This window comes from Erythrolamprus reginae, chromosome 2 (assembly GCF_031021105.1).
Source record: "Erythrolamprus reginae isolate rEryReg1 chromosome 2, rEryReg1.hap1, whole genome shotgun sequence".
Taxonomy (NCBI): domain Eukaryota; kingdom Metazoa; phylum Chordata; class Lepidosauria; order Squamata; family Dipsadidae; genus Erythrolamprus; species Erythrolamprus reginae.
Window position 1 is genome coordinate 200147512 of NC_091951.1, and position 61384 is coordinate 200208895.

At 41.0% G+C, this 61384-nt stretch overlaps 6 protein-coding genes across 6 annotated transcripts; 1 reads left to right on the plus strand and 5 right to left on the minus strand.

The window, feature by feature from the left end:
• Nucleotides 1-226: 226 nt before the first annotated feature.
• On the minus strand, nucleotides 227-5589 carry LOC139159483 (olfactory receptor 5C1-like). The gene is made up of 2 exons (XM_070736800.1): nucleotides 5415-5589; nucleotides 227-1161 (listed from the first exon to the last, which is right to left on the minus strand). Exons 1-2 carry the CDS (start codon nucleotides 5587-5589, stop codon nucleotides 227-229), a joined length of 1110 nt encoding a protein of 369 aa, XP_070592901.1.
• Nucleotides 5590-13333: 7744 nt separating this feature from the next.
• LOC139159485 (olfactory receptor 5C1-like) lies at nucleotides 13334-17148 on the minus strand. The gene is made up of 2 exons (XM_070736801.1): nucleotides 16242-17148; nucleotides 13334-13503 (listed from the first exon to the last, which is right to left on the minus strand). The coding sequence occupies exons 1-2, from the start codon at nucleotides 17146-17148 to the stop codon at nucleotides 13334-13336; spliced, it is 1077 nt and encodes a 358-aa protein (XP_070592902.1).
• Nucleotides 17149-23519: 6371 nt separating this feature from the next.
• On the minus strand, nucleotides 23520-24603 carry LOC139158770 (olfactory receptor 1f45-like). Its single transcript, XM_070736106.1, has one exon. It carries the CDS (start codon nucleotides 24601-24603, stop codon nucleotides 23650-23652), a length of 954 nt encoding a protein of 317 aa, XP_070592207.1. The 3' UTR covers nucleotides 23520-23649.
• Nucleotides 24604-42756: 18153 nt separating this feature from the next.
• Nucleotides 42757-43701, plus strand: LOC139158771 (olfactory receptor 1K1-like). Its single transcript, XM_070736108.1, has one exon. It carries the CDS (start codon nucleotides 42766-42768, stop codon nucleotides 43699-43701), a length of 936 nt encoding a protein of 311 aa, XP_070592209.1. The 5' UTR covers nucleotides 42757-42765.
• Nucleotides 43702-50108: 6407 nt separating this feature from the next.
• Nucleotides 50109-51047, minus strand: LOC139159486 (olfactory receptor 1B1-like). Its single transcript, XM_070736802.1, has one exon. It carries the CDS (start codon nucleotides 51045-51047, stop codon nucleotides 50109-50111), a length of 939 nt encoding a protein of 312 aa, XP_070592903.1.
• Nucleotides 51048-57934: 6887 nt separating this feature from the next.
• On the minus strand, nucleotides 57935-58882 carry LOC139158772 (olfactory receptor 1F1-like). The gene has a single exon (XM_070736109.1). The coding sequence runs from the start codon at nucleotides 58880-58882 to the stop codon at nucleotides 57935-57937; it is 948 nt and encodes a 315-aa protein (XP_070592210.1).
• Between the last annotated feature and the right edge of the window lie 2502 nt (nucleotides 58883-61384).

Below are 61384 nucleotides of genomic sequence, written 5' to 3' on the forward strand. Positions count from 1 at the left end.
TCCCTGAGCTGCTCCATGCGGCATACAAGTCTAATAAATAATAATGATGGTGATAATGATAATGATAATGATAATGATAATGATAATGATAATGATAATGATAATGATAATGATAATGATAATGATAATGATAATGATAATGATAATGATAATGATAATGATAATGATAATGATAATGATAATGATAATGATAATGATAATGATAATGATAATATTGGTATTGTTTTTATGTTTGATGACATATCTTGCTGAGCCTCTTCTTGAATGCCTGCTTGACCTCGGTGTTACGAAAACTGTATATGGCAGGGTTGAGGGTAGGTATGGCTACTGTGTAGAAGAGAGAAGTCATCTTGTCTGTTTGTGGAGCATAGGTATCATCAGGCCGTAGGTACATGAAAAGAAGGGTGCCATAAAGCACCCCCACAACTGTAAGGTGAGATCCACAGGTGGACATAGCTCGAAATGACCCTGTTCTTCCTACAGTCCAGAGGATAATTCCATAGGAAGCTATAATGGTCAAGAGGGTGATGCTCTGAATAGTTCCACACACTACTAAGAGTAGGAGCTGGTTAATTTGTGTGTCTGCACAAGCCAGAGCCAAAACTAGAGGGATATCGCAGAAGAAATGGTCTAAAGTATTTTCACTGCAGAAGGGCAAGCGGAAGGCCATGCTAGAATGGATTGCTGCAGAGGTCATCCCTGTTACATAAGAAGCAATTACTAAGAAATGACAGAGAGGCTGTGGCATGGCAGTTCCATAGTGCAATGGGCGGCAGATGGCCATGTACCGATCATAGGCCATGACTGCCAAGAGACAACACTCGGCATCGGAGATAGCTGCAAATATGAACATCTGAAGAGCACAGGCTGGGATGGGAATGGTGTCATAACCTTTCAAGAGCCCCCAGAGCATTTTGGGAGCTACAGTGCAGCAGGAGCAAAGGTCCATCAGGGCCAGGTGGCTTATAAAGTAGTACATGGGTGTGTGCAAAGCACGGTTGGCTCGGATAAGAATGGCTAGACCCAGATTCCCTGCCACACTAAGGAGGTAGATGGGCAAGAAGAAGCTGAAGAGAAGGAGCTGAAGGTTTTGTTGAGAAGTGAAGCCCAGGAGGATAAACTTGGTCACCTTGGTGGTATTGTGATGAAGAGCCATTGTACCTGTTGGAAAGAAAAGTCATATCATACCCTTTCTCTCCTTGTTCCACAAGATATTTGACTTAGTTCTCCTTTTCTCAAGGTATTGTTTGAACCTACTTTCCCTCATCTAGTGAGGATCCACCATTGTTTCAGAGTTATTCTAAAACATTGCACTGGACAGTGCTCTTTTTCCTTTCTGTGTAAAGAACACAACAGGAATGGGACAAATTTTCAATTATCCCTCTGGCACTAGGATAGCAATTTCACTTCATTTTTAGACAGAAGTTATGCATATATCACCTCAAGCTTTCCAGCCTTGATCTAAATGCAGAAACCAATGATCATTATGAAAAGAAGTAATAGCACAAATGTGAATGAATTAATATAATAGCTGTCTAAGCTAGAGAAGTGGGTTTTTTTCCCTTTTTTAAAAGGACTACCCTGTTTCCCTGAAAATAAGACGTACCCTGAAAGAAAGGCATGTCAGAGGTTTTGCAGAATTTGCTAATATAAGGCACCCCCCAAAAATAAGGCGTAGTCAAGTTTACATACGATACGGTGGAAAAACATACGGTACCATTCAAAGCTGTTCATAGCGGTACCGTAATAATGTGGCATCCCCTGCTGGCCCCTTCCATCACTTTGTACCATCCAGTACAGCAGGCACACTCTGCTGCTGTCTCACTGCCATTACAGTCTCCACTACAGTGCGTAGACTGTAGTTCCTCTGGTGGCCGGAAGCTGCAATAGCGGGAGTATACTGTTGTACCATATAAGTGCCGTTGTTTGTTTGTGTGGGTGCCATACTGACAGGTACCGTACAGTAATCAGTGTACCGTACAGTACACTTTCTTTGGAGGTGTCAGCTTTTCTGCCTGTGAATTTGTCTTATTTGAGAAATATAAACCCCCCCCCCTCGAAAATAAGACGTAGCACAACTTTTGGAGCAAAAATTAATATAAGACAGTGTCTTATTTTCGGGGCAACGTGGTATGTCAAACAGTGTTCTTTTATCAACCAAGAGAAGGGCAGTGGTGGTGCAGTGGTTAGAATGCAGTATTGAAGGCTGACTTTACTGCCAGGAATTTGATCCTGACTGGTTCAAGGTTGACTGAGCTTTCCATCCTTCTGACGTTGGTAAAATGAGGAGCCTGATTGCTGGGGGACAATATGTTGACTCTATAAACGGCTTAAAAAGGACTGCAAAGCACTATGAAACAGTATGTGTCTAAGTGCTAAGATGCATTCACTGCACCACCAAATTCTCCTGCAGGTTCACAAATTTTGTGTTGTATGTATAAAGCACTGCTTCTGTTTGATGCATATAGCATCAGCATAGTGCCCACTCCCCAACTATCCCTAAAACTAATGCAATGAGATGCCAGAATTCATTCAGTGATGGTTATAATAGAAAAATCCATATTCAGATTTAAGGCTAAATAATAATAATAATAATAATAATAATAATAATAATAATAATAATAATAATAATTTATTGGATTTGTATGCCGCCCCTCTCTGAAGACTCGGGGTGGCTCACAACAATAATAAAAACAATATTATAGTAGAACAAATCTAATATTAAAAAACATATAAAACCCTATCATATTTAAAAAAAAAAAAACACCACACATTCATATCAAACATAAAACAAAATATAAAAGAGCCTGGGGGAAAGGTGTCTCAACTCCCCCATGCCTGGCGGTGAGTCGAGTAGTTTATGAAAGACAGGGAGGGTGGGGGCAGTTCTAATCTCCAGGGGGAGTTGATTCCAGGGGGTCGGGGCCGCCACAGAGAAGGCTCTTCCCCTGGGGCCTGCCAAATGACATTGTTTAGTCGACGGGACCTGGAGAAGGCCAACTCTGTGGGACCTTATCGGTCGCTGGGATTTGTGCGGTAGCAGGCGGTTCCGGAGGTACTCTGGTCCAATGCCATGTAGGGCTTTAAAGGTCATAACCAACACTTTGAATTATGACCGGAAACTGATCAGCAGCCAATGCAAGCCACAGAGTGTTGTAGAAACGTGGGCGAATCTTGGAAGCCCCACGATGGCTCTCGCGGCTGCGTTCTGCACGATCTGAAGTTTCCAAACACTTTTCAAAGGTAGCCCCATGTAGAGAGCGTTGCAGTAATCGAACCTCAAGGTGATGAGGGCTAAATATTGATATACATTGAATGCCAAATCTGAGCTCCCTAATCAAATAAAAAATACTTTCCCCAAGGCTGTATTTCACAGATATCAACTTCTGCTTCTGCTTCTGGGCAATTCTCATTATTTTGGGGGGAAAAATGTTGGGCATCACTGACAACTGTAGACAAGTGCTTTTTCGTGGAATTGTTAAATACTAGCAGTTAGGGCAAGGAGGATATGAATAAACCCTAAAACTGAAGATTACTATGTAATTACATTTTCCCTATCCAGCTCCTGATGTAAATGATCAATTTAGTGGAATCCATTATCATGCCTATGAAATAATGTGGAATGATGGATCCCCATTCTTACCTCTTTACTTATTCCATTGATTCCATTGTGCAAATTCCAGAGGATTGGGTCTAGCCCTTATTGTGCCTATTTGCAAAAAGAGCGTCCAAGACCTGCCTGCTAACTTTTGGTCTATCAGCTTCTTAAGTGTAATAAGAAAGCTCTATGCTAGACATTTATACGACAAACTAGTTATATAATTAGATTGACGTAGAGCATATACTGGGAGATAAGCAAGCGGGCTTCAGTCTAGATACTTTATTAATGGACACATCCTTATTAGAGCCGTGGTGGCACAGTGTTTAAAATACAGTACTGCAGGCTATTTCTGCTGACTGCCGGCTGCCTGCAATTTGGCAGTTCAAATGTCACCAGGCTCAAGGTTGACTCAGGCTTCCAACCTTCCAAGGTGGATAAAATGAGGACCCTAATTGTTGGGAGTAATATGTTGACTCTGTAAACTGTTTAGAGAGGGCTGATATAAGATTAAGTGCTAAGTGAAGCACCGTGAAGCAGTTTAAGTGCTATTGCTATTTATTTATTTTATTTATTTATTTATTAGATTTGTATGCCGCTCCTCTCCGTAGACTCGGGGCGGCTAACAACAGTAATAAAACAACATATAACAAATCTAATATTTAAAATAACTTAAAACTCTTATTAAAAACCAAACATACACACAAATATACCATCCATAAATTGTAAAGGCCTGGGGGGAATGAATATCTCAATTCCCCCATGCCTGACGACAGAGGTGGGTTTTAAGGAGCTTACGAAAGGCAAGGAGGATGGGGACAATTCTGATCTCTGGGGGGAGCTGATTCCAGAGGGTCGGGGCTGCGACAAAGAAGGCTCTTCCCCTGGGTCCCGCCAGACGACATTGTTTAGTCGACGGGACCCAGAGAAGGCCAACTCTGTGGGTCCTAACTGGTCGCTGGGATTTGTGCAGCAGAAGGCGGTCCTGGAGATATTCTGGTCAGATGCCATGAAGGGCTTTATAGATCATAACCAACACTTTGAATTGTGACCGGAAACTGATCGGCAACCAATGCAGACTGCGGAGTGTTGGTGTGACATGGGCATACTTAGGGAAGCCCATGATTGCTCTCGCAGCTGCATTCTGCACGATCTAGAGTTTCCAAACACTTTTCAAAGGTAGCCCCATGTAGAGAGTGTTACAGTAGTCGAGCCTCGAGGTGATGAGGGCATGAGTGACTGTGAGCAGTGACTCCAGGTCAGAATAGGGCCGCTTATTCTTCTACATCTGGTCAAAAATACATGTTCAAACTAGGTTTACCATTATATACTGCATTTATTAATTTCTGATCTGCATTTCATTTAGTTCCCAGAGAAAGGCTCTGGTCTATGCTTCTACATACACCCATTGACAGACACTATTATTGCTTATGCACCATGTTTATAAGAACTCTAGAATCAAAGTTTGATGCAGCACACAAGGCCACTACCAAGGTGTAATGTAAAGAGGAGTAAGGCAAGAATGCATTCTAGCTCCTATGCTATTTAATCTCTGTGTAAATCCACTAGGGACCCAATTAAAACAATTAAAGGACCATTCCCCCCAAATTAGCTAATAGCATATTGTTTCCCTGCTGTATGCTGATGATATAGCACTTTTATCCCAAACACAAATTGGACATAGACGACCCTTGGTTGCTGTGGCTAGTTATTGCTCTGAAGAGCTCTGAAATCAGTTATAGTAAAATTTAAGATTGTGATCTAGATTAACAGAGTTGGTAGGACATGTATTCCAGCCCCCTGCCCAGGCAGATACTTCTGACAGATGGTAGTCCAGTCTCTCCTTGAAAGCTTCCACTGATGGAGTTTCCACAACCTCTGAAGGCAAGCTGTTCCTTTAGTTGATTGCTCTCACTGTCAATTATCTGGGATTTAAATGGCCAGAAATTCAGCAAGTCAAATCCTTTAAACATTTGGGCATGGCTTTCCATAGCATCACTAAACACAGTGCCCTTCAAAACTATGTTATTGCCGTAGCAATTCAATGTTTTTATTTTTCCAGGGGAAAATAGTATATTCCACCACCACCCAAAGTTATATTCAGCTAATGCTCATATAATATAACTATGCTTTGGTGCTGAACTAGAACCTTACTCTTCATTTACTTTTACTCCTCTGGAAAGGGCACAATCCAAATTCCTAAGAGCTATATTTCAGGTAACCCCCTGCATCCCAAATGTAGTACTAAGTCTGGAGGCAGGACTCGCCAAAATAGAAACACATGCATGGATTTACATTTTTGTATATTAGTTATAACTACTCTTTTCCCCTACAGCTTTGAGTTCCCTCCTTATAGAAGACAGTATGATTCAAGACCATCTCACAAAAACTCTTGGTCTCTCCAGTGAAGTGCATTTAATGATGGGATATGAGCGTGCACTTAGTACATTTAAACAATGCACTAAAGATCTGGAAATCCAACAACATTGGACTGCTCTTCCCAATAATCTTTTTTTGAGCAGTCACACTCTGCTTTTTAAAGCAGCGAAATATTTATATGGAATAACTGTCCCCCAAATTTGAGGGGTATTAACCTTAGCTCACTGCAATGCACTTCCCATAGCAGTTTTAGAGGGCAGATACAAAAACATCATATGGAGTAAAACTCTGCCCCCGTAGGCAGGGGGCCATTGAAACTAGAGTTCATGTTCTGCTATACAGTACTGCATCTTTTATAAGGGCTCAATTTATAACACATTATGTAATGCAACACCTGGGAAACACTGATCTCTTCTACATACAACTAATGTTATCATATCAATATGAAGTACTGGCCAAATCCTATTAAGCTGGATAATTAGGCAGGCTCTAACTGCCCACTGATAGTCCACTGCCAATCATAAGATAATGCTCAAAAAAATAAAGGGAACGCTCAAATAACACATCCTAGATCTGAACGAATGAAATATTCTCATTGAATACTTGGTTCTATACAAAGCTGAATGTGCACAACAGCATGGGAAATTGATTGTCAATCAGTGTTGCTTCCTAAGTGGACAGTTTGAGTTCACAGAAGTTTGATTTACTTGGAGTTATATTGTGTTGTTTAATGGTTCCCTTTATTTATTTTTTTGAGCAGTGTATATTGTCTGCCATTTATTTTTATTTTTAATTACTATTGTTTTAAAATGCTTTTATTTGTAATGCTGATCAATCAATAAAAATTTATTGATGGTGTAGTTGCACTTTAATTATTTATTTATTTATTCATTTGATTTTTATGCCGCCCTTCTCCTTAGACTCAGGGCGGCTTACAACTTGTTAGCAATAGCGCTTTTCAACAGAGCCAATCCGGGTCCTCATTTTACCCACCTTGGAAGGATGGAAGGCTGAGTCAACCTTGAGCCGGTGATGAGATTTGAACCACTGACCTACAGATCTACAGTCAGCTTCAGTGGCCTGCAGTACAGCACTCTACCTGCTGCACCACGCCGGCTCCTTTCCTGATCTAGCTCCTAATGAAGATGATCAATAATAACTTATTAGATTTGTATGCCGCCCCGAGTCTTCGGAAAGGGGCGGCATACAAATCTAATAAATTATTATTATTATTATTATTATTATTATTATTATTATTATTATTAATTCAACTGACATACATTGCTTCTGTCTAATAACAAGCCCTAAGGGCCCTCCGACACAAAGAAGAGGAAGTCAACCTATTCTCCAAAACACCTGAAGACAGGACAAGATGCAATGGATGGAAACTAATCAAGGAGAGAAGCAACTGTACTTGATGCCCAGTGGCTTTCCAACAGAGCAATTAATCACTGGAATGACTTGCCTCTAGAAGTTGTGATACTCCAACACTGGAGGCTTTTTAGAAGAGATTAGATAACCATTTGTCTTAAGTGGTGTATGGTTCCTGCTTGAGCAGAGGGTTGGATTCCTCCAAGGTCCTTCAAACTCTGATATTCTGCTAAATGGATCTCAATACTATTCACCCAAGGATTCACAAAGCTGCTGCAGGGAACATTTCTCCAATGAGGATGTCTGTAGATATTAATATGCATGCAACTGAATGGGGGAGAAGTTATATTTTCATCTGATAGGTTCTACTTCCTCCAACAAATTACAATCTATAGGTCACTTCATTATCTTCTAAAGTTTGAGATTAAAATGATTCACCTTCTTCTACTCACCCCATAGTTTGGGAACTTTCTCTCTTTTCTAGTAAGCTGTCTGAATTCTTCATTCCCTCTCTGTGGTGCCATCAGAACAGGACATAGGTTAGAACAGTGATTTTCAACCTTTTTTGAGCCGCGGCACATTTTTTACATTTACAAAACCATGAGGCACATTTGGGGGGGGGGGCTAAAAAAAGTTTGGACAAAAAAAATCTCTCTCTTCCTCCCTTTCGCTCTATTTATCTCTCCCTCTTTCTCTCCCTTCCTCTTTTTTGCTCTCTTTCTCTCTCCCTCCCTATCTCCCTCTATGTCTTTCTCTCTCCCACCTTCCCTCCGTCCCTCTCTCTCTTGCTTGCTTTCTTGCTCTCTCTCTTGCTTTCTTTCTCTCTTGTTCTCTTTCTCTCTTGCTTTCTTTCTTTCTCTCTCTCTCTCTCTTTCTTTCTTGCTCTCTCTCTTGCTTTCTTTCTCTCTTGTTATCTTTCTCTTGCTTTCTTTCTCTCTCTTGCTTGCTTTCTCTCTTGTTTTCTTTCTCTCTTGCTCTTTCTTTCTCTTTCTCTTGCTTTCTTTCTCTTGTTTTCTTTCTCTCTTTGAGCTACGCGGCACACCTGACCATGTCTCGCGGCACACTAGTGTGCCACGGCACACTGGTTGAAAAACACTGGGTTAGAAGTCTAAGAGTCCCTTAATCAGAATAGACAAAGGGTTCTTGCTACTCACCCCACCCCAATGCAGCAAGAACGGACTTAGCTTGATTTTGAATACACCGAAGTAAAATACAATATTATATAAACACAATGTCTCCTATTGGCTAATTGTGACATGGATCATGACCCACCATACCTGAATATGAATCTCCTTTATCAGTTCTTGTGAGACAGCTCTAGATGCTTTTGCTTCCTGATTTCTTATATTGCGTGATAAAGTTCTCTACCCTCCCTTCCTCCACCATTCTCTCCCCTCGGGCTGAGAAGATGATGTATTGTTCATACTTCTTGAAGAAAATTCTCATGGGACAACAACTATCGATGGTTTCTTTAAATGGTTAGGTGTTTCTACTTCCAAGAGACTTGTTAGTACTCTCTCTCCCCCCCTCCCTCTCTCCCTCTCCCCCTCTCTCTCCTGGTGGCTAGCAAAAAAGAGGTTTTTTTAAATATTTAGATTTTAGACCTACAAATGAGAAATCTTGCTTGCTTTTAAATATACACTAACAAGTTTGCCATATCTGATTAAATCAATAGAAACAAAGATGGCTCTTGGTAATTCTCTCTTTTATATTGCTACACAAGCCTCTACATCAGGTTGGGCAATTTGATGTGGATAATTATTTGGAGACTTTAGCTCTTCCCAGAACTTAAGAGTATTCATGATTCCTGGTTGCCCTCTTGCCACAAATGGTTAGGCAAACTGTTTCTGGAGAGCAGAAATGGTTGGTGTCGCTTTCTGTTATTCTCCCCACTCATTGCCAGTACAAATTTTCCATGCTCTGTTTCTAATGTACTGCTCAAAAAAAATAAAGGGAACACTTAAACAACACAATATAACTCCAGGTAAATCAAACTTCTGTGAACTCAAACTGTCCACTTAGGAAGCAACACTGATTGACAATCAGTTTCACATGCTGTTGTGCACATTCAACTTTGTACAGAAAAGTATTCAATGAGAATATTTCATTCATTCAGATCTAGGATGTGTTATTTAAGTGTTCCCTTTATTTTTTTGAGCAGTATATAATTTCCATGTTTCGTCCCTTTGAATATTCTTATTTTAGCACATTTGAGATCTTTGTGACCAGCTAACATTTTTGGCTGCTTTGTAAAGAAAGCAATCCCATCATCAACTGAGTCACTGCTTACTTTGCATTCTCTAATTATAACTCGTGTGAACTTTTTACTAGCAGTGGCTACTATGTGTTGCTGACTTGAAACCTGGCAGAAATCTTTTTTTAAATTACCATTTTTCTTTCCCTATGCTAGTTTCTTCCTGGACTTTGTTTGTTTAATAGGTGCATATTATTATACTTAGTTTTCATGAGAAAACACAATAATTGCTTCATGCAAATGACTATGTATGTACCTTTTCAAATGGAGGTAAAGATAGCAAATGTCATTAAAATGTTACATGAATGGGCTAAAATTCCTCTTGGGGATGAAAGAACTTTCCTTAGTTCATTTTGAGCTTACTGGAGAACTTGATGTGAGTGCTTCATCGTGTGCTATCGTGATTCTTAAAATTGCATAAAAGGATTTTCTCTCCATATCCTTGCCCTGACCTTCTGCTTATCCATTCATCTATTCTTGCTGAAACAAGAGAGTGGAAGACTGCTATTAAACTCCAGGTCAGGGACCTCAACTCTCTTAATTCAGAAGATGAAATGCAGACAGCAAAAGCAATTCTCACATCTTGGCATGAGCTTCTAATAAAAGTTAGAAACTTCTAATAAAGTCTAATAAAGAATCTTAATAAAGACGTGGCTTTTACTTTTAGCCCACAGCCAATACTAACCCTAATCCTTATACTGTCTTGGGAAAGGTTCATCATGCTTGATAGGAATTATAGAGATTGTGTTTTGATAGAGAAAGCAACTGAGTAGATGTACTATGATGGATGACACTTTTATTTTTTTATTAAAGACCTTTATTGATATAGTTTCTTCCTTTCAACTATAATTTTGATGTCACTATAAAAATCCTATAGCCTATAAAAAAGCCTTATTGTGAATCTATAGCAATAAGACCAGGTTTGGGGGTGGGTAGGTGTCCCTATCGAAATCAGAATAACTTTTCCCCCTACACTTTCTTATTTAAATCATCTCTGGTAATTCTCCTCCTCCTCATTCAACAATAAAACGGATTAATCTTACTGTCAAGCAGAACCAAGAATTTAATAGTGAGTGCAACATCAAGTGCACTAATCAAACAAGTGGCAAGAATCTGGAGCAATCTATGTAGGCAATAAACACAGGGACAATAAAAATGGACTCCAATGTCTATACATCAATGCATAGAGTATGAGGAATAAACAAGGTTAATCTGAAAACTTGAAAGACAAGAAGGACAAGTATAAAAAGTGGAAAGAGGGGCAAATAACTAAGGCAGAATATCAGCAAATAGCCCAAGCCTATAAAGGTGAAGTGAGGAGGCAAAGGCTCCCAATGAAGAAATGCTTGCAACAAAAGCAAAGAATAACAAAAAAAGCTTCTTCTAACATGATACAAACAAGACAAAAGTCAAGGAAACAATTTCTCCATTGCTGGGAGAAAATGGCAAGAAGGTGACAATCAACAGGGAGCAAGCAGAACTAGGTAACTTGTTTTTTGCATCTGTCTTTACACAAAAAGAAAAAACAGTCCAACCTATCAAGTCAGATTACAAAATAGTTAAAATAGGGAAGAAAATGATAAGTGAACACATGTCTACCACAGACGAGTTCAAATCACCAGAACCGGATGGATTACACCCAAAGGTCTGAAAGAACTGGCAGATGAGATCTCAGAACCAATGAACTATATCTTTGAAAGATCCTGGAGCACTGGGGAACTGCCAGAGGACTGAAAAAGAGCTAATGTAGTTCCCATCTTCAAAAAAGGAAAGAAAATAGAACCAGGAAACTACAGACCTATCAGCCTGACCTCAATACCAGGGAAGATTCTGAGAAAGATAATCAAGCAATGAATAAATGAACACCTAGAAGCAAACAAGTAAAAACCAAAATCGTACATAAGTGCATCAGAGTGCCTACCATCCCCTGTCCTATAGTCTCTCCTATATCTCCTATATCTTCTCTTCTATCTCTTCTATCCATTATATCTCTTCTATCTCTTCTATCTCTTGTATTTTCTGCCATTCTCTCTAGTTATATTTTACTCTATATTTCTCTTCTATACTCTCTTTGATACATTCTACTGGTATATATCCTCTATTATTGTTCTGTCGGGCTCTCTGGTAGACTCCTCCCGAAAATTCACAGGTACAAATTTCAGACACACACACATTTGAAAATTCAAAACAATGTTCTTTATAATGAAAAGTCACTTAAACCAAGCCCTTTTTTTGTATAGCAAAGAGCACTCGTCTCCAAACAAACTGGAAATTGGTACAAGTCCCTTATCAGTTCTGTGATACTTAGCTTGCAGCTGTGAGGCAATTCACAGTCCTTCTTCTTTCACAAAGTGAAACACACTTTGCTCTGGTTTAGTTTCAAAGCAGGGAAAAATCAGCACACAAAAGGTCAAACACAGCAAAGCAGTCATGAAACACAACGATCAGATAATCCTCCTCAGTGGCCAAACCCACAGGCTGCTATTTATAGCAGCCTCACTAATTACCACAGCCCCACCCAACCACAGGTGGCCTCATTTTCTTTGATAATCTCTCAGTTGTTGTTGCCTATGCATCGCTCTCCGCATGCATGGCTGTATCATTAACTCTTGTTCTGAATCCAAGGAGGAGCTAGATAATTGATTTCCTTCTAAGCTGTCTGCCACACTCTCCTCCTCCCTGTCACTCATGTCTTCTTGGTCAGAGGAGCCTTCATCAGCAGATTCCACTGGGGGAAAAACAGGCCTGCAGCATGTGGATGTCTTCCCCCACATCCACAGTCCTTGGGGCAGGAGCTGGGCCAGAGCTAACCACAAAAAATATTATTGTGTATTATTGTGTATTGGACAAAACAAACAAATAAAATAAAATAAATAAATAATACATAAAATAAAAAAGCCAAAATTGGTTTGTCAAAAACAGATCATGCCAGACTAATCTTATTGGATTCTTTGACAAAGTGACAACATTAGTATATCAGAGGAATGCTGTTGATATAATTTACTTGGACGTCAGTAAGGCATTTGATAAAGTAGACCATGACCTACTTCTAGAAAAACTAGAAAAAATGTGGGTTAGACAGCAGCACAATCAGATGTATTCAAAACCAACCATACTCAACATATAGTGCTTAATGGTACTGCATCTAACTGAAGTATGCAGTGGAGTACCTCAAGGCTCTGTTTTAGGCCAGTGCAAGAGGATATTAATAGGATGTTAAATATACAATGGATAATTACTAAGGAAATGGCAGTAGGTATTAGTTAAAAGCAATGCAATGGAAGAATTTAGAGAAATAAAACAAGCAACGATAGAAAGCGTTCAGGCGGTAATAGTCTTGGGTTCGAAGGATGCAACAAAATGGACAATGCAAATTGGTACCGGTACATGGTTGATCATATTCAATTTGAGATTATGGATAAAAGGATGAATTCGGTTAATGAAACTGATTTGCAACAACTGATGGGACGATGGGACAAGGTAAGACGATATATGGCTAATAGAATTCAAGGCCAAGCTACAAGGAATAAATTGGAATCACTTTATAATATGTAAACAGATATTTTGCTCTTGAGTTAAAATGGTATATATAAGAAACACCCCCAATTTGTTGGTGGGCTGTGGATGCTTGTCTGGTGGTGGGCACCAATCACAGAGCACTTGTTGTATGTTGTGTGTGTGTTCATATTTTATAAAAACAAAAAAAATTAAATTAAAAAAAAGGCTCTGTTTTAGGCCCAGTACTCTTCAACATCTTCATCAATGACTAGGATGAGGGGATCAATGGGGAACTCATCAAGTTTGCAGATGACACCAAACTGGCAGGAATAGCCAACACTCCAGAATATAGGTTTAAGATACAGAAGGATCTTGACAGGCTTGAACATGGATTCTTTGAAATCTTTAAAAAAAATTAAAGTCATTTGGATTATTTATGATTTGTTCTATCTTGTTGTGAGACGCCCCGAGTCTTCGGAGAGGGGCGGCATACAAATCTAAATAATAAATAAATAAATAAACATTGGGCATTATCTAACAATGTTGGTTGTTATCAATATTTGCCAAAGAATATGGAATGCCTGCCTTGGTTAAATATTGACCGAACATCCTGCTTGATATAAAGATTATTTACTCTGCACTCTCTTCTATTTGTCTAAGGTAAAAAGTTAATTAGACACTCTTCTGCTTGTCTAGAGTGAAAGATAATTAAACACTCTTCTGTTTATTTAACAATTACACCTTGATAGGATTTGTCTGTATACTATACTGTATGTTATATATTAGCCAATTTTCATTTTAAATAAATTAGCTAAGTTAATCTTTTATATTTGTGTGCACAAAGAAAATGCTATAAAAAATAAATGCCACTCCGAGCAAGACAGATATCTGATTAGCATACCCAGAGAGAAAAGATCTCTGAACATACCCAGAGAGAGGATATCTCTGAATGTCATACCCAGAGAGAACAGGTCTCTGAATAACAGAGGCTTTGTGCCCAGAGAGAGATTTTCCTGGCTCGAAACAGCTTTGCTCAGAAAACGATGTCTCCGTGTCTATGATTCCTACATAGCAAATGAAATTCAGTGGTGAAAAAAGTAAGGTTCTACATTTACGCAAGAAAAACAAAATACACTGGTACGGTACATGTGGAACCTCGCTCAATAGTTGTAGAGGGATCTTGGAGTCCTAGTGGAAAACAATTTAAATATGAGCCAGCAGTGTGCAGCAGCTGCCAAAAAGGGAAAAACACAGTTCCAGGCTGCATAAACAGAGGGATAGAATAAAGATCACGTGAAGTGTTAATACCACTGGGCTCCTATTGGTGCACAGCTCAGGACTGCACAAGTAGGAATCTACCACTGCTCCAAATGTGTTGGTTTTCAGTTCCTACAATTCTTGGGCCTTCAGTTTCCAGACAGAGAATCCAAAACAACTGGAAAATACCATGTTCAGGAAAATATTATAATGATGTTGGAAGAAATATCTAAGTCCAAGTGCAATCAAGGAGAAAGGCACTGGAAACAAAATGGAGGTTGGAGGCTGATTGGTTCTCTTTATTGGTGAAGTAGAACCACCAATCACATGTACTTCTGGGCAGCTGACAAAATGGAGTTGAGAGTGGATGGGTTTTGGGCTTTGTAGTTCAGCTTCCTGTTCCTGTGCAAGAACATGTCGCTTAATATTCTATTGGCTGTTCTTAGATTCCTATTGGGTCATGTCTGGCTTTATAGGCAAAAGAGGAAATGTAAATTCCTAGGTTCTTGTCTGAGTTAATTTTGTAAACCCATTGTTTATTGCTTATCTCAGTTTCTGTCTTGACCCAGTCTTTCTGAATGGGTTACCAAATCTGCATTTCTAAAAGCTTTCTTCCCCAGTTTCTGCTTGAGCTGCCCTGAGTCTACGGAGAGGGGCGGCATACAAATCTAAATAATAATAATTAATAATAATAATAATAATAATAATAATAACAACAACAACAACAACAACAACAACAACAACAACAACAACTGGGTCTGGTTTCTGCCTCCCTCAATATTTTTTTTCATTTCTCCTTTAGTGGAAATATATTAGCCTGCCTTTTGAATATTTCCCAAAATGTCCATTCTTCTGGATGGGAAGGGCTTTCCACAATTGGTTGTTGTAAGCCACCCTGAGTCCTACAGAATTGGGCAGCATAGAAGTTGAATAAATTAAATTAAATTAGTCAGGAAGAGTTATTTATTTATTTATTTATTTATTTATTTATTTATTTATTTATTTATTTATTTATTTATTTATTTATTTATTTATTTATTTATTTATTTATTTATTTATTTATTTATTTATTTATTTATTTATTTATTTATTTATTTATTTATTATTTGGATCTGTATGCCGCCCCTCTCCGAAGACTCGGGGCGGCTCACAACAAGTGAAACAAATCATAAATAATGCAATTAATTAAAATATTTAGAAATTTTAAAAACCCCATAAACTAACAGACACACACACAAGCATACCATGTATAAATTAAACATGCCCAGGGGGAGATGTTTCAATTCCCCCATGCCTGACGGCAAAGGTGGGTTTTAAGGAGTTTACGGAAGGCAAGGAGAGTAGGGGCAGTTCTAATCTCCGGGGGGAGTTGGTTCCAGAGAGCCGGTGCCGCCACAGAGAAGGCTCTTCCCCTGGGGCCCACCAACCGACATTGTTTAGTTGACGGGACCCGGAGAAGGCCCACTCTGTGGGACCTAATCGGTCGCTGGGATTCGTGCGGCAGGAGGCGGTCTTGGAGATATTCTGGTCCAATGCCATGAAGGGCTTTAAAGGTCATAACCAACACTTTGAATTGTGACCGGAAATTGATTGGCAGCCAATGCAGACTGCGGAGTGATGGTGAAACATGGGCATACCTAGGTAGGCCCATGACTGCTCTCGCAGCTGCATTTTGCACGATCTGAAGTTTCCGAACACTTTTCAAAGGTAGCCCCATGTAGAGAGCATTACAGTAGTCGAACCTCGAGGTGATGAGGGCATGAGTGACTGTGAGCAATGAGTCCTGGTCCAGATAGGGCCGCAACTGGTGCACCAGGCGAACCTGGGCAAACGCCCCCCCTCCTATCATACTTTCACTCTTTTAAACTTGATGCCTTCCACTACTGAGCCTCTTCTTGAATGCCTGCTTGACCTCGGTGTTACGAAGACTGTATATGGCAGGGTTGAGGGTAGGTATAGCTACTGTGTAGAAGACGGAAGTCATCTTGTCTGTTTGTGGAGCATATGTGCCATCAGGACGTAGGTACATGAAAATTAGAGTACCATAAAGAACCCCCACAACTGTAAGGTGAGATCCACAGGTGGACATAGCTCGAAACGACCCTGTTCTTCCTACAGTGCAGAGAATGATTCCATATGAACTTATAATTGCCATCAGGGTGACGCTCTGGATGGTTCCACAGACTACAAAGAGCAAGAACTGGTTAACATGCGTGTCTGCACAAGCCAAAGCCAGAACTGGGGGAATATCACAGAAGAAATGGTCCAAAGTATTTGCACTGCAGAAGGGCAGGTGGAAGGCCATGCTGGAATGGATCACTCCAGAAGCCATCCCTGTCACATAGGAAGCAGCCACCAGGAGGCAGCAGAGATGCGGTGGCATAACAGTTGCATAATGCAATGGGCGGCAGATGGCCACACACCGATCATAAGCCATAGCTGCCAAGAGACAACATTCAGCATCTGAAGCAGCTGCAAACAAGAACATCTGAAGAGCACAGGCTGGGATGGGAATGGTGTCATAACCTTTCAAGAGCCCCCAGAGCATTTTGGGGGCTACAGTGCAGCAGGAGCAAAGGTCCATCAGGGCCAGGTGGCTTAGAAAGTAGTACATGGGTATGTGCAAAGCACGGTCGGCTCGGATAAGAATGGCTAGACCCAGATTCCCTGCCACACTAAGAAGGTAGATGGGCAAGAAGAAACTGAAGAGAAGGAGTTGAAGGTTTCGTTGGGAAGTGAAGCCCAGGAGGATAAACTTGGTCACCTTGGTAGTATTATGGTGAAGAGCCATTGTACCTATTGGCATAAAAAATGTAGTCAAACAATGATCTATTCGAAACCAAGATACATTCATTGATCCACCATTCTTCTGTTACAGGTTCCAATATATTTTTTTCTGTTATACTGGCTTGTATATTGAAAGTACTCTATCTATTGATACTTATGGATAGATGGCTACTAGCATTACTATGCTAATATCCCACTTCCTAACTGTCCATAAAACTAATGGAATCAAACCATTCTTTGAGACTGTCATTATTATCCTAGAAAAAAACATATTCAGATTTAAGGCTGCTTATGGGTAGCCAAAACTGACCCAACCCCCAAATCTATTACTGCATTTCTGAAAGAAAGTACTCTATTTCTGAAGGTTTGCAATTTCCATTATTTTAAAGAAGAATGCTGGGTGTCATTGACAAATGCAGACAAGAACTCTTTCATGGAATCGTTAAATACTAACTTGTTAGGGCAAGGAGGATATGATTAAACCCTAAAACTCAAGATTTATGTATAGATGCACTTTTCTCATCCAGCTCCTGATGTAGATGATCAATTCAGTTGACCTCTATTGTCGCTGTCTAATAACAAGTCCTGAAATGGATCTCAATATTATTCACCCAAGGATTCAGAAAATTGCTGCAGCAAACATTTCTCCCTAAGCATGTATTTTGATATTAATATTCATGCAACGGAATAGGGGAGAAGTTAACACACTATTGTCTGATGGGTTCCACTTCCTCCAATAAACCACATCCTATAGGTCACTTCATTTATTCTGAAATTCTGGATTAAACAATCCGCTCACTTCACAGTTTAGGAACTATATTATTTTTATCTCTTTTCTGATCTGAATTCTTGTCTGAATTCTTCAGTCCCTTTCTGTGGTGCCATCATAAGAGGACATAGGTTAGAAGTCTAGGAGTCCCCTAATCAGAATAGACAAAGGGTTCTTGCTACTCACCCCACCCCAATGCAGCAAGAACTGACTTACCTTGATTTTGAATACACTGAAGTAAAATATAATATCATGTAAACAGAAAGTCGCCCTGAAACTATTACTCCTATTGGCTAATTGTGGCATGGATCGTGATCTCAGCTGAAAGTATGAATCTCCTTTATCAGTTCTTGTGTGATTACTTCAGAGACCTTTGCTTCCTGGTTTCTTATACTGCTTTAGGAAGTTCTCCACCCTCCCTTGCTCCATCATTATCTCCCCTCATGCTGAGAAGGTGATGTAATTCTCAGTACGTCTTGAAAAAGACACTCATGGGAACAACTAGTTTCTTTCTTTAAATGGTTAGCTGCTTTCTGTTCTGTTTCCTATATCTCTGTTCCACAGAGACCTGTTTGTTTCTCTCTGATTCTCTTTCTTTCTAATTACGGAGAGGGGCGGCATACAAATCTAATAGATAGATAGATAGATAGATTATGAAGGATAGGAGGGAGAATAGAATAGAATAACAGAGTTGGAAGAGATCTTGTAGGTCTTCCAGTCCAAACCCATGCTGATTAATTGTTCTGTCAGGAAATTTCTTAGTTGCTTCTTTCCTCAATTAGTTTCCACCCCTTGCTTCTTGTCCTGCCTTCAGGTGCTTTAGGGAATAGCTTGAAGTTGACTCCCTCTTCTTTGTGGCAACCCCTGAGATATTGGAACACTGCTATCATGTCACATCTAGTCAATGAAGGACTACAAAAAATTTTACTACCATGCTGTGGGCATGGCTTATTTTGTGGGTGGGACTTGCTGGCCATGTGACCAGGCAGGAGTGGCTTGACAATCACATGACCGGGGCTGGCTTAAAGATCATGTGACTGGCTTAAAGATGGCCAATTTGACATCACTCACGTCAAGGTTTGGGTTAGGGTTAGGGTGCCTGGCCTCTCCTTGCCTCAAAGAGATACAATTTCCCTACCTATTTACTATTACTGAACATCTAAAATATGCTCTTTAATTCTATGTATATATATGCCATATGTGTACATACACATTACACACAGGCACACAAAAATATACATTATCTACTATATAAACTGTATTTGTATGTACACACACACAATTATACACTTTCAACCTCATTTACTGCGATAGGAAAAACATTCCCAGAGCCCAGAAGGGGGAAAAAGAAAAAAAATCATTTTTTTTCTATCGGTTCTGCATATTTGACCAAAATTTTTCTGCCGGTTCTGCATTCTTGACCATACCTGTAGGAGCCCATCAGTGCCTCTAGTCCTTCTCTTCATCAGACTAGATATATTTAATATGTTTTCATTTTTAACCCATAAATGAAAATTGTTGTATACCTTTCAATAGAATTTGCCATTTCTTATTAAATAAATAAAGACAGTGATGTATGTTGCAATTCTCCATTCTATATTTCTATAGAAGCCTTTGCTGCAGGGTGGGTTAGGGTTAGGGCTGTCAGTTACCTTGAATATTCCTATGCATGTTTGGGATTATGTATTTTTGTTAATGTAGGCTAACTTCAGCAATTCTTAGCTACTATGTAGAAGCAGGAAACCCCTTCACTGCTCACTTTGCTCCCTAATAGCTTGTATAACTCACTTAAGTTGCAGAGTGGCTATTAAAGGAAGAGTGGCTATCTTTGCCCAGTGAAGGGCTACCAAATTTTTTATTACCACACTGTGGGCATGGCTTATACAGGATGCCCTGCATTTTCTTTCAACATCTTTCTGTGCAAATTGGGTGCTCTGGGGTGGAGCTCCATTTTTGCTACCCCACTGTGTTCCACCCTGTCCTGGCAGTAGCCCACACTGTCTTTGCCTAGCCCTAGCATATACAAGGTTGAAATTTGGAACCAAGGAGAAACTTTTTAAAAATACTTTTTCTTTTGCTGAGTTAACTAATCCAGCTATGTCTTTGTGTGTATGCTTGTGCATATTATATTATATGCATATTATTGCGCAATAACCACCACCACCCAATAGGACAGTTTTATGTGTGTGTAAAAATAGATTAAAATGCCAATAAATGAAGCACAATGATTTTAAAAATTTTGAGATTTGAGCTGCCAAAATTTCATCTTCATTAATAGTGCTGCTCTTGTTCATTTTTAACTGCTTAATCGTTTTTCTATTACCACCAAATTTATGCCCATTATTTTAAGCAGAGATATAAAAAGGGGGAATTGAAATGCCAGTATTTGTCCTGAAGACCAAATATGCTTCCAATTATTTTCCTATTAAACAAAATCATGGGTTCTTTACTTTAAAAAAAATCTCTCTAAGTGAAATAATCACTATCAATTATATAAGGTAAATAAATGTTCCCAAATGAATAGCATCCAGTATAAATTGTCTCCCTATATCTGTCTGTCTGTCTATGTCTGCCTCTATAGATGCATAATTATGATTTGAACTTCAGGAAACAGTATTAATAAAGAATATTAATTGTTCTCACATTGAATGGTGTCTATAATGCATTCAGTGTATCTCAGGAAACTAATACAGTAGGTGAAACTTTGAGAGAGGAGTGAATGAAACAAATAAATATAATCAGAGGCAAATTGCTCATGCTGAATTTTTTGGATTCTACACTGGAATTATTGAGGGTGGCAGACAATCCTTCCCTCTCTCCGTCATACGCTGGGCACATCATTTGTTCATTCGGACATCATTTCATTTCATCATTTGAACATTTTTTGTTCTAACATTAATACTGGAGAAAATCCAGGAACATGTAATGAAGGGTTCTTCTGTAAACACCTTAAAAAGAATGCAGCAATTAATAGAAGTCTGCTGGTAGTTGAAAAGAGAAGTCTTATAAGAATAATTTTATTTCTTTTTAAAATAACTTTCTTGGCACATTATAGCCAAGCGGTATAATAATCTATTCCAGCAAAACTTTTGACAAAGTAGTTAAATATAAGATGGATAATTAATTTAAAAACCATTCTCAAAATGCTCTTCATATATATCTTAATTAGAACTGCACACTTTAAGGGCAATTTAAATATAGTGTTTATTTAATGTTTAATCTGGTCCTTTCAAAATATGATGTACTCTGATAATTTATATGCATTGAAGTCCATCACATACAGAAGACATCAAATTGAGAAAGTCCATAATTGTTTCCACCATAAATACTACATGTAATTTATTAATATGGCAACTTTTGTTCATACAGGCATGGAAATGACTAAAGGAAATGCTCTCAATTCCTTGCTCTTTTCATGTGGATAACAGGTATGTCTACCATGACCAGAAATAAAGATGGGAAAAGCAAATCAGGGCAATGTACAGTTATATAAAGGGAATCTATTTTTGGTAGACTTCTAGAATCTTTTCTAGAAGGATTTTGGCAAGAGTTAAGACCATTGCTTGGTTATAGAGAAGTATAACACCCTCTAGTTCAGTGTTTCCCAACCTTGGCAACTTGAAGATATCTGGACTTCAACTCCCAGAAGTCCCCAGCCAGCATTTGCTGGCTGGGGAATTCTGGGAGTTGAAGTCCAAATATCTTCAAGTTGCCAAGGTTGGGAAACACTGCTCTAGTTGGATTCTACTTTCAATTATTGTCAAATAAAAAAGCATTGCTTCTGCTAATTCTCCTCCTGGTAGCAGATCCCAATATTATTGGATATTTAAATAAGGGTGTTTCAAGTCATTCAAAATTTTAACTCCCACAATTTCAGTTCATCACTGTATAGCCAGGGTAGCAAACTTTAGCTCAGGGTGCTAATTGATGCTCCCATAAACTCTTGCCATCAGTTATATTTATTGAAGTAAACTGAAATTTCCAATATTTTCAGGGCACTGGGGTATCTTCCTGTCCTACACCCATTCTTGCTAAGAATTAGGAAAGTATGGTGAGCATTTTATTAAGGTAGGCTGCACCTATTACCAATCTACTGTGTGGTCACTGAAAAATAGATGGTTAATGTTGTAGTTAGCTCTGGCCCAGCTCCTGCCCCAAGGACTGTGGATGTGGGGGAGACATCCACATGCTGCAGACCTGTTTTGCCCCCGGTGGAATCTGCTGATGAAGGCTCCTTTGACCAAGAAGACATGAGTGACAGGGAGGAGGAGAGTGTGGCAGAAGCTCAGGAGGAGATCAATTATCTAGCTCCTCCTTGGATTCAGAACAAGAGTTAATGATACAGCCACATATGCAGAGAGCGATGCATAGGCAACAACAACTGAGAGATTATTATCAAAGAAAATGAGGCCACCTGTGGTTGGGTGGGGCTGTGGTGATTAGTGAGGCTGCTATAAATAGCAGCCTGTGGGTTTGGCCATTGTGGAGGATTATCTGATCGTTGTGTTTCATGATTGCTTTACTGACTTGGACCTTTTGTGTGCTGATTTTTCCCCGCTTTGAAACTAAACCAGAGCAAAGTGTGTTTCACTTTGTGAAAAAAGAAGGACTGTGAATTACCTCACAGCTGCAAGTTAAGTATCACAGAACTGATAAGGGACTTGTACAAATTACCAGTTTGTTTGGAGACAAGTGTTCTTTGCTATCCCAAAAGAGGGCTTGGTTTAAGTGAATTTTCATTATAAAGAACATTGTTTTGAATTTTCAAACGTGTGTGTGTCTGAAATTGTATCTGTGCATTTTTGGGAGGAGTCTACCAGAGAGCTCGACAGAACAGTTAATGATAAACAAGGCTGAAAAATGAACACCCACTCATGTGTAGCAGATTCAAAAGAATACATAAGGACAAATATGACATGTACAGTGTTCCCTTGATTTTTGCGGGTTCGAACTTCGCAAAAAGTCTATACCACGGTTTTTCAAAAATATTAATTAAAAAAATACTTTGCGGGTTTTTCCCCTATACCATGGTTTTCCCCCCCGATGACATCATATGTCATCGCCAAACTTTCGTCTGCTTTTAATAAATATTTTTTTAATAAACTTTAATAAATAAACATGGTGAGTAATAATCTAAATGGTTGCTAAGGGAATGGAAAATTGCAATTTAGGGGTTTAAAGTGTTAAGGGAAGGTTTGTGATACTGTTCATAGCCAAAAATAGTGTATTTACTTCCGCATCTCTACTTCGCGGAAATTCAACTTTCACGGGTGGTCTCGGAACGCATCCCCCACGAAAAGCGAGGGAACACTGTACTACAGAAAATGGTGGTGGCGGTGGTGAGTTTGTTTATTCTTCCTATGTCATTGGTGTGACCAATGTTTCATTTAGCCTCAACTTTCTTTAGAAAGGTTGCCACAGTTCTTTGGTTCCTTCCACAGGCCTTTGGATAATGCTGTGCTGGTGCTCCAATTAGATGATGGTGTTATTGTTGTTCAGATCACCATTTTATTATTTTATTATTGTTTGTAGGTGTACATACTGAAATGTGTATTTTTCTTGTTGGGTTATTTTGCTTTTGGGAGGAGTAAGCTACCCAATGTCACCTTGGCTGACTGGGGCAACCTTATAAATGTTTTAAGTAAGTAAATAATTAAATTTCATTGTGAAGAATAATGTTGGACCCTGTAAATGGCAGAGAGAAACAATTACCCTACAAACTGGGACATGAAAATATTAGGGCTGTATATCTTGGGTGCTTAATTCCCTCCTGAATAGCTTCCTCAGGGCCTCCTTCATCCTGTCATTCCTCAGAGTGTAGATGAAAGGGTTAAGCATAGGAGTAACCATGGTGTACATGATGGCGGCCAGTGTGTCATTCTTAGGTGAGAAACTGGATGAGGGCTGGAAGTACACCCAGATGACAGTGCCATAGAATAAGGAAACCACCATCAGGTGGGACCCACAGGTAGAAAAAGTCTTCTTCTTTCCTTTGGCTGAAGGGACTCTCAATACAGCTATCAGGATGCGTACATAGGAAAGGCCAACAACCACCAGAGCTCCATTGACAATGAAAGCGCCTTCTGTGTGTACTACCAGGGTGTTCAGTGCTGTGTGGGAACAAGCGATTTTAAGAAGTGGAAAGACATCACAAAAAAAGTGGGGAACATGGTTGGAGGCACAGAAAGAGAGGCGGGACATCAGGAGTGTATGGAGGAGGGAATGGAGGTGAGAAACCAGCCAAGAAGCTGCCACTAACAGCTGGCATATGAGTCTTCTCATCATGGTGGTATAGTGCAGGGGTCGACAGACGGCCACATAGCGATCTAATGCCATGGAGGCCAAGAGAAAGCTGTCAGTGATGCCAAAAGCAATTAAGAAGTACATTTGAGACAAACACCCACCATATGAGATCGTCCTCTTTCCAGAGAATTCACCGGCCAACATTTTGGGTGCTGTGGTCGATGTGAAACATATATCTACCAGTGACAGATTGCTAAGGAAGTAGTACATTGGTGTATGGAGGAGATGATGGTCAAGTTGGATGGCCAAAATAATGATAAGATTTCCCAACACTGTGATGACATACATGATGAAGAAAATGGCAAAGAGCCACATGTCGCTTTCTTGTCGGCTTGAGATGCCAAGGAGGATGAAGTCTAATACGATGGTTCTGTTATCTGTCTCCATCCTGTGGGAAGGTGAGGACAAAAGGCAAAATAAAATAAAAAGAACAAGAGTAAGTAAAGACACATTGCTTGTCTCTGTCCAGTTTTCTTCACAGTGCTCTAAAGGTGGTGTGTTACTGGTATTACTTTCTAGCTTTTTTCAACCTCAAAGTTTGATCTTTTTCATCTAAGCCCTTTTACATACCAGTAAATACATCCGTTTCCTGTTAAGCTAGTCAACAGAGAACCTTTCATTCATAAAAAGAGTGGGTAGAATTGGTATGCCAACACAAACACTAAGTGTCAATATCTATATAAAAAAAAGGGAGGCCGGCAGGCAGACAATCAGATGGTTAAATTCTTTTCACTTTGGCTGATCTGGATCCAAATAAAAGGTTAACCTATTTATTTATTTATTTATTTATTAAATTTGTATGCCGCCCCTCTCCATAGACTCGGGGCGGCTCACAACAGTAATAGAAAAAAATATATAGAATACAAATCTAATAATTAAAACTAAAAACCCATAATTTATAAAACATGCACACAACATACCATACATAAACAATATAGGCCTGGGGAAGTTATATCAGTTCCCCCATGCCTGACGACAGAGGTGGGTTTTAAGGAGTTTACGAAAGGCAAGGAGGGTGGGGGCAGTTCTAATCTCAGGGGGGAGCTGGTTCCAGAGGGTAGGGGCCGCCACAGAGAAGGCTCTTCCCCTGGGACTCACCAAACGACATTGTTTAGTCGACGGGACCCGGAGAAGGCCAACTCTGTGGGACCTAATCAGTTGCTGGGATTCGTGCGGCAGAAGGCGGTCCCGGAGATATTCTGGTCCGATGCCATGAAGGGCTTTATAGGTCATAACCAACACTTTGAATTGTGACTGGAAATTGATCGGCAACCAATGCAGACTACGGAGTGTTGGTGTAACATGGGCATACCTTGGGAAGCCCCTGATTGCTCTCGCAGCTGCATTCTGCACGAGCTGAAGTTTCTGAACTCTTTTCAAAGGTAGCCCCATGTAGAGAGCATTACAGTAGTCGAATCTTGAGGTGATGAGGGCATAATCAAAAGAATCAATTACCAATTGCGGGTAAAATTATAATGGGCATTTTTTCTTTAACTGAGCCCTGTTTTTGTTGTCAGTGGTCCCCAACCAGGTCAGTTAGTCACAGATTATGAGGAGGAAGAACTGTCCCATCTTGGTACCCTAGGCCAGTGTTCTTGACAACTTAGTCAGATAGTGACTCACTATTTCTAGTAATTAAGGAGGCCAGGCAGAACAGTTTTAATGTTTTTAATGTTTCTGCATAAGGTGGAAATGTATGTATGTATGTACGTACGTACGTATGTATACACATCTATTTATTTATTTATTTATTTATTTATTTTTATTTTGTCCAATACACTATAATACACAATGAAGGTTACAGAGGATATAGTAGAGAACATATATGAGATACAGGAGAGAAAATAGGACAGGGGACGGAAGGCACTTATGTACGCCCCTTACTGACCTCTTAGGAATCTGGAGAGGTCAACCGTGGATAGTCTAAGTATAAAATGTTGGGGGTTAGGGGATGATATTACAGAGTCCAGTAATGAGTTCCACGCTTTGAAAACCTGATTACTAAAGTCATATTTTTTACAGTTAAGTTTGGAGCGGTTAATATTAAGCTTGAATCTGTTGTGTGCTCTTGTGTTGTTGTGGTTGAAGCTGAAGTAGTCTTTGACAGGCAGGACATTGCAGCATATGATCTTGTGGGCAATACTTAGATCATGTTTAAGGCGTCTTAGTTCTAAGCTTTCAAGACCCAGGATTGTAAATCTAGTTTCGTAGGGTATTCTGTTACGGGCAGAGGAGTGAAGGGCTCTTCTGGTGAAGTATCTTTGGACATTTTCCAGGGTGTTAATGTCAGAAATGAGGTATGGGTTCCAAACAGATGAGTTGTATTCCATGATGGGTCTGGCAAAAGTTTTGTAAGCTCTGGTAAGTAGTGTGAGGTTTCCAGGGCAGAAGCTATGTAGGATTAGATTATATCTATATCTATATTATCTATATCTATATCATATATCCAGAACATGATACCATGGTCTTTCAAAAGGCATTAAAGAAGCAATTAATTGTTTGTTTGTTTGTTTGTTTGTTTGTTTATTTATTTATTTGATGTTTATGCTGCCCTTCTCCATAGACTCAAGGCGGCTTACAACATGTTAGCAATAGCACTTTTAAACAGAGCCAGCATATTGCCTCCACAATCTGGGTCCTCATTTTACCCACCTCAGAAGGATGGAAGGCTGATTAATTAGATTGTACCTATGCAAAAGTATTCTGAGCACAGAATTGAGGAAATGGCAGTGGATCTTTTCAATATTAAATCTGAAACATCTGCCATCCACCTCCTTCCAAACAAACGGAACAATATGCAGGTACAACAGTCATATGTAGCAACAACGGAAATAAAATCATTACCTCTCAATCCATCATTACCACTCCTTGAGGAACACTTCAAGATAACATTGGCCAGGGTTGGGTGACTCTGAACGCATTAGGGGGAGCAGAGGACACTACAGAGGTGAGATTAAGTATTGAAATATTACATTAAATATTATATCCTAAATACAGTCCTCTAGGCACGAATGCTTTTTGCATTCAAAAATTAGGCTGAATAAAACCTCTAATTATCAACCATGGATATATAATATTCTGCAATTTGAACTCCGTGATACACAACCTTCTGGTATATGCTTAAACATTAGCTTGAACCTAATTCTCTTAACCCATCTTACCTCTACTTAAGGAATAACATTGACAATAAAATGGGCCAGCTGTGGATGGTTCTGAACCTATTGGATGCACATATAATATTCCTCAATTTGAATTCAGCAATATTAAATCCCAGCCTTCCAAATGTCTAATCCTATTATGGGGTTTTCCCCTTAAATTTCTTAAATAAGAAGTGAAAGAGTTTCCTTGATGGATTTTGCATAACATCTGTTTCACTAATCAATAATAAATAAATCCTATAGCCTCCCACACTTACCTGAGATCATTGGTAGATGGTGAAATGGAATCTTGGAAGATGCAAAGAAATATGTCCAATCCGTTCAAGTCATATTCTTCTTTTGTTTAAAGTTGAACTTTAAAGAGGACCAATCTGTGTTCTCAGAAATCAATTTGGATCCTATTGTGGGTTTTATTTTCAATAGTTCTATTAATATATGCAGGGGAACATCCCCAAGGATGCTGTTAGCGAATGAGACAGAGTCAAAACATTAGGCTCTCTTTTGAACTGTGGCTCCTATCACAAGGGAATCAGGAGATGTTTCTGTTGAACTGGCTCCTTAAGCTCCAGAGAATAAAGGACACTGATGCTTCTAAAGCCATCCTATGTTTCTCCAAATCATTTAGGAATGATTAAACCTAGAGGTAGAATTATTGGGCAAGGAGAATGCTTTAATAATAATAATAATAATAATAATAATAATAATAATAATAATAATAATAATATATTGGATTTGTATGCTGCCCCTCTCCGTAGACTCGGGGCGGCTAACAACAATGATAAAAACAGCATGTAACAATCCAATAATAAAACAACTAAAAACCCTTATTATAAAACCAAACATACACACAGACATACCATGCATAACTTGTAATGGCCTAGGGCAGGGGTCCCCAAACTTTTTACACAGGGGGCCAGTTCACTGTCTCTCGGACTCTTGGAGGGCCGGACTATAAAAAAAACCTATAAACAGATTCCTATGCACACTGCACATACCTTATTTCTTTCTCTCTCACTCACTCACTCACTCTCTTGCTTTCTCTCTCTCTTGCTCTCTCTTCCTCCCTCCCTCCCTTTCTCTTCCCTCTCTTTCTCCCCCTTCCTTCCCTCCCTCCCTCCTTCCTCTCCACTTATCTTTCCCTCGCTCTTTTTCCCTTCTCTTTCCCTTTTCTTTCTTTCTCTCCACTTCTATCTCCTTCTTTTCCCTCTTTCACCCTCCCTCTTCTCTCCCCGCGGAGGACTCACCCGACAAGCCTCTACCCTCTGACCCCAGACTCCCATTCAATCCCCATTCAGAAAACAGGAGCTAGTCACTCAAAGAGGAGGAGGCGGGTGTGTGCGTGTATGTGTGTGTGTTGTGCCCAGCTTGGCTTTCGGCAAGCCTTACTTTACCTTGGGTGAGATGAGATTGAGAGGGACGTTCTCACTGCTTTTCCAGTGCAGCCTTGGAAAAGACCCGCGGGCCAGATAAATGACCTCATTGGGCCGCATGTGGCCCACGGGCCGTAGATTGGGGACCGCTGGCCTAGGGGGAAGGAATATCTCAACTCCCCCATGCCTGGTGGTATAAATGAGTCTTGAGTAGTTTACGAAAGACAGGGAGGGTGGGGGCAATTCTAATCTCTGGGGGGAGTTGGTTCCAGAGGGCCGGGGCCGCCACAGAGAAGGCTCTTCCCCTGGGGCCCGCCAAATGACATTGTTTAGTCAACGGGACCCAGAGAAGGCCAACTCTGTGGGACCTTATCGGTCGCTGGGATTCATGCGGTAGCAGGCGGTTCTGGAGGTAGTTTAAGTTGTAGCCTGAGGAATACATGGCCATTGTTGTGGTTGTCTCTGGCCCAGCTCCTGCCCCAGGGAATGGGGAGGTGGATGGAGGGGAAAATTCAACATGTCACAGGCCTGTGTTAGAATCAGATCAGAGTTTATTTTCCTTTGACAAAGAAGAAGGTGGGAGTGACTCAGTAGAGGAGGGCTTGGCACACAGCCAAGGCAGTCAATCTTCCTTATCTTCTATAGCTTCAGATGATGACATTTTGGACCCACGCAAGTGCAGAATTTTGCATAGAAGAGACCAAGTAAAAACATATTACAGGAAATAAGGGAGGCCACCTGTGTTTGGGTGGGGATCCAGTAATTAGGGCAGCATGTGGGTTTGGCCATTTGTGGAAGAATATCTGTTGCAGTTTCGTCAGGAATCTTGTGTGCTGGACTTTGTTGCTTTTTCACGCCTTTGAAACCAAAGCAGAGCAGCGTGTGCGTGCGTCTCCCTTCGTTGGAAGAAGAAGGGGTGTGAAGTTTCTCCACAGCTGCTGGCTAAGTACTTAATGACTGCTTAAGGGAAATTGTACAGAATACCCGGTTGTTTTGGGAAGAGTGCTCTTTGCAATACAAGAAGAGTGCTTATATTGACTTTTGTGATAAAGAACATTGTTTTGAATTTTCAAACATGTGTGTGTCTGAAATTTGTATCCTTGAATTTTCGGGAGGCTCCTATCAGAGAGCCCGGCAGAACAGCCATGAGGCTGTATTCTAAGAGCTCTTTCTCCCACCTCTGGCAATGTCTTCTCACACTAGTTTGAAAAGTGTTCTACCCACAACTTTCCTTCACTATTTCTCCTCCCGGGATGAGAGGTGTTGCTGCCTTGGCCTCAAGCAGATTGGTGAAAATATATCCACATTCTAATCAGATATGTTGGAAATGCAAAACCGAGCAATGCACTTTCATTGATATAGTGGTGGATGTGTCCCAAAGCTAAATGGTATTGGAGGAAAATACACAAATGGATACAGGAAATAGTAGGAATAATGGTTGAATATACAACGGATATTTTTCTATTGGGAATCATTAGGAAACATTATCCCAAAAACATCAAATACGTAATGCTACACACATTGGGACAGTGGCAAGGATCAAATACACACAATGATGGAAAGATTCTCAGATACCCAAGGAGAAGGAAATTATTAAAAAGTTCTGTGACTGTGCCAAGATGGACAAGTTAATGATGGAGTTAAATGGCCAGAGAATTCTGAGTATCATAACATATGCACTAAATCAGGGGTCTCAAACCCGCGGCTCGCAGGCCAACCGTGGCCCTCAGGACAATAGTTTGTGGCCCCCACCTCAATATCAAAGTTTAATGTTAGTACGGGCCTAGTTTGATACGAATGGCACATTTCAACTATTGTGTGCAGAGCTGAATGAACCTACAAATCATGGTGGGGTATATTGCTCTCGGAGGTGGGACATCAGCCAGGCATATTACGAACTTGCACCATTACCCTGGGCTCAGAAGCAGAGGCGGAAATTGCTACTCAGCAGGACAGAAAAAAAGCGGAAAAGACGCATCGGCTAAAGTTTAGCCGCTAAAGACTGAAACAGTGACACCAAGTGGAATGATATATTACACAGCCCCAAACATGTCTTTTTCAAAGCCTGCAGTGAAGAGAAAGGTTGATGATGACAAATTAATCTGCCGCACGAATCCCAGCGGCCGGTTAGGTCCCAAAGAGTTGGCCTTCTCCGGGTCCCGTCGACTAAACAATGTCGTCTGGCGGGACCCAGGGGAAGAGCCTTCTCTGTGGCGGCCCCAACCCTCTGGAACCAGCTCCCCCCCAGAGATCAGGACTGCCACCACCCTCCTTGCCTTCCGTAAACTTCTTAAAACCCACCTCTGCCGTCAGGCATGGGGGAACTGAGACATCCCCCCTTGCCTATGCAGCTGTATGTATGATATGTTTGTGTGTATGGTTTTTTATATACTGGGGTTTTTAAGCTTTTTAATGTAAAATTGTTATTTTAAACTTTAATATTAGATTTGCTACTGTATATTGTTTTTATCACTGCTGTGAGCCGCCCCGAGTCTGCGGAGAGGGGCAGCATACAAATCTAATAAGTAACAATACCAATAATACCAATAACAATAACAATAACAATAACCTGGATTTCCCAAAAAATTGGGACTTTTTTTTAAAAAAAACCTCAGGATGCAGGACAAATTGGCAAAAAGCCAGACTGTCCCACGAAAAGCAAGACGTCTGGTCGCCTTAACTTAACTTAATAGGAAACAATGATCTCACAATCTCTCTACTCAGATGCTGAAATTCAGTGCACAGCACATTAGAAACAGAGGATTTATCTGGTTGGACATTGGCAGGTCTATATATTCTGAATAAAAAAGAAAGCCAGATGCTTTCAATAGTTTTGTATCGAAAGGGTCCTTGTTTTCTGTAGATGAAAAAGGAATATTTTGAGGGAGGGTACTTGTACATACAAAAATTCTGTCAAAATGTATGCACTTCAAGCTAAAGATTAATCTTTCTTTTAAAAAAATGGAAATACAGAAGCAGCACAGAGTAAACCAGAGTAAACCCGCCCCAAGTCTTCGGAGAGGGGTGGCATATAAGTGTAATAAATTATTATTATTATTATTATTATTATTATTATTATTATTATTATTATTATTTAATATAAATAGTGGGACTGAAGTCAGAATCAAGTGTTTGTCTCGTCTATAACCATGCCTGAAGGCAAAATACTCTTATATTTTTTCATCTTGTCAGTCATCAAAGAGAAAATGATTGTACACTGTTTCTTGAATTTATTGAAGATTTTCCAAAGAAGTGATATAGCAAGATAGACTGAAGGTAATAGCTACCAAAAATAGTGTGCTGAATATTTCTTAGCATGTTAGGAAAAGCATCTAATCAAAGGCCTATGTCCAGAATCAAATTTGCAGTTCGAAGTCCACTGCGAGAGATTTTTTCCCTTTGCAGTTAATTTTCCAATCGTCCCTAAAAGCCAAAATAAGAATATTACATATTTTAGAATGTTGGACATGCTTAGTAATAACATTGAGTGATATAGGATCACATTAATAAGAGATGTGGACTCACCAGGCATTCATCTTTTGCCTGTCCAACACAATTTTCTTAGCACAGGCAAATAATCAATAATGGAATGAATTTACTTAGATAAGAAATGAACTGATTTTTGGTTTAAGCTATCCTCTAATGAAAATATGTTATTTACTTTATTGACTTAAAACTATCCAAAATATGGATCGAAGAAGGGGAAGCTTAGAATTAGTCCAAAACGGAGCTAAGCGAGCTGTTGTGGGCAATGTTCCCTCTATTTTTTTTTTCCGGGATGGGCGGAAAAGTATAGTGTCTGAGCGGCAGTACCTTTGGGACTGAGCGGCATAGAATAAATAAATAAATAAATAAATAAATAAATAAATAAATAAATAAATAAATAAATAAATAAATAAATAAATAAATAAATAAATAGATGAATGAATGAATGAATGAATGAATAAATAAGAAAGAAAGAAATCCCTTCTTTTTTATTAAAAGAAATTAATAATAAATTAATTGCCTTTAGTTTTAATTAGGATTTTAGTAATTAGTTTTTTCTTGACTTCTTTTTATTGTTGTTGTTATTTGTAATTTTATATTGTTATAAGCCTCAGCCTGAAGCTGAGTCCTTCAGGATTGGGCGACATAGAAATCTAAATAAATAAATAGATAAATAGATAAATGAATGAATGAATGAACGAACAAGCAAGCAAGCAAGCAAGCAAGCAAGCAAGCAAGCAAGCAAGCAAGCAAACAAACAAACAAACAAACAAACTCATGTTGTTAGTCCTTGTAGACCACTAGATGGTGTGGAAATAAATCACTGCTTAAAATGATGAACAGATTTTTTTCTTAGATTTCTTAAGAACATTAAATTGATGCCTCCAAAACTTTTTAACATCTGCTTTTTAAAAAATGCTACCTATAACTCTTCTCCCTATCCCTTTCACCATGTGTGAATGAGCTCGAAAGTAGTTAAGGACACAGCTAGTGGTCTTATTGTAAAATGGGTTGTTATTACATACAAAAGCTACAATGCAATACTTCTTGCATTTTGTGATACACTCCTCACAATTACCAACATTCAGAAAATTTGAAAGAGGCAAAGGCTTTTCCCCAGAACTGTACAGTCAGGCATAGTACAAGACTGAAAAATAATGAATGGCACATTTTGACAGAAATTCATAGTAGGAATAGCCCAGGGGAACTGACATGGAGAACATCTCAGGGAATAGGGCAGCCAATCCATTTTTTTAAAAAATGAAAGCGCTGCTAATAAACCTAGTTACTAAAAGAACTTTTAATGAGATCTGTTTACTTCTATAATTAATCATATAGGACGATTAATGACAACAAAAATCCTTGAGGAATTGAGCCCTGAGATATTAGGCAAGAGAAATAGTACAGTGTCCTTTGAGGGAAGGTAAAATCATAAGGACATTTTTTTAAAATATAAAAATTATGTCTGACTGTTTAAACATGCCTATTATAGTCTGTGCAATCAGCTATAATCAAAATTGTAAGACTCAGACCAAAATAAAGAAAACAAACCACAGAGGTAATCTTGTTGTTTGAGACATTAAGAAATAGGTATTCAGGCCTATTAAAAACATTTTTACTATTTATTTTTTATTTTTTATTTATTATTTGGATTTGTATGCCGCCCCTCTCCGAAAACTCGGGGCGGCTCACAACAAGTGAAAAAACAATCCAATACATGATCCAATTAATTAAAATATTATAAATTTAAGAAAAACCCCTATACTAACATACACACACACAAGCATACCATATATAAATTCAACGTGCCCAGGGGAAGATGTTTAGTTTCCCCATGCCTGACGGCAAAGGTGGGTTTTGAGGAGTTTACGGAAGGCAGGAAGAGTAGGGGCAGTTCTGATCTCCGGGGGGAGTTGGTTCCAGAGAGCCGGTGCCGCCACAGAGAAGGCTCTCCCCCTGGGGCCCGCCAACCGACATTGTTTAGTTGACGGGACCCGGAGGAGGCCCACTCTGTGGGACCTAATCGGTCGCTGGGATTCGTGCGGCAGAAGGCGGTCTCGGAGATATTCTGGTCCAGTGCCATGAAGGGCTTTAAAGGTCATAACCAACACTTTGAATTGTGACCGGAAACTGATCGGCAGCCAATGCAGACTGCGGAGTGATGGTGAAACATGGGCATACCTGGGTAAGCCCATGACTGCTCTCGCAGCTGCATTCTGCACGATCTGAAGTTTCCGAACACTTTTCAAAGGTAGCCCCATGTAGAGAGCATTACAGTAGTCGAACCTCGAGGTGATGAGGGCATGAGTGACTGTGAGCAATGAGTCCCGGTCCAGGTAGGGCCGCAACTGGTGCACCAGGCGAACCTGGGCAAACGCCCCCCTCGCCACAGCTGAAAGATGGTTCTCTAATGTGAGCTGTGGATCGAGGAGGACGCCCAAGTTGCGGACCCTCTCTGAGGGGGTCAGTAATTCCCCCCCAAGGGTAATGGACGGACAGATGGGATTGTCCTTGGGAGGCAAAACCCAAAGCCACTCCATCTTATCCGGGTTGAGCTTCAGTCTGTTGACACCCATCCAGGCCCCAACAGCCTCCAGGCACCGGCACATCACTTCCACCGCTTCGTTGACTGGGCATGGGGTGGAGATGTAAAGCTGGGTATCATCGGCATATTGATGATACCTCACCCCATGTCCTTGGATGATCTCACCCAGTGGTTTCATGTAGATGTTAAATAGCAGGGGGGAGAGGACCGACCCCTGAGGTACTCCACAAGGGAGAGACCTCGGAGTCGACCTCTGACCCCCCACTAACACCGACTGCGACCGGCCAGAGAGGTAGGAGGAGAACCACTGAAGCACAGTGCCTCCCACCCCCAACCCCTCCAACCGGTGCAGAAGGATACCATGGTCGATGGTATCGAAAGCCGCTGAGAGATCGAGGAGCACCAGGACAGAGGATAAACCCCTGTCCCGGGCCCGCCAGAGATCATCCATCAACGCGACCAAAGCGGTTTCCGTGCTGTAACCGGGCCTGAAGCCCGACTGCTGGGGACCTAGATAATCGGCTTCTTCCAAGGACCGCTGGAGCTGGAGTGCCACCACCTTCTCGACAACCTTTCCCATGAAGGGAAGGTTGGAGACTGGACGATAGTTGTTGAGTACGGCTGGGTCCAGGGAAGGCTTCTTGAGGAGGGGGCGCACAAGCGCTTCTTTATAGAGTGGTGGAAAAACTCCCCTCCCCAAGGAAGCGTTGGTAATCTCCTGGGCCCAGCTCCGTGTCACCTCCCTACTGGCCGAGACCAACCAGGAGGGACACGGATCCAGTAGACAGGTGGCGGAACTCACAGCTCCAATGGCCTTGTCCACTTCATCAGGTGTCACCAGATCAAACTCTTCCCAGACAGGTGGACAAGTACGTGCCCCAGTCACCTCGACTGACTCATTGTCAGTCGACTCTGTTTTACAATTGGAGTCGAGGTCGGCCCGGATCTGAGCGACTTTATCAGCGAAAAACGTGTTAAACTCCTCGGCACTACTCTGCAAGGGCTCCCCAACTCCCCCCTGGTTAAGAAGGGAGCAGGTCACCCTAAACAGAGCGGCCGGGCGGGATTCCGCTGATGCAATCAAGGCGGCATGGTACGCGCATCTTGCCGCCTTGAGCGCCACTTTGTAAGTCTTAATAAAGGCTCTTACAAGTGTTCGATCAGATTCAGACCTGCTGTTCCTCCATCGCTTCTCTAGACGTCTCTTTTGGCGTTTCAACTCCCGGAGCTCCTCGTTGAACCATGGAGCTCTACGGGGTCTAGCGCCACGGAGAGGTCGCAAAGGCGCAATCCGGTCGAGAGCCTCCGCAGCAGCCATATTCCAGGCCTCCGCAAGAGACTCCGCCGAACTGTGGATGAGTGCCTCTGGAATAACCCCAAGCGCCGTCTGAAAGCCCTCTGGGTCCATCAGGCGTCTGGGGCGGAACATCTTCATTGGTTCCGCCTCCCTGCGGGGAAGGATTGGAGCCAGGAAGTCAAGCCGTAGTAGAAAATGGTCTGACCATGACAAAGGCACTGCTTCTCAGCCCCTTAGTCTCAGACCATTACTCAATTGCTCGGAAAGGAATACCATGTCAGGTGCGTGCCCCCCCTCATGAGTCGGACCCCGTACTACTTGAGTCAGGTCCATGGCTGTCATGGTGGCCATGATCTCCTGTGCCAACCCAGAGGTTTCGCCGAGTGACGGCAGGTTGAAGTCCCCCAAGACAATAAGTCTGGGGAACTCCACCGCCAACCCAGCTACCTCCTCGAGTAGCACAGGCAGGGCTTTTGACACGCACCTGGGAGGCAGGTACGTGAGAAATAAGCCCACCTGAACCCCTAAGTCCAACTTCATCAATAGTGACTCGCAACCCGCAATTTCCGGAGCAATGAGTCCACGTAGGCAAAGGCTCTCCCTGGCTATAATAGCCACTCCTCCCCCCCTTCCCTGGGGTCAAGGTTGGTGCCATATCTGAAACCCAGCTGGGCAAATTTCAGAGAGAGGAACACCTCCCTCTGGGCCCAGCCAGGTTTCAGTAATACATGCCAGGTCGGCCTCCTCATCCAGGATCAGATCCCGGATGAGGAGAGCTTTATTGACCACCGACCTGGCATTAAGCAGCAGCAACCTGAGTCCAGGGCCAGAGTTGGAGCCCAGCTGTACCAGCTGCAACCCAATACTAGATACCACCCTCAACACCCATTCCAATCACTGTTCAATGACAGCTTCTAGATGTACAGTAAATGCATCTTCAATGATATTAAATGTGTCAATCTAATATAGGCCTGTAAGCAGGGTTGGGCAGCAGGCAGGACGGGGTGTAAACTAGCGTTTGGAGTTGTTGTTTTTTCCTTTTGCATTCTTGAAGATGCATTTTTCTTCTTCTTTGTCATTCAGGAAGTAATGATCTTCCAAAGTGGTGTCTGCTCTTTTACACAAACATGTATAAATGTAGAAAATACCTCTTTTGTCATTCAAAGGATTACTTTTTGTTAAAATGCCATTTGATGCTATAACAGCAGTCATTCTGAAATAGAATAATCATCTAATAATCCATCTGAAAGCCCTAATTTCCTATACATGCCTAAAATTCAGCCTATGCAGGGCAGTTAGTAACAACTTACAGGCAGTAATTGGCAGCCAAAAATTTTACTGCTACACTCTGGGTGTGGCTTATTTTGTGGTGTGGCTTGATGGTCATGTGACTGGGTGGGAGTGGCTTGAACGATCATCATCATTCAAGTGAACTATTATTGCCGCATGATGCCTTTTCATTTCGGCTGTGGGACGAGTGATGGCTTTGTGAAGGGAAAAAGACCACAGCCCAGACTGCTTTGGTGCAGCATGGCTCTCCTGGCCTTGGGAGGTGGCTGCGTGAGGCTGGAGGGGAGCCGGGCAGGAGAGAGGGAAGCTTGTCCGAGGCCAAAAAGGAGGAAAGAGAAAAAAAGTGAGGAGTGCACTGCAGCAGCAGCAGGGGGGGAAAAAAGGAGAGCCGAGCTGAGACCGGTAATCCAGGAAGTTACTGCCACTGGTCATCTGGAGCTGTGCTTGCAGCTTCATTTCCGTAGGTGGAACTGTGTTACACCCCGTCCTGCCTGCTGCCCAACCCTGCTTACAGGCCTATATTAGATTGACACATTTAATATCATTGAAGATGCATTTACTGTACATCTAGAAGCTGTCATTGAACAGTGATTGGAATGGGTGTTGAGGGTGGTATCTAGTATTGGGTTGCAGCTGGTACAGCTGGGCTCGGGGCTCTGGTGGCAGAAATTGATATGCGCATGTATTTCTGTGCCCCCATGCATGTATGTGCATGCACATGTGAGATTTTGCTTCTGTGCATGCATAGCAAGCAAAATCTCATGTAACAACGCTCTCGCGTGCGAGATTTTGCCAATTTTCAGCAGGTTTTTGCTTCTGTGCATGCGCGGAAGCAAAGAAATATGAAAATCGGCAAAATCTCACGCAAAATCTCACATCAATGGGCATGCATGAGTTTGCTGGACACACGTGCACCCGCAACGGTCCCGGGGGGTGTACCGTGGAACCCTTGCCTGGTGGTATCAATATTTCAACAAGATAAACCTTCAAGCATGAGCACAATGTAATAGCCTTTTCTAAACAACAATAGACAGATGGACGGACAGATGGATGGATGGATGGATGAATGGATGGATGGATGGATGGATGGAAGGATGGATGGAAGGATGGAAGGAAGGAAGGAAGGATGGAAGGAAGGAAGGAAGATAGGGATTGATGGAGATGGAAAAAGAAATAGAGAGAGACGCACATAGCTTATTTTGTCCAAAAAGAAGACCTATCCCAAAAATAAGCCCTAACATATTTTACATCTGTGCCTAATATAAGCCCTACCCCAAAATAAGCCCTACTTAATAGCCTGCACAGCTAGCCACCCACCCATTCTGTCTAGTTGCTCATGGTACCATGGCCATGAAATGAGGTGGGGTGATGGTGGAGTTTCCACACATGCTCCATATCGGCTTACCTCATAGCCCCTGCAGCCAAGCCATCCACACCCCAACACCTGTCTTGCAGCAGCAGCACAAACAGCGATATGCAGAAGAAGCCCACATGGGCCCCAGCCCAGTTCTTCTATTTACACATGGCCACAACAGAGCAGGAGGCCCAACAATGTGGTGGTGCAAGGCAAGGCAGGTGTTGGGGCCTGTCTGGCCTGGCTGCGGGGGCACTGAGTTAAGCCTGTGTGGATCACATGAGGCAGCCCCACCCAACCACAGGTGGCCTCATTTTCTCTTGTAATAATCCTTTAGTTGTTGTTTCCTATACATCACTCTACGCATGCGTGGATGTGTCATTAGTTCTTGTTCAGAATCCAGAGATGATACAGATGATTGATCTCTTCCTGGACTGTCTGCCAAACTCTCCTCCTCCCTGTCGCTCAGGCCTCCTTGGTCAAAGGAGACTTCGTCGGCAGATTCCACTGGGAGCAAAACAAACTTGTAGCATGTGGATGTCTCCCCCACATCCACCTGCACATTCCTTGGGGCAGGAGCTGGGCCAGAGCTAACCACAACAGAAGGAAGGAAGAGAGAGAAAGAAAGAGGGAGGGAAAAAGAGAACAAGAAAGGAAAGGGAGGGAGGGAGGAAGAAAAAGAAAGAGGGGTTTTTTTGCTCCATATACGCCAAATTTGTAATCAAACCACGGGGAAACTGCAGGTCGAAGCGGAAGCCGGGGTGGGAAAGAAGCGCAGGGGTGGGGAAGACACCGTCGGCTGGGTCTTAAAAGGGCCATGGTTTATTTGCATTCTGAGAAGGAGGAACCCCTTCAGCGCTTCCTTGCCCCCACCAAGCGGCCTGCTGGTCCTCGTGCTATTCCTCCGTCTCCCCTTCCTGATGAGTCAGCGGAGACACCCGCCTTGCCAACCCGTCACCCTCAGATGCCCTCCCTGCCCCCCCCCCGCAATGGTGTTCCATTTTGCCAAGGTTACAATGTGGTCACTTTAGACTATCTGTATGTTCAAATATATATTTACTCTGATTTTTCATCTATAACAGCCCTCCGAAGGCTGGTGGTATCCAGCTTGGGTGGGTATGATGGGACATTGTGGTAAGACTTTGCATTTGAATAAAAGTGCTCTGGGCAAGCAATCCAGAAACCTTTTGGTCATGTTCTCTAGCTATCTGAACCATTGAATTTAGGTGTTTTGATGTACTTTAGAAAACTTCACCATTTCTCTACAAAGAGTAAAATAAACATGTTTGCCATGCCTCTTGTTTGCAGCCCCAAAGTGAGTCTTGGGCAATTAATGTCTGTTTTGAGCTCTGGGGAAGAAGCCCTCGGAGGATTTATGGCAGTGGTAAACATAACCCCTCTTGAGTTACATTTCTATCTTTAACATCCCATTTCTGTCTGTCAGTTGGTGCAGAAACCCATTCAGTTTTGTATTATTTTTTTTCCTGCTGTTCCTCTGTGGTGAAACTATCTTTGGAGACCTTAGTTCAGATGAGCAGAGTAAGTAAGCCAACCTTTATGATACTTATTGAGTGGTTTGCAACTTGGCAGCTGAGTTTCTAAACTCCTACTGAGTTGTTGGTATCAGAAGGGAAATATTACAAATATTAGAAAAGGCAGAATTTGTGTTACCCTGTTTTGACAATAAGGGAATGATTGATAGTGAAACGAACTCCACACACTTGGTAGTGCTATGTTTTGCTTTGATCTGCATAGACAGACAAATGGGATTCAGACAAGCTGCGCAAATTGTATCTTTTTACTCAGTTTAATTGCAAATCATTCAGAGAGTTTTACTTATTAGAAGATTTTAAAAATGAAATAAATAAAACAATCCAAAATGGTTATTCCTTACTTTTTATTATTATCTATTATCTATTGCTTTGTCTGTCTGTCTGTCTGTCTATCATCAATCAATCTATCTATCATCTATCTATCTATATCTATCTATATCCATCCATCCATCCTGCCAGGCAGCTAGCTAGCTAGCTATCATCCAGCAAGCTAGCTAGACAGCTATCATCTAGCTAGCTATTTATTTTATTTTTATTTATTTGTTTGTTTGTTTGTTTATTTATTTATTTATTTTGTCCAATACACAATAATACACAATGAAGGTTATAGAGGATATAGTAGAGAAGAAATACGAGATATAGGAGAGACCATAGGACAGGGGACAGAAGGCACTCTAGTGCGCTTATGTATGCCCTTTACTGACCTCTTAGGAATCTGGAGAGGTCAACCGTGGATAGTCTAAGGATAAAATGTTTCCCCCAGTGTTTCCTCTTTTGTCCAAACTTAGTGCGACAGGTGTTTTTCCTTATTGAACTGGGGCATCGTATTGATTTAAAAAATGAATTTATCTACCAATTTATCCTTTCCCTTGTTTCAAACAAAATAATTTATCCCCTTATTTTATTATTATTTACAGTTACCATGTTGGGCAGGACTGATGAAGCTATGCTGCAAAACAGCAGGTCTAAGGTTAATACTTATAGGATAGTCATCATTTTGACATCCTCCAATATCAATTCTTCTTGTTCTTCCTCCTTCCCTCCCCCAAATAATAACAATAATTATCATAAACAAAGTACTTCTGATAATATCAACATTTCTAAAATACTCAGCTACATTTTGCCCTACATTTCCAGGAAATTATCTTGATCCAGAACAGAGTCCCAGTCTACAGACTGTAGACCCAGCTTCTAGTCTATATGGAAGTGCAAGGATTCATTCTGTTAGGGCAGAGGTGTCAAACTGGTGGCCCATGGGCCAGATGTGTTATGCACTGGCCACACCCGCCCCAGCTCTGTGAAGGGGGAAAAATGTCATGAAATGTCACATGACAGCAACATGATGCCACAAGTTTGACGCCTGTGTACTAGGATGTTTCCTTCTAGTTTCAGATAGACTAATGTTGAAGTACTTAATGTGTTTGTTTTATCCTAAACTTGAAAAAATACATCTGTATCCTATTTTATATATGATTTGCTTTTCTAAATGTTTTGAAGGCTTACCTAGTCTTACACCTTTGTCTTACATTCTAACTATGTGGCACATTTCCTATATATCTGTGATGGTGGAGCTCTGGCACCTAAAACAAGCTATATATAAATGTAAAATATATTGTCTTGCTTTCCTTTTCCTGATTATGTTGCCCTTAGGTGTCACTTACTCATACCCTCAATTGAACTATTTTAAAGACTTGACAAATCCTAATTTTTAGATAGAATAGAATACAATACAATACAATACAATACAATATAATTTTTATTGGCCAAGTGTGATTGGACACACAAGGGATCTGTCTTGGTGCATATGCTCTCAGCGTACATAAAATAAAATATACATTTGTCAAGAATCATGTGGTACAACACTTAATGATTGTCATAGGGGTCAAATAAGCAATGAAGAAGCAATATTAATAAAAATCTTAGGATATAAGCAACAAGTTACAGTCATACAGTCAACATGGGAGGAAATGGGTGATAGGAATTATGAGAAAAACTAGTAGAAATAGAAGTGCAGATTTAGTAGAAAGTCTGACAGTGTTGAGGGAATTATTTGTTTAGTAGAGTGATGGCGTTCGGGGGGAAACTGTTCTTGTGTCTAGTTGTCTTGGTGTGCAGTGCTCTGTAGCGACGTTTTGAGGGTAGGAGTTGAAACAATTTGTGTCCAGGATGTGAGGGGTCAGTAAATATTTTCCCTGCCCTCTTTTTGACTCATGCAGTATACAGGTCCTCAATGGAAGGCAGGTTGGCAGCAATTGTTTTTTCTGCAGTTCTGATTATCCTCTGAAGTCTGTGTCGGTCCTGTTGGGTTGCAGCACCAAACCAGACAGTTATAGAGGTGCAGGTGACAGACTCAATGATTCCTCTGTAGAACTGCATCAGCAGCTCCTTGGGCAGTTTGAGCTTCCTGAGCTGGCGCAGAAAGAACATTCTTTGTTGTGCTTTTTTGATGATGTTTTTGATGTTAACTTTTAACTTTTCTTTCAGGTTCCTGGTAACATGGACAGCAGAAACCACACACTTCACCCAGACTTCATTCTCCTAGGTTTGTCCTCCAACCCAGCACAGCGAAGGTTCCTCTTTGTCATCTTCTTGGTGATGTACACAGTGGGTATCTTGGGGAACCTCTTGGTTATCCTACTGATCCTTCAGAATTCCCAACTGCGCGCCCCCATGTATTTCTTTTTGGGACATCTTTCCTTGGTGGATGCTTGCTTGACCTCAGTCACTGTCCCCAAGATGTTAGCCAACCTAATGATGCCAGAAGCCACAACCATCTCTTATGCTGGCTGTTTGACTCAAATGTATTTCTTCTTTGCCTTTGGGGTCACCGACAGTTTTCTCCTGGCTTCAATGGCTTATGATCGCTATGTGGCTATCCGCAATCCTCTGCATTATACCACTTTGATGAGCGAGAGAGTCAGAGTCTTTGTAGCCTGTTCTTGGATTATCTCACATCTTCACTCCTTGTTACACATTATTCTCATGTCTCGCCTTTCCTTCTGTGGCTCCCGGGAGATTCCCCACTTTTTCTGCGACCACCAACCTGTGCTGGCCCTATCATGCACTGATACCAGTTTAATTGAAATGTTGATCTTCACTGAAGGATCTTTGGTGGTGTTGAGTCCTTTTGTCTTCATTGTGATTTCTTATGTCCTTATCTTGGTTGCCATCCTGAGGCTGCCAGCGGGAACTGGGTGGCGTAAGGCATTCTCAACCTGTGGGGCTCACTTGTCTGTTGTCATTCTCTTTTATGGCACCGTAATTGGGGTCTATTTCCAGCCTACAGCAAAATACTCAGCTGAAAAGGGAAGGGTTACCACTGTCATGTATACCGTGGTCATTCCTATGCTCAATCCCTTTATATACAGCCTGCAGAATGATGATGTCAAAGGAGCCTTTCGCCGAACTTTGTGCAGGAAAGTGGGAATGTAGTGTGTCCTTTTTTCCTGCAATTCATTGTGCTGAATGTTAAGCTATAAGAAGTGTATCGGTGATCACCAATGAGTTCTCGGGGAGTGTGGGAATAAATGCCACCTCCTCCCATAAGAGCCATAGTGACATGATTAGCAAGAGTGGACTGCCTTTAATGATCCATCTTTCACCAGGGACAGAAGACATAATCCGATCTGTATGGCAAAGGCCACCATGTTTCCATGGTAGGGCCACTGTCCATCATGCAGTTCATTTTTCCACCTCCCTTGTGTACCTGCATGGCTGTAGCGTCATGTATAGCGAGGACAGAAGTTTTGGGAGAGTGGTGGAATGGAAAGGCTGAATCAAAATCATATACATGAAGTAGGAGTGGGACAAGAACAACAACAAAAATAACAAAATGAATTGGAAGAGACAAGGAAAATCTGAAAGAATGCAATGCACTTATTTTCTGAAGTTCAATCAGTGGGAAAAAGTGAGATGACTAGTATCCAAGTTTGATCTAAAATCAGTGGTTCTGAATCTTTTTTTTCACCCTGAAACCCCTTTAAATATATTTTGTGGCCACGAACCATGGCTATGGACTCCCAGACTTACATTAACTCAAGATTTAAATGGTAACAATTCTTCAAGCCTTTGCAATCCCCCTATGCCTATATCATGGCTTCCTAGAGGTCCCCGGAGCAGAGGTTGAGAACCACTGACCTAAACTGTAGAGCTCTCTGTCTTGGACAATGGGTTTGCCTCTTCCCATTGATGTTCCATTGCAAACTCTCTTTTTTTTGGCCTTTCACCAGAATAGAAAGACACTGAGTTGGGTCTTTCCCAACAATTTCTAAGGTTCTCCCCACTATCACATTGCAGGGCTATCTACGTATTCATGATTCAGCCAAAAATAAAATGGCATAGGTTTACTGTGCCCACTGCTAATCTCTCTCCTGGGGGGTAGCTGCCCAGAAATTTATATAAGATGGATGGCTATAATTTTTTAAAAAATAAATAAATAAATAACATGGCAGAAAAAAAGAGCATGTTTGGACTATGGTTAGGTGCAAACAGCTTTATCCGTTATGATAATATTTCTTGTCATGAAGTGGCTTAATGATGCCTTAGAACTAATCAAGCGGTGTCAGAAAGCTTATAAAATCTTATTTATTTATTTTATTTATTTTATTGGATTTCTAGGCTGCCCGTCTCCCGTGGACTCAGGGCAACTTACACAATGCAATCAGTACAAAAAAAATACAAATATAAGAAATCCAATATAAATCTAATTTAAACCCTGACAATTAAGTCCATTTCAACTAAAAAACCAGTCATACTCATTCACTCATACTGTCAGCTAGAACTGATGGCAATGCTCAGCGGCCCCAGGCCTTAGAGCCTTAGAGCCTTACAAATGGCCAGGAGGGTGGGGTCAGTGCGAATCTCTGGGGGGAGTTGATTCCGGAGAGCCAGAGCTGCCACAGAGAAGGCCCTTCCCCTAGGTCCTGCCAGGCGACATTGCTTGGCTGATGAGATCTTTAGATTGTGGGCTCTGACCGGCCACTGGGATATACGAGGCAGTAGACGGTCCTGTAAGTAATCTGGTAAGTAATCTTCTCTCTTTTAGGCACTGCATTTATGCTTTTGGATTCCAGAGAATATATCTTTTTCCCCATGAAAGGAATTTTCCCAAAATATCAATGGGAAGAGAGGCTGCCTCTACCTTACCAATAGGCAAAAGGTGATTCAGTTCAGTGAAATGTTACCTTTTCAAACGATGGGTCACGCCTGCAACCAACATACCAAAATTCTCAAGCTAAACAAGCTCTTGGAAAGAGAGCAGGGGCACCAACTTGCCTTGGCCTCCCTTGCTAGACAGGGGGATGGGGAGAAAGGAGCTGGGAGGGTGTCTATTGAAGTGTAGAGGCCCTCAAGAATGTAATAACAAAGACCTATTCCTAATTCTTCTGGCACAGGTTTTTTTAAAAATATGATTTTCATCATCCAATGCATCTTTATTGGACTCCACAGTTGATGTTTTGAAAATGCAATAAATTTCAAAGGATACCAGTACACATGCTTTGGATATCTTAATGAGTTGCTTCTTATTTGCGGCACATTGTTACAGTTCTGCCAGGCTCTCTGGTAGGAGCCTCCCGAAAATTCAAGGGTACAAATTGCAGACACACACATGTTTGAAAATTCAAAACAATGTTCTTTATCACAAAATTCAAAATAAACTAAGCACTCTTTTTGTATTGCAAAGAGCACTCTTCCCAAAACAACCGGGTAGTCTGTACAATTTCCCTTAAGCAGTCATTAAGTATTTAGCTAGCAGCTTTGAAGAAACTTCACACCCCTTCTTCTTCCAACAAAGTGACACACACACACACACACACGTTGCTCTGCTTTGGTTTCAAAGGCGTGAAAAGTCAACAAAGAAAGTCCAGAAAACAGCAACACACGATTCCTGAAGAACTGCAATCTGATTCTCTTTCACAATGGCCAAACCCACACACTGCTATTTATAGCAGCAGCCCTAATTACTGGAGCCCCACCCAAACACAGGTGGCCTCATTTTCTCTTGTAATAATCCTTCAGTTGTTGTCTCCTATGCATCAGTCTACGCATGCGTGGATGTGTCATTAATTCTTGTTCAGAATCCAAGGATGATACAGATGATTGATCTCCTCCTGGGCTGTCTGCCAAACTCCCCTCTTCCCTGTCACTCATGCTTCCTTGGTCAGAGGAGACTTCATCGGCAGATTCCATCGGGAGCAAAACAGGCCTGCGGCATGTGGATGTCTCCCCCACATCCACCTGCACATTCCTTGGGGCAGGAGCTGGGCCAGAGCTAACCACGACAGGTGATTCAAATTCCTGAGAGGAAGCTAAGGTTCAAAGATGTTAATGTGTTGTCATGGTGTATCCCTAAAATTTGGAAACCTGTTTATTTTGCGTATATACAGGAAGTTCTCCACTCACAGCCATTCATTTAGTGATGATTCAAAGTGGTATCAGCACTGAAGGAAGTGACTTACAACCAATCCTTGAACTTGCAACCATCACAACATCCCCACTGTAACGGGACCAAAATTTGGGGGAATTGGCAATCAGCATGTATTTCCGATGGTTGCAGTGCCTTGGTGTCATGTGGGTGTGAGCAAGTGTGTTTGTGAAGACCAGTGTTTATGCTTCACAGAGAGAGAGACAGAGAAAGTGAGAGAGAGACCACAAAGGGAAGGAAGGCTGGTGGGCGACAGGCTTCGTGCCCCCCTTTTCTCACCTGCTGCGTGCCTTCCTCCATCGCCGTGACATTCTCTCTTTCTGTCTCCCCGTCTCTTTCTCCTTCCAGGTGCTGCTGCTGTGTGGTCTCTCTCTCACTCTCTCTCTCTCTCTCTCTCTCTGTGAAGCACAAATGCTGGTCTTCACAAACACACTTGCTCACAAACACTCTCTGTCTCTCTCTCTGTGAAGCACAAATGCTGGTCTTCACAAACACACTCGCTCACACCCAAAACCCGAGCCGGGCTGCAAAACTCTTTGGAGACTAAAAGGCAAACTCCTTCCAGGTGCCGCTGCTGCCACCCAGCTTGGTTTTTGTGTGTGAGCAAGTGTGTTTGTTTATGTGGGTGTTTGTGTGGGTGTTTTCACTTCGGGAGAGCCAGGACAATGCAGAGGATTAAGGCAGCCAAGCAGGGGAAACCAAAAATAGCCTTTCTCTGCCAAGGAACAAAAACGGAGTCCTGGTGTGTTTATATAAGATCGCTCTTCCCCCTCTTTCCCTTCCTTTCCCATTGGCATCCTTCCTCCAACTTTGCACCCCGGACCTTCACGGGGTGTGTGAGTCCACAGGGAAGGGAGATACAAGCACCCCCCTCAGTCTTCCTGGGTTGGCTTCTCAAAGAGCCTTCCCTGCCTCCCCCTCCAGCCCACCGCCCGCTTGAAGCTGCCGGCCGGGATCCTGAATAGCCGGTTGGCAGAACCTACCTCCCCACCCCTCTGGCCCGGCGTGAGGCAAAGCGCTGTGGGGGGAGTCAGGCTCCGGGTCTGGAGTCACCCCTCCTTCCCCCTCCAAGCCTCAAAGCCCTCCCCGCCTCCCCCTCCTGCCCACCGCAGGGTTCGGCACAAACACCGAACCTGAACATGGACTTCTGGAAAAGTTCGGGTTCGGGTTCGGTATGCCAAACCCCGCAAATTTCGGCATGGAAATGCAAGTTCGGTTCACCCAACACTAGCTATAAACACAAAGACACAAAGAGTGGGACACCTGTCCACAAGTGTACAAATTTAATCAAGGATACTGTTTATTGAATATTTAAACAATTAGAGGGTTTTCAATGCCAGGTATTAAAAACATTTAAAAATATACAACAGCACAGACAGACTGGGTGATACTACCATAACAATAACACAATAAGAGCGAAGGGGGGGCATCCACGGGTGACGGATTGGCAAGGCGGATGTCTCCGCTGATTCACCAGGAAGGGGACATGAGGAATAGCATGAGGATCAGCAGGGCACTTGGCAGGGGGAGGAAGCACTGAGGGGCTCCTCCTTCTTGGAATGCAAATAAACCATGCCCCTTTTTAGACCCAGCCGATGGGGCCTTCCCCACCCTGTGCTTCTCTCCTGCCCTGGCTTTCACTTCGCCCCACAGTTTCCCTGTGGTTTGATTACAAATTTGGTGTATATGGAGCAAAAAATATATTTCTCTTTCTTTTTCTTTCCCTCCCTTTCCTCTCTCTTTCTCTCTCTCTCACTTGCTCTCTCTCTTTCATGATGCTCAGATCTGGTAGGGGGAACCAAGCCGTTCTTTTTGTTGAAGAGCTTCTGCAACAAGTTGGGTGTGGGAGGCATTTTGGTAATGCGACACTCTGTTCTGGCTGGGGAACAGCCCGTGCAAACTATCACCCTTTGCACAGCTGGGACAGCCAGCTCAGTTCCTCGAACCCAACTCCATTCTGTGTGACAGTCATATGTCAAAAATTAATCACTTGCAGCAGCCGCGGCTGAAGAAAACGGGAGGGAGGGAGGAGGAGGAAGGCAGAGCATCACATGGGTTTCCCTGGCCGCAGATTGGCTGGCTGGCCCAACCCACATGGGGCTATACTCCTATCCCTGCTTGGCTCGGTGACGCAGCAGCCCTGGGATATTTTGGTGAGAGAAAAACCGAGGGAGAGGAGCGCAGTCAGGCATGTTAGACAAATTAATTTGGATTCCCAAAAAATCAGGACTTTTTAAAAAACTCACCGGACACGGGACAAATTGTCAAAAAGCAGGACTGTCCCACGAAAACCGGGACGTCTGGTCACCTTACCCTAGGCCCATGTACCTGGCACCTGAGTCTGATAGCAAAGAGGTCGAAGAGGATGTGGTGCCAGAGGCTGAAAGCCAACCAGGGTCTATGGCACCTCCCAAGGTGCACATGAGTGACGCAGGAGAAGAGGAGGAGCCTCTTCTTGATGCTAGGGCACGCAGAGCTGCCAGAAGGCAGGAGTAGCTAAGCAAGAGGAGGTCTCTGCATGAATAGATCTGTAGAAAAATTGGTCATACCCTTAGGCTATTTAAGGCTTAGCCGCATGACACTTCAATGCGGAAGTCAACTTTCATTTTGTTCCAGCCATCCGCTAGGACTTCTCTCTTTGGATATTATTGTTTCAAGGATGAATTACAAACTGGGGAGTTGGATTAATTATCTCAGGGCTTCCTGCCAACGCAGAGTGAAACTGTGAATGAGATCTGTGTAATCAAAGAAAATATCTATTTGTTTTGGCTTCTGTTTGGACTCTGATCCATTGTGGGAACTCTAATTAGTAGCTGGCACTGAAAATACTTATTTCCTGATTTTTGCTGAACTTTTAAATCCAAACCTCACTGCTCCTAAAATGCTAGAATTAAATGCTTAAATCTTGTAAAATTAGTGTTTGGGGGACTATTTCTTGGGGGGGGCTCATCGCTGGGGCACAACACTGACTGAAATCAATTTCCGAGGAAAGAGACAAATTACTGTGATACAGTGCTCCCATGCCCAACCCTTGCAGTTGGGCAACAATTGACAGCATTGAAAACTGCTGAGATCAAGGAGCACCAGCATAGATGTATCACTCCCATCCAGACTCTGCCAGAGGTCAAGCTGACTCAGCAAATGCTCCATACTAAATACTACACAAAATATATATTTCAGGTGGGCACACATTTATTTATAAAGTCTAGGATATGTTACTCCTTTAACCCCTCCACTCATTAAAAGGGCCAAGTATTAAGACCACAGTTTCTGATTATTCAACTGAACTATGGTTGCCAAGAGATGCCCAGTATTAAATCCAAGTTCTTTGATGTGCAAAGAATATGTCCCATCAACATGGACAACCCTTCTTCTACTCTCACCTTAAGCCAGCTAGAAGGCACACACTCCACAATCAATTTTGAGAAAATAGGGATCTTGTCAAGAGCTTTCTCAGAGCATCTTTCACTTCTTTATTCCTGAGACTGTAGATATAAGGGTTGGACATTGGGGTGACGACTGTGTACACCAGAGCAAAAACTGAACCTCTTTGAGAGGAATAACTTGAGGTGGGCAAGAAATAAACAGCAATAATGGCTCCATAAAAGAGGCCCACTATAGTAAGGTGAGACCCGCAGGTAGAGAAAGCTTTGCGCCTCCCTGAAGAAGTGAACTTCATTATAGCTACTACAATACGAATGTAGGTGAGGATGATGAAGACAAAAGGTCCAAGGATGATGATGACACCTTCAAAGAAGATGACCGCCTCATTGACACTGGTGTCTGAGCAGGACAGCTGCAGCAAGGGCTGATGATCGCAAAAGTAATGGGCCAGGTGATTTTTCCCTCGATAACTGAGACGCAGGAGCAGGCCGGCATGCAGCATGGAGTGTAAGGTAGAAACTATACAACACCCAGCTACTAAATTCCCACAAACCTTTTGGTTCATCACTGAGGCATAGTGGAGAGGATTACAAATAGCTACATAGCGATCCAGGGCCATGACACTCACGAGAAGGAGATCAGAGACACCAAAAATGTAGAAGAAGAAGAACTGAGCCATGCAGGAATAGAAGGGGATGATCCTGGAAGTGGATACCATGTGGACTAGCATTTGGGGCACTGTGACTGTGAGGAAGCCAAGGTCAATGACTGAGAGGCTACGTAGTAAGAAGTACATGGGGGTTCGGAGTCGCACATCCAAAGTGATAAGAAGGATCATCATGGTATTGCCCAGAAATCCAGCACTGTACATCAGCAAAAAGAGGAGAAATAAGAGATATTTGTGCTCAGGTTTGTAGGAAAAGCCCAAAAGAACAAACTCTTTAATGTCTGTCCCGTTCTCACAGTCCATGAGACCTGTAGAAAAAAAAAACTTCATAAAATTAGAAATGAACTTAATCATTAGGAACAGCTCTGCAAACAGATTTCACAAAATGATTTAAGGGTTAAATTGTCAGCTGCCAAATGTCTAAACTGATTTTGAAAATGTCAGTATTTAAAGTCCAAATGTTTTTAAATGTTGCTAGGCAGTGAGATTTTTTTTAAAAATCAGATAGGTTCATGTTTGTTTGAAATAAGCATATCATTAACAATAAGTGTAGGAGAAAAAAAATGCAAGGATTCTTATAAAACTGATTTCATTCAATTTACGTTTAATTTAATACAATACAATTCAGTTAGGTGCAGCTCATCCTGATCATAGTCAGTTGTTACCTAAGATGCATTTAATCCAAAATTTAATTTAATCCCTACCCCTACTACTAAACAAAAAAAAAGAACAACTGAAGAATTCAATCTTTTGCATAACTTATTCATTTATTGAACATAAAGACAGGATTTGTGCTGAATAGAAACTTATTAATCTTTGGTTAAAACCTGGCTGCAGATATTGTCATAAAAAGACAAACTTTTTCAACTTTCCAATTTATCCTACAGTGATATTCTCTAACATATTGACTAGACCAGAGGTAGGAAAAGTTGGTTCTTCTATGACTTGTAGACTTCAATTTCCAGAATTCCTGAGCCAATGATGCTAGCTCAGGAATTCTGGAAGTTGAAGTCCGCATGTCATAGAAGAGCCAACTTTGCCTACCCTTGGACTAGACCAAATTCAGTTTAAATCCCAAGACCAGGCAAGCTCAGCCAACATCATCAAAATAAAGTCAACAGTCCTTAAGGGTTCACAATTTCAACAGGTCTGTTTTTCTTTAGGCAGGAAATTGGGCAATCTAAACATTACAGAATCCAAAATTTATTTCATGTAATCTCAGCATCAGAATCTAAGGCTGGTGAAATTAGGGGCGTTACTCAGTTTAAGGAATCTACCAGTTTGAATATATGAATGTATGTTGTGGTTGTGCAGAAAATAGAAGGAGGGAAGAGGATTATGTATCTTACCCATCTTGAATTATTTATAAAAATAATAAGGTGAGATAAAAACAAACTAGCAAAACTTGCATGCTGTCTTTCCAACCAAATATCTTGATGTTCTTATTAATAGATCAGGGACATCTAACTTCTTTCCTCCTCTCTATGACTGGGATCAGAATCTCTTGTAAGATTTGAACCGCTTCCTTTCTTGAACATTTTAGCCAAGGAAGATATTCTTTAGATTCCAGGGATTACTCAATGAAAAAGAAGGCTGAAATCAAAAGTAACTGTTCCTCAAAACTCAGTGTATCTATTTTTGTAGGGTTGACATTGCGGTTGTCAATGCACCAGAATGAATATAAAAGATGGAACTTCTCTAACCCTTTCAGGCTTTATTTCAACTGAAGTTGCAACCAAATACAGGACTTCAGCATTAGAAGTAAGTCCCTACTTCCAAGGGTATGTCAATGGTATAAAGTTCAAGTTACGCCTATCTTGCATTTATTTTTATCAATGAAGAAAAAGGAGCTGATTCACTCCAGGAAAGTGCAAGAATAGCCATTGGCCTCCATATTCTTGTGAAGGTGGAAGACCTTCCCCATTGCAACTCTTTCCAGATGCCAATTTATGTTTCATAGTTGGCATAAAAAGTTGGTTCACAATGGATCGGAGAGGGGCGGCATATAAATCTAAATAATAATAATAATAATAATAATAATAATAATAATAATAATAGTAGTAGTAGTAGTAGTAATAATAATAATAATAATAATAATAATCTTTGTGTTTGGATGGAAATCACAGGGCTGCAGAGTCAATTGAGACAGCTTAGGCATTCAGCCATGAAAGCAGTCCATTTCTGGCTAGTACTGTCTTCTGCTGATTACAGGATGACTGAAGAGCACCATGTCCTCTTTGACTTGTATTATCATCTATTCCAAAGTTTTCTTAAGGGGACATTCTTAAATTTACATCAGTACTTGTTACAAGATTTCAATATATGGTGATTGCTTCAGGAGTTACGGTAAGTAGCCATCCAATGTTCCATACATAATCTTTCAATGCAATCTCAAACCACTATGGATTTGCTATTGCTAACAGTGTTATATTGCATTTCTATTGGTTATGCCTCTTTCCCTTCTATAACATGCTAAATCATAAAAGTCTGACAATCCTCTGTTTTCCTGTCTCCTATTATCTGGGCTCTAACAGTGATTCTCAAATAGTCTACAGCAGTGCATGGGGAAGAAGCCCAGGAAACTGTATTGACCTCTCTCTTTTTGGTGTGTGAGTGTGTGTGTGTGTGTGTGTGTGTGTGTGGTTTTCAGTCATTCTTGATCTTGCAATCCTACGGACAATTCCAATCCTTTTTCTTTGCAACATTTTAAAAAAATATTTTGCTATTGCATTCTTCCTAGAAGACTGGCTGGCAAAACTCACCCAGCTGATTTCTGTGCCTAAAAAGAACCAGAACTCACAGTCTCCTGGTTTCAATTTATTTTTATTTATTTATTTATTTTATTTGTCATACAAATGTAGTATTGTATTGTCGTATGTTTAACATAATGTAAGTATAAAGTATATATAGAAAAGATAAAAAAGACAGGAATGGTAGGCACAAAGCTGCACTTATGCTCGCCTGATTCCTTTAACCACTATACCAAAATAGCCTTCATGTTGGCCACAGATAGACTGAAATCCCAAACAAAGCCCATCAAAACTATCATAGGAAAAATCAACAACCTCTACCTTTTAATTGCCTCTCAAAGAGCAAAGTTGTCTGTCTTTAGACCAGTTACTACCAGCTTTGGGTCGCCAGACCTTTTGGAGGTGTCTGTGAAGAAGTTGAATGGTTAAAAAAATTATGAGTTTATCTTCACTAACCTCTAAATGAAATTTATTTTTTCATTCATTAATTATTATAAGCATGAAAGTACAGTCAAACTCCAATCATGTTCATTAACTTGGTACATTATGGTATTAAATGCTTATTAATTTAATAATTAATAAAGCTATTATATTGATATATTTTAATATTTTGAGAACTCTATTTTCCTTTGAAGACACACCTACACACACGTGTGTGTGAAGGTGTGTGTCTACATACATGTGTGTGTGTGTGTGTGTGTGTGTGTGTGTGTGTGTGTGTAAATTTTGTATATATATAATTTTGCTGGGGAAAAATACATAGGATCCACCATTCTCTCAAAGAAGGCTATGCTACAAAAATATTAAAAACTGCTCTAAATATGGAAAAAAACTCATCTACAGTTCTTCATATGTATGCTAGTCAAAAAGATTTTTTTTTAAATCCTTATGCAGATCCCAATGTATACCAGCCATGTTTTGGATTAACTGGTAACCTCAAAGCAGATCACACTTACTCATGACAAATCTTCAGACATTATTCCTTCTCATCTTTCATGCGAAGTTATCCTTATTATAGATAAGGATAGAATTATAGCTACCTTGTTTTAGTTATCTTCAAACACATGCGGCTTCTGTGTCTACTTCCATCAAGCTTGATATGGTGTTAGAGATAAGTGTTGGCAGCATTATGTACAAGTCAAAACATCAGAGATTGCAGCAAACCTTAAAGAGAGCAATTCTACTCTTGCCTACCTCTATCCAGATGCTCTTGGTTTTAATCCTGGGTATGATCTTCAATAGTGGATCAACACTGGGTAAAATATAACAAAGCCAGATGAATCTGACATGGTTGAACATCTCAAGATTCCAGCAACAAACAGAAAGAATTGCATTAGAGGTTTTATACTGAAAACCCTAGAGATATTTGACAAGCAATCTAAATAGCTCCTGGGATGCTGGTCTCTAACGCCAAAACTTTGGAGTCATGTCGTATAAAACAAGTACAAAGTTGGCATCCCAAATCACAAATGAGTTTGTTTATTTTTGAGGTGTCCTCATATATTTTTAAATGATTTTGCTGCAAGAAAAATTAATAAGGCTATCGCTCTGGGAAGTTTATACCTTCCATCTCTAAAGGATGTCATATATTGAAATTTACTAAAATATAAACTTCTCATGGGCTGTAATACAATATAAATTACAACTGTATTAGAAAACAAAGAATTAAATGTAGGTAAATGTAGGTAAAAAAATTACTGTATGACTATAACTTTGTGGCTTGTATCTTATAATTTATATTGATTGGTTCCTAATATGATTTGATTGATTTTATGTACTCACATGACTATCATTAAGTGTTGTACCCATTGATTCTTTATGAATATATCTTTTCTTTTGGCCAATAAAATTATGTTCTGTTCTGTTCTGCTCTGTTCTACTCTACTCTCTACTCTAGAATAGAATAGAATAGAATTCTTTATTGGCCAAGTGTGATTGGACACACAAGGAATTATTCTAAAATGCTCTATTGTCTTCTATTTTAAAGGAAATGACTTGCCTGCAGATGACAGAAAAATATTTTTTTTATTTATTTTGTCAAAACATGTACAAGATAGCAGGTATTGGTATAAACATAAACAAAAGCAAAGTAGGTACAGGTAAATTTGGACAATAGGACAGTAAGACAGGGATGGTAAGCCCAATGGTGCACTAGTGCACACATTATGTGAGACTATCACAGCAAAGATCCCAGGTTAATTATCAAATTGCAAAATAACAAAAGAGCTTTTTTAAAAAAAAATACACTAGTTTTCTTTTATTATTTTGTCCCAAGTTGGCTACCTTACTACTGACCTTTTCCTGTTTTTAAAAAAAATCAGATCACTGAAGAACTGGAGAAATTTTGGTTTCCTTTATATTATTTTTTAATTTAAACAATAATATTAATTTAAGAAATACGACATTGGGATATAAAGTTACGAAGCTGACAAGAACAATGCATGGAAATGCCCCCTAATTTTCATTTTTTTAAAAAAAAAATTACTGTTCTATTCTAACTGCAGTTCTTTCTGTGTCCTAGTACCTTGGGACATGGATGAATGGATTCAACGTAAATGTCACAGGTTGTTTTCTGGGTTGAGAAAACAAAGGCAAGCTAGAAACCAATACTACCAGAAAACAAGATTATCATAATGAAGTCAGAACTTTGTGGGTGAAGAGGCCTTGTGCTTCCTCAGTTTTAAAAAGAATGTTGATGCAGATAATATGTCTTCATAGGAGATAATGATGATGGTTAAAGGTAATAATAATAATAATAATAATAATAATAATAATAATAATAATAACAATCTGCCGCACAAATCCCAGCGACCAGTTAGGTCCCACAGAGTGGGCCTTCTCCGGGTCACGTCGACTAAACAATGTCATCTGGCGGGACCCAGGAGAAGAGCTTTATCTGTGGTGGCTCCGACCCTCTGGAACCAGCTCCCCCCAGAGATTAGGATTGCCCCCACCCTCCTTGCCTTTCGGAAACTCCTTAAAACCCACCTCTGCCATCAGGCATGGGGGTATTGAAACATCTCCCCCTTGCCCATGTAGTTTCTGTGTATGATTCGATTGTGTGCTTGTTTTTTATATATTGGGGTTTCTTTTGGATTTTTTAACCTAAAACTGTCATTTAGATTGCTAAATATTAGATTTGTTACTATGTATTGCTTTTCACCATTGTTGTGAGCCGCCCCAAGTCTACTGAGAGGGGCGGCATATAAATCCAATAAATCTAATATAATAATAATAATAATAATAATAATAATAATAATAATAATGCATTAGATTTGTATGCCGCCCCTCTCCAAGGACTCTAGTACTCTCCACCTCCTCCTATTCCCATGGGTGGCATCCACCTCCCTTCCCCACCACTTCACATTACAACATTTTGTGTGTGTGTGTGCTTGCTCTGCTCGTATGCACACACGTCCCGTCGTGCAATTTGGCTTCCATGCATGCTCAGCAGCAGGAATCAACCCAAAACACAGCTGAGGAGCTGAGCAGCTCTGCTTCAGACAAATACACTAAATAAAGGTCAGTATTAACCCAGGGGCAGATGAGAGTGCCCTTTTTCAAGCAGCGGAAGAAGAGAACCCATTCAAACAGGGGAAAAAATGCAAAACAAAAAAAGATGACAGTGCTCACAGACCGACACCGACAGTGACGTCACCAGCGAGTCACTATCAGTTCAGGTGATCCAGTCTGAACTGGGAGAAACCCACCTCTGCCTCCTTCCCCCCCAAAATATCCAGCAACTATGGAAACAGGCGGAGGCTCCCATTAGCGGCCGCTACCAGTACGCTCTCCAAGATTGTCATGGATGTGTGTGCGTCTGGCATGTGTGTGCTGTCAGCATGAGATTTGGCTTCTGCACATGCCCAGCAAGTGAAATCTTATGTGACAAAGGTCACACACATATGATTTCACCGTTTTTGGGCGATTTCTTTGTTTCCACACCTGCGCGGAAGCAAAAAAACATCGAAAATTGGCGAAATCTCACATGCAAAAACATCCTTGCACAAGATTTCACTTGCTGCGCATGCGCAGAAGACAAATTTCATGCCTGCGTGTGCATGCACACATTGGGGGAGTGGAGATGTATGTGCATCTCAATTTCCGCTACCGGAACAAGAACAAGGGGACACAATCTGAAGTTAGTTGGGGGAAAGATCAAAAGCAACATGAGAAAATATTATTTTACTGAAAGAGTAGTAGATCCTTGGAACAAACTTCCAGCAGACGTGGTTGGTAAATCCACAGTAACTGAATTTAAACATGCCTGGGATAAACATATATCCATTGTAAGATAAAATACAGGAAATAGTATAAGGGCAGACTAGATGGACCATGAGGTCTTTTTCTGCCGTCAGTCTTCTATGTTTCTATGTAACCCCGATCCCAGCCGTACCAGCTGCAACCCACTACTGTATGGAAATATCACTCTGCTTGCTCTTATTTTCTTAAGGAATCTCTCTTCCTGCCAAGAAGCCTCACTATTGCTGACTTTACCTCCTGGTTCCTTAGTGTATAGATGAAGGGATTCAGCATTGGTATCACCACTGCATACAAGAGAGAGACAAAAGTGCCTCTTTGAGCTGAGTACCCAGAGGGAGGCTGGAAATAAAGGCAGCTGATAGTGCTGTAGAACAAAATCACCACAGCCAGATGTGAGCCACAAGTGGAAACCGCTTTGCATTTTCCAGCGGTTGAAGGGATTTTCATGATTGTGGAGAATATTAGTGCATAGGAGATAACGATGACAGCTAAGGGTCCCAGCAAATCCACCACCCCTTCCGTCTGTGCTAAGACTTTCATGTGCCTTGTATTAGAACAGGAGAATTCCAGGAGAGGATAAACATCGCAGAAAAGATAAGGGATTTCCATGGAGGTGCAGAAAGAAAGGCGCGAAATCAGAAGGGTGTAGAGTAAAGAGTGGAGCCCAGAAATGATCCAGGATCCAGAAACCAAACACAGGCAGCACGCGTGGCTCATCATAGTGACGTAATGCAGTGGGTGACAGACAGCCACGTAGCGGTCATAAGCCATGCAGGCTAGGAGGAAGTTATCGGTGTTGCCAGAGGTGAGAAAGAAATACATCTGCATCATGCACTCATCAAAGGTGATGGTGCGAGTCTGAGACATCAGATTTGTCAGGATTTTGGGAACAGTGGTGGAAACAAAAATGACATCAGCCAGGGAGAGATGGCACAGGAAGAAATACATCGGGGCCTGAAGGAGATGGTTGTCTAAGCGGATAAGCAAGACAATGAGAAAATTCCCTAGAAGGGTCAGCAAATAAATGGACAGAAAAAGCAGGAATAGAAGACGTTGGTATTCAGGTCTACCAGAGATCATCAAAAGGGTTATTTCTGAGTTGTCTGGTTGACTCTGGTTGGTCATTTCACAGCTGAAAATGAATGAGAAAGAGATTAATTTCTGATTTACGGTAACTAGTATCAATGTATACTAGGTAACAATGTACACAATAGTTTTATTTCTAATGTGGGTCTCAGCTTGGCTGTTTTTGTTTCTTTCCTTTGGCCTTATTTGCTTTTGGGGTGATATTTATTTATTTATCTATTTATCTATTGATCTATTGATCTATCGATCTATCGATCTATCGATCTATCGATCTATCGATCTATCGATCTATCGATCTATCGATCTATTGATCTAATCTATTTATCTATTTATCTATTTATCTATTTATCTATTTATCTATTTATCTATTTATCTATTTATCTATTTATCTATTTATCTATTTATCTATTTATCTATTTATCTATTTATCTATTTATCTATTTATTTATTTTATTCATTTGTCAAATACACAAATACATAGGAAGAAAAATAGACATGTGGTAATATATATAAGGGTAAAAGTGAACTTAGAGGAGAGGATATATGAAAGAAAGAGAATATATAAGATAGGTGAAAGAAAGGAAAGACAATTGGACAGGGGACGAAAGGCACACCAGTGCACTTATGTACGCCCCTTACTGTCCTCTTAGGAACCTGGAGAGGTCAATCGTGGAGAGTCTAAGGGAGAAATGTTGGGGGTTAGGGGTTGACACACATACACACACACATATATACAAACTGATACTCACAGATTTTAAGCTAATATATTCTTTCTTTTACACAATATGCTCCAATTGCCCACGGGTTTCCAACCACATCTATGAATATAATTACCCAATAACAGTGATTCACTGCTTTACAAATTGACAATTTCAGCAAATAAATTAAGGACACTCTGAGTCAGCAATAGTTCAATTATTTTTTAGTTTTCGGGGTTTTTTTTAGTTTTTGGGGAAATGTTGATGATGCGCCAGACTTACTGCAAGGGAACCAAGCAGAATTGTTGAACAGCCTGATTTAAAATCAACACAATTGTTATTTTGGCAAATTTCATATACTGGAGTTAACCCCACTTTCTAAGCCTTGACACAAATAAACCCTGGTTTACAAAACCCTGGTTTACAATCAGCAGTTCTTAAGCCAGCTCTTCCTTTCTATGAAATGTTGCCTCCATTTTCCCAAAGTCTGACACTAATGAGCTTAGCGCCAGCACTTCAAAGTGGGAGGGGATTTCCCAAATACTTGGTAAAATTGGATCTAAATTTATGCTGTAACAGCACACTTATAGACTTTTATACCGCTTCAAAATGCTTTACATCCCTCTCTACAGTGGTTTAATCAGCATATTGCCCCCCCCCCCAAAAAAAATCTGGGTTCTCATTTTATTGACCTTGAAAGGATGGAAGGTGGAGTCAACCTTGAACCGGTACTAATATTCTTTATTATTTGTTTACTTTATCCTGCCTTTTAAAGTATATGTGTACGTATATGTGTATTACTCACACAAATACATAGTACATACATACATACATACATACATACATACATGTGTGTGTGTGTGTGTGTGTGTAAATTATGTCTCTTCTGAACAATTTTTGAGGGTTGTTTTGAGAACTCACGACTTCTTTATTTTCTGATTTCCGAGCAGAACCTTCATAATAGCCACTGTTTTCTTTACTTACCACTGATCCATGGAATATCAATAGTGGTTTTGTTTTATTTGCATTTCCTGTGTGGCAGTGAGTATTTTAAAGCCTCAAAATCATGTGAAGTATTCATACATTTGTAATATTTCATCCAGTTTTGGTTGCCATGATATTTAAAAGATGTTGAGACCCTGGAAAGAGTGCAAAGAAGAGCAACAAAGATGATTAGAGCACTGGAGGATAAAATATATATGAAGAACAGTTGCAGGAACTGGGCATGTCTAGTTTAACAAAAAGAAGGACTAGCTGAAATAATAGCAGTGTCCAACATCTAAGAGACTTCCCCAAGGAAGTGGGGTGGTCAATCTATTCTCCAAAGCACCTGAGGGCAGGACAAGAAGCAATGGGTGGAAATTAATCAAGGAGATAAGCAACTTAGAACTAAGAAGAAATTTCCTCATAAAGTGGTACCTCTACTTAAAAACTTAATTCATTCTGTGACCAGGTTCTTAAGTAGGTTCTTAAGTAGAAAAGTTCTCAATAAGTAGAAGCAATTTTTCCCATAGGAATCAATGTAAAAGCAAATAATGCGTTCAAACCCATTAGGAAAGATATAAAAGCTCAGAATTTGGGTGGGAGGAGGAGGAAGAGTAGGAGGACAGTCGCTGCAGAAGGAAGAAGGTCAAGTGAGGAGAATCATAAAAATCCAAAACTTTAAGACTTAAAAGAAAAAAAGAGGGACTATGAGGCGGCAAAGAGGAACACGCACCTCCAATACATCTGGCGCGAGGCTGCCTCCCATACACTGGCTGCTGCTGCTGCTACCTGCTGTCTCTTCCTTCCCATGCAGAAGGGCTCCCCTCTCCTCTCGCTCGCTCGCTTTGTAGCCGACGCC

What these genes read in the sequence shown, in the direction of transcription:
- LOC139159483 (XM_070736800.1), bottom strand. Translation starts at nt 5,589, where the DNA reads ATGGAAAGCCATGCCCAAATGTTTAAAGGATTTGACTTGCTGAATTTC. An exon ending in TGGACTACCATCTGTCAGAA is followed by an intron (nt 1,162 to 5,414) that starts GTATCTGCCTGG and finishes TCTTTCCAACAG; the next exon opens with GTACAATGGCTCTTCATCAC.
- LOC139159485 (XM_070736801.1), bottom strand. Translation starts at nt 17,148, where the DNA reads ATGGCTCTTCACCATAATACTACCAAGGTGACCAAGTTTATCCTCCTG. An exon ending in GGCATTCAAGAAGAGGCTCA is followed by an intron (nt 13,504 to 16,241) that starts GTAGTGGAAGGC and finishes TTTTTTTTAAAG; the next exon opens with ATTTCAAAGAATCCATGTTC.
- LOC139158770 (XM_070736106.1), bottom strand. Translation starts at nt 24,603, where the DNA reads ATGGAGACAGATAACAGAACCATCGTATTAGACTTCATCCTCCTTGGC.
- LOC139158771 (XM_070736108.1), top strand. Translation starts at nt 42,766, where the DNA reads ATGGACAGCAGAAACCACACACTTCACCCAGACTTCATTCTCCTAGGT.
- LOC139159486 (XM_070736802.1), bottom strand. Translation starts at nt 51,047, where the DNA reads ATGGACTGTGAGAACGGGACAGACATTAAAGAGTTTGTTCTTTTGGGC.
- LOC139158772 (XM_070736109.1), bottom strand. Translation starts at nt 58,882, where the DNA reads ATGACCAACCAGAGTCAACCAGACAACTCAGAAATAACCCTTTTGATG.